We start from the raw sequence: 72,089 nt of genomic DNA on the forward strand, positions 1-72,089 counted from the left end.
ATAACATAAAGTATTTATAAATATTATAATTAAGAGTTTATGGATATCATTTTATAATGTTTATAAGAAGACTTTGACATGTGGTATTTATTAGTGATCAAATGTTGTCATCTTTTCATAATTGTCATGACAATTTTGATAGTTAATGAAAATCATCATAACTTTTGATTCATAATAGATATTGCAAAACTGTTTTGAGAGGATTCAAAGAATTAGATTAGTCAAAACATTTCCAAAATTCAAAAAACTTCAATAGTTATAATAAACGTTATGACCCCTGAAGTATGACTAATCTTCTATGATTTGCATATTGTGACTACTACTACTCATTTCAACAATGTTGCACTCGGAAACCCATAACTTTTGATCCATAAAAAATATTATAAAATTCTTTGGATTCTATTTAGAGAATTAGGTTTTTCAATACATATCTAAAATTCAACACAATCCAATGGCCAGATTGAGAAATATAGCCCCCAAAATATGACTGATATTTTGTAATTTGTATTCTGTGACTGTTAGTACTAATTCGATAGTGCTATGAACAGTCATGTGTATTTCACATATTAGGAATTTTTTGAAAATTTCTCTTGTTTTACTTTAGAGATTTATCTTTACTCACACATATCCAAAGCTGAGTATGCTCCAATGGTGGGTTTGAAAGTTATGACCCCCATATTGAGACCCAATTTTTAGTTTTTAGAAAATCTGTTATAGTTGTTAAAACTAAATCTTTGAGTTGTTGAACCTCTTGAACCACTAAATTACACCCATAATCATGTCTCTAAGCTGAACTTTGAATTTGAAGTTGAACTTCAAACGAGGATATGTAAATCTTCATATCAAAGTCTAACTTGGATTTGCATTTGAACTTCGATTTTTTGAGCCATACCGAATCAATGAATCCATTTGAAAAGCATATTGAACTTTCATATCCTTCATACCCTTTGAACCATTTGAACCTTTGTACCCTTTGAACCATTTGAACCTTTATACCCTTTGAACCATTTGAACCTTATTCAATTAGTTTCTAAAATTATAACGGAAAGCCTTGAACATGTTTGATTGAGCATTTCGATCCATTATCATGAAACTTCATCTGGATCCTACTTTACACTATAGCCCTTCACACAACATTTTCAACATAAATCATAGGAGAAAATCAAGACTCTAAGGGAGGGTCATATTAGGAAGGCTAGATTTCTAAGCTTAAAAATTGAGCAACTAACACATCAATGACAAAAAAAATCATGAATGGAACATATCAATACTCTCTAGTGCTCAGGATACTCCCCTAATGTAGTATCATCAGCATTCATGCTAACAAAGCTTTACTTGAATAATACACGATAGAACTTTCTATTTTAAAATAAAACCTCTAACAGTGGGCAAGAAACTATAATATACTCTACATTTGTTAGGTATGTAAAAGAAAAATCTAAAGTTGTCAAGAAGAAAATTTTTTGAAAGGTGGACAATCTGTAATGTGCATAAAATCAAAACTAATGACTTCAATTGAGGACATGCACTAGCTATAGACACCATACAACCATCATTAAATGCTTTTCCATATCATCAAACACTATAAATAGTTATATTGTCATCCAAAAAGAACTAAAGTGGTGCATAAGTGCTTTCATGATATACCACACTCATGGGATGCCATGAGCCTAGAAGGTGTAATCAGTTGTTAGTACAAGGTCTAAGGAATTATGGAACAAGTGATATATAATAATGGCTCAAATTGTAAAACTATTGGCTAGGGTTGCATATATAAGCCATCAAGGTCAAATTGGTCAAAAGGGTAAGGGTAGAACTTGGTGTTCTTAGGTGTTGGGAAAATTTTCAAGTCATATTTCACTTATTGTATGACGTCTAAAATGGTTTGGGTGTAATTCATTCCAAAATGCAAAAAAAATCAATGTTTCTTGACAACATTGTCAACATCTATATGCAAACTCCTTAAAGGTCTCATTAAATACAATTCTCATTGGCTATATGGTTCAAATTTCAATTGATTTAGAGGGTATTGATATATTTATGATCCAATCAGTCAAATTCAAGGGCATATATGCATATAGGGTTTGTACAAGGGGGTCAAAGGAACACCAAGGTCACAAGGTGATACAAAAAGCAACATCAAAATTGTTAAGGACTTTAAGGTCATAAAAAAAAGTAACCATGGCCATTAGAGCCATTTGAATGAAGTTTGAGTAAAAAATGTGGCAAAATTTTAAAGATTACCAATATGAGCAAATAGACCTAACAAGGGCTAATAGATGAGTTCAAGTATAACTTTACAGTTTAGTTGATGTTTCGGTCTAAAGGGGATAATAATAGGATATTTGATGTAATTGAATAAGAAATACATGTTAAAGTTACAAAAATGGTGTAAGTTGTCTAATTCACAACATATTGGATTAAGAAATAGAATAAGTCTTTTATATTTATGAGGTAGTTACAAAGGTGGAGGTTGGTTTTAGTAGATTGTATTGATCTATAAAAAATTTCAAATCCTAATGACAAGTGTAATGGTTGAATGAATTTTGCGCATCAATTAAGGGCAAGTTTCTACATATTTATATGTTTTGACTAATATAATAGTGGTTTAAAATGGTTCTTTCATGGTTGATCTGTTAATAGCGAAATCATATTTGTTTGTAGATGAAAGAATGGTGAATGCCCCTAGATTATATTTTTTTGTAGAGAAACAACTGTCAAGGGTTATGGAGTCCTTGTTTGTGGAATTTGGACACATTTGAAGGATGAAATTGTGATAAGAAGATAGGGATGATAATCAGCAAATTGTTATGTAATTGGTACTTAGGTGTGATCAAAGATTAATGGGAAATCAATATGTGGAGTAGGGTTGTTGGATAGAGTTGTTTGTAATAGGCTCTGACCATTAATAGCTCTTAATAGAGTCATCAAGTTATTGGGTGATTATTTAAGGGACTTGGTGTTGGTTCATAAGTTTAGTGGTTTACGAGGATATATTTGATGTGAGAAGTTGTATCTCACTAGAATAATTAAAGAATTTTTCCTTGTACATGAGATAAATGTGTTAAACCACTATTCTTTGCATCATTGTGGTATTAGAGAAAGGGATTATATCATTGGAAGTTGGTGAAGGTAGAGGAAGTCTAAGAAAGAAAAAGATGGGTTTGACAAAATCATAGAGAAATATGCTTGATGCATACAAATCATTGAAGGGATCATTGAGTAATGAAAAGAAGAAAAGAGAGCAAGATGAGAAGAGGAAAAGCTTGTGTGAGGAAAGGAGGTAGAGTTATACTACCAAGAAAGAGATAGATAATGAGGCTTGATGCCATAGAGAGGAAGATTGGGTTGAAGCAACAAGAGGATGAAGAACTTGAAAATGAGCTATTTCAAGATGTTTAAGTAGTGATGGATGGTCAAGAAGATCAAGAACCTATTGCTAAATAGGTTCATGGTGTTGAAGTAGATGTGGAAGACAAAGGTGCTAGTGAGGAAAGCAATGAATAAAGTCCTATGGGGCTTGACTATGATGAGTTAGTGGTGTTTTGGATAATGAAAAGTCCTTTGAGTGAGGAGAAGGGTACAATGGAATAGAGTACCACCATGATAGAGAGTATGGAGGCTAATGATGCAACCTACTAAATAGTCTAGGACATAATTTAAGTCCATTTGGAAATTGTGTTGAAAACAAATTGATACAAGTATGAAGACATGTTTCAATCATTGTTTTGTCACTAATATCAAACTTGCTACTTGTTGGTAAGAAAACTTCTTGGATGATTTGAGTACTATCATTTGTTTGATTGATGAGGAGGTATTGATCAAATGAGATAACAAGGGCACCTAGAGGAAAGGTTGAGTTATAATAATAAAAAGGAGTACATAGATTAGTTAAGATAGTGATATTATAATGCATTGATTATCTACTTAAGGATGCAAAGGTTGGATACACTAACTAAGTCTAAGAAGAACAAGTAAGAAGCTTTTTTTCTACCAAGCTTGACCGAGTGGATAGTAGATGCTGAGAAAAGTTAGTGCAAGCAGAGCAAAAAATTAGTTGGAGTTGAGAAAAGTGAAAGTTCAATGTATGTCGAGTGAAATAGTGTAAACTAAGTATTTAGTTTAGTTGATGTTGAGCACCAGTAAACTTTAGTGATCTTGTTCTCTAGCACAATATCAATTACCACAATACCAACACCAACATCTTGAATTGTGTTCTTTACCTTAGGATCATCTTCCTCAATGGGAGAATTATGTCCTGCTTTAGTATTCACACCTCCATGTTCCACCAGTTCAAAATCCACATTTACCAAAGGACAAAAATCCTCTCCCATTTAAATGTGATCATGTTGTCTATAATGTCTCTGAGTTGTTGTGATTAGAATTCTTTAATTCTTTAAGCCCTTGCATCTTTTGCAAGGACAATAACATTTTCCATCACATTTTCTTTTTAACTAAGACCACAATCTAGTGATTATCACCTTATTTTGTTCTAGGTTCATATTGTTAGGTATGGACTTTCTTCATAGGAAAATATTCAGGCTATAAAATTATATCAAATATAAAAATACAAGCATTAGTAGTATCTTTTATATAATAAAAAATAATTAAATAATTAAATATTATTATCTCTTTAGTAATGGTGGCATCTAAACAAATCTAATGAATTATATATATATATATATGTGTGTGTGTGTGTGTGTGTGTGTGTGTGTGTGTGTGTGTGTGTGTGTGTGTGTGTGTGTGTGTGTGTGTGTGTGTGTGTATGTATGTATGTATGTATACATATGTATGTATACGTATGTATGTATATAGATATACATATATGTATGTATATGTATATACATATACATACATACATATATATATGTATATATGTATGCATGTATATGTATATATATATATATATGTACATACATACATACATATATATATATATATATATATATATATATATATATATATATATATATATATATATATATATATATATATGTACATACATATATATATATACATATATATACGTACATACATATACATATGTATATATATACATATTTCTATATGTATATATATACATATACATATATATATACATATATACATATACATATATATGTATACACACACACACACACACAGATATATATATATATATGTGTGTGTGTGTGTGTGTGTGTGTGTGTGTGTGCACACACACACACACACACACACACACACACATAAAATAAAAGCTTTCAAATTAAAAAATATCACTATAGAGACATAGATATTCTAATTTACATAAAGACATAGGTAGTGTCTTCATGGAAAATCATTGGTACATGTACATGTCATATGTTTCCTTTGTAGTAAATAACATTGGATGTGGGTCTTTATTATGTTTTGGACCAGGTGTTATTCACATTATTACATATTGAGATCAATGTGTACCAAGCTCAAAACAATCTATTTATGGATCTTCAAATTATTTGTAATGCATATCTGCCTAATTAATATGTGAAGTTTATCGGATAGTCAATAGGGAATAGAGAATATAGACTCAAAGTAGCATTGATTTTTACCAAACTCAATAACTAGAAAAAAAAAGTTCTTCTATTCATCATGTTTGGAATGTGCAAATAATTGTTGGTACCTCAAAAGCTATGATCCCTATTGTTTTTAGCTATGATTGGAGAATATATGGAAATTAATCCATACCAAACCTACAACTAGTTTTATTTGATCCATAAGAAATGAAGATACCATAGTAGCATGTAAAATTTTTGTATACACAAATGAGAATGAAATAGACATCTACAAAGGTATCAATCACTAAAAATTCAACAGAATCCATAGATAGAGAAGAGTTCTTAATCACAAGTACATTGTGCTAAGGATACAATTAAATCCTTCAACATTCACAATTATGTTACTTTTGTAGGCTGAATATTTAGATCGATTGTACAGTATCACTAAGAATGTCTTTAGATAATGGAATTATGCATCTAAACTTTCTTATTATATGTATGTTTATCTTAAAAAAATTCTTATTATATGCTTTTATTTTCCAATTGAGAGAACATAAATGGAGTTTATTGCACTATGTTTTAACTTTAAATAACTCATTTATATACCAATAATGTGAACTACAAATGGAGGAGAATGATTGTAGCATTGAACAGTTATGATGTCTCAGTGGAGTATACAAACATTTTTTGCATAGCTAGACTCTTGAAGTCTAATTCAAACATTTTAACAAGGATGTAAGGCCTTGAAAGTGAAGGAAAAAGCCAAATCATAATATTTCTATTTTAAAAACGTGCATTATAATATTTTATTGTAAAAACAAAGCCAAAAAATGTGCTCAACATTTGATCTTAACAAAGGTGAGCCTATAATCTTAATCAATTGAAATGCCACCTCTGAAATCAAATGTTACCACCATAAGATTGGTCCAAAATATGTTTATTTCATCTAAATTGAAACAACAAAAGCAAAATTGCAATTTTTACTATCAATTCTTTTACCCTAGAAAGTGGAACTGATTTACATGAAAGAATGACTGAGTAAATAGAGGATGAAGGTTGTCAAGAACAGAAATGTGTTTCACAATTGGGTAATTACTTGTGGATGCAAATAGAAATTTTCCTATGTTGAATATCTTGGTAGGGTGCAAACATAACTAGTAGGTGTTCTTATTGCACACGTTTTTATGAAAGTGGTGACGATAAATAGTTTTCATGTTTGAAAGATATGAAGGAATTTATAGTGTTGTTCACTAATGGTGCTCAATTAAACTTATGTTGTGTCAACTTTATCAATATGTGTTCTCATTTCAATTAGGTACAAATAAAAAGTTTCCTATGTTGAATGCTTTAGGAGGGTGTAAACTTGACTAGTGGGTTTTTTATTATACATGGTATTGTGGAAATGGTGTCAACAAAAAATTATTGTTATGTTGAAAGATTTGAACTTGTAGTGTGTTTGCTATTGGTGCATGATTAACCTTATGAGATGCAAACTTGATTAATATGTGTTATTTTGTAGAAGTGCAAATAGAATGTTTCCTTGGTTTAATGTCTTGGGAGGGTACAAACTTGACTAGTAGGTGTTCTTATCATACATGCTATTTTGCCAGTGGTGTCAACAAAATGTTGTGAGGGGTCTAAACTTTACTTGGTTAAAAAGCACATGGTATTTGTGATGAAATCATTTATTTCTCCTTGAAAAGAGGACCCATCAACATCCTTGTGAGTATTTTCATTTGAACAAAATTGAGTATTTGTGGATTAGAAAGGTCAATGGCTTATTAAGGTTGACAAAGATAATTTTCTCTAAGGAATGTAGTATGTATTTCATCCTTCAAAAGAGGTGTACGTCATTACTTATTTGAGCTTTACAACTATATATTAAATTGTCTTTCATGTTGTGGTAGGATACAATTTTGCATTCTTTAGTTGTGAAAGTTAGGTATGCCGGAGTTACTAAAGAATGAGATATTACTCATTATAGTTTGGTGTAGAGTCATTTTTAGATGCATAAGCTAGCAATATAATTTTATGTTGGTGAGGAGAAGTATGTTGGGGTGACTTTAGAAATCTCCAATTTTTTTTTATATGTTGCAAAGCTGGAGGTGTTTGGTTGAAAATTTAAAATATTGAGTTGCAAGATATACTTGTGTTCATGTTTCATCTTGACTATTGGAGAACTATGGTCTATATGAATATTTGGGAATGCCATACTAGTTTTTACATTATGTAACTATTTTCCTTCCCAATTACATGGTACATAATCTCATATGAGTGCTTGTATAGGTCTTTGTAAGAATTTGGATATAACATTGACAACCTAAGATTACAGGCTAATGAAAAAAATAAAAGAAAGAGATAATATGAACAAGAATAAGTTGTGTTCTTATCAATAATGCAATAATGAATCAATTTAATACAATACCATAACTAATGGATTCATTTACAACGTAGATCTTGCTTATATAGTCAAGATAATAAGAGACCATAATAAAGAGAAGTTATGACTCAGACAAGGTGGAACCACACCCACCAAAGGTGGATCACCCTTATCAAGATTGAGATACCAGTTAGAGGAGCTTTATCTAGAAAAATTTAGTGTTTTTGATTCAATGTTTTTGGAATACAAACTCAAGGGTTTAACTCAAAGCTCCATTTTATGAGGATTATGAGGCAATTCAATGGAGTTCAACTTGAACACACATAACAGGTTTTAAGTGGTTGAAAAATAAATTGGATAAAAAATACACCTTAACCTACCATAAGAAAATATAATTATTTTTTATGAAAAGAATGCCTTTCTACATTCTAAAAGAAATCATAAATATTGCTCGAAAGAGAAACCCTATTTCCTAACATCATATTTTCAGCAATGCATGTATTTGTCTTTTCACTCCACTAGATTCATATCTTTTATCATTTATCTTAATCTATATATATTATCAATGTGCATTTCTTGAAATTAATACATGATAGAATGATTAGAAGGATTCATCATCAAATGAAATCCCTAGAGCTTTAATATATGTAAGTCATACACTTATACTAATCTAGCCTCCTGCTAGTCCCATAGGCCCTAAATGTGGTTGTACATAAGCTATTTGTACTACATTGTGTATACAAAATCCTTCCTTTTCCTTTCCTTCATTTTCCATTAAAAAATATTGTGGCAAAGACATGGCTGATAAGAAGGGGAATATCAGTATAGTGTTATAACATAGTCAATCAAAATTTAATGACTTTTAATTTCCCTGGCATTTTCCTAACTTAGCAAAACCATGAACTTACCTTCAACAGTGCTAAGAAGATCGTCCTTAGGCCTATGAACAACACTGATAGTGGTTGTAGGATGAACTCTTTTAGAAATGAAAGGATTTCTCAACTGTTCATGGACTTGTTCAAGTGTTGAATTTGTAGAAGTCTTTCCTATCACTGAGTCTATTCTATAAAACTGAAATATATCTACAGTCTTGATACCTTCCCCTTCAACCCTCTTGCCTACACTTTGCAATGTGAAAATAAAATGAAGTCTCACTTCTTCTTCTTTTTCTTTGTGTACCAACAATGTCAAATTCGATAAAAGAGCTTAGGTTTCATTGAAATTTGGACAAAAAAATTAAGTTTCATCAAAATTTCAACAAGAAACTTAAGTATCGTCAAAATTTTGACATTGTCAGGATCCTATTAAAAAAAAAAGAATTTAACAAGTCGAATTGGCCTATCGTCTAACATTTAGGTAAAAAATGGAACCCAAATGTACTAGTGTGTGTCTATATGAATATAGCATTATAAACATTAATCTGTGTTTTTCTTTAATGTTATAAAATTGTATCAAATATTATATGAATGCTTTTGAACCAATTATAAAATGTAAGAAAATTATTGATGAGGTTTTTGTGAAAATATTATTTATTTTTATTTGTTAAAAAAACTAAAAATATGGAATAGGAAAATATTAAGCATATATTAAATTATTTTTAAAAATAATATTTTTTTTTATTATCATAAATTTTAAAAAGTGTTTGTTTTTTTAAATAATAGTAAATTTGACCAATGGTCAATAGCAGAGTAAAATTGTAACTCTCACATAGATTTCATTTTTAGAAGAAATATATTGGTTTCATTAAAAAATTAGACTGAGACAAATGAAAGTATCAACTTTGTAATGTTTATTAAGTGTTTTTGGCCACAACTTTCTTTTTACACCTTACTGGTGGTTACAAGCTCACTATGAAATGGTGGTGCAAATACAACTCATATAGTTTAATACACACATGATACTCGCTAATCAATATGAAGTATAGAATTCTATAATGTTCACACCTTGCTTTGAATTGTCCCCTTTGAAATAGCTAAAGTATAATCTGTTCATTACTAATCATTACACAAATAAACAACGTTAACCTATAAAATAAGGATTTGATAATATATAAATAGTTTCTATATAGAAGCATAGTTTACAATTATCATAGTTATAGTTATCATCCATCACCATTTTCTTCATTTGAGATTATTAAATATTATATGTGAACTACTATTATAATGAATTTTTTTTTTTGCCTCATCATTGCTCACAAAAAACCATAGAATTGTTAGTACATTATATTCAAGCTAAAACCATGCATATATTATTGTTAAGTTAAGACCAATTTCATATATTGGACTCCTCAATATATAAAATCTTCACATAAAAGTAATTTTAAAAGAACTTTCATTTTTCTACAGTACTAAATTTAGAAGTCATATATTAAAATCTTCAAGTCACCTAATTTATTCTTTAATTTAAATCATTTTATAACTATACAAAAACTTTTTCTTGAAAGATAATCTAAACTAACTTTATTCATATAATATGACTCACTACCAAAACCAACGTGATAATAACAATTAAAATATAATCTTAACCAACTTTATTCATATAATATGACTCACTATAAAAATCAACATATTAATTACAGTTAAAATATAAACTAAAGTAACTTTATTCATATAATATGACTCACTATATATGTAGATGTTTAAGTAACATCTAAAATATCTTGCCTACTAAGTAATTTTATTGGAGGTCCCTGTTAGGTTGTTCTATTTTGATATCATTCGCTGCTACGAGTGTTGCTTTGGTCTACTTGCTCGTCTATAGGCACGAAATATTGGATCTGTGAAATTTGTGGCTGCATCTTTCCTTCTAACATGAGCATCACTTGCCCCATGCTTGGCCTCGCTCCCTCATCCTTTTCAATGTATAACAATGCTACAATACTTGCTCTTCTCACCTCTTCAATGTCTCTCTCTTCTGCAATACCCTCTTCAACAACATTGATTGTGTTGCCACTGTATATTTGAGTAACAGCCCATGTGGGAAAGCAGTATTTACTAGACCCTTGAACACTTAAATCTAGATCTCTTCGGCCAGAAATGATTTCTAAGAGTGTCATACCAAAACTGTACACATCAACCTCGGGAGTAATGGGAATACCAGAGATCCACTCGGGAGCCAAGTAGCCTCTCGTTCCTCTCGTGGTGGTCAGGACGCGGCTGAAATCTCTACCCACAAGCTTTGCTTATAACCCAAAATCAGCCAACTTTGGTGAAAAGTCATTGTCCAGAAGTATGTTCTCAGGTTTTACATCACAGTGAATGATGTAATTTCTGCATTCTTCATGCAGATAAAGTAACCCTCTTGCCGTTTTTAACGCAATCTCAAATCTGGTCTTCCAATCGAGCACCTTTTGTTTAGCTTCAGCATTACTTGAAAAGAGTAAGGAATTAAGAGAGCCGTTAGGCATGAAATCATAAACCAGAAACCTTCTCGACCCCTGTGCACAAAATCCTCTAAGCCTGACCAAATTGACATGTTGTATATTGCCAAGAGAGCTGATTTCTGCTCGGAATTGTTTCTCATCTTGTTCCAAAACCTTCATTTTTTTTACGGCCACAAGCGTACCGTCTAGCAGCTGTCCCTTGTACACCGTGCAGAATCCTCCGGTCCCCAGCGTGGACCTGAAGTTCCTAGTTGCAATCTTCAACTCCATGTAGCTATACATCCTTAGAAAAGAATTGGAGGAATCTGCATGTCTCGCCATCAATCCTATATACTGCCTCTGCCGATGCCTCCGCCATATCAAGATTGAGAAGATGGCCAATGCAACGACCAGAGCAGCAACAACAATTGTGATTATGAGTTTAAAGGACGTCGATTCCGCAGTTTTCGGAAATACAGAGGCAGCTACTCGAATAAAAACAGTTGAAATACTTTTGGGCTCAGTTTTTTGCATTTTAAACAAAACCCCAGACCAGATTTGGCAGGGCCCTGATGGTGGAGTGAAAGCAAACGCAGTGCAGGAGCAGTTCACGAGGAGGGAGGCTTTCTCGCAGTCTTTCTTGGTAGTTGCAGGGTATGACGAAGCGGACTCGGCATCAGGCAAAGTGACGCTGGGTTCCATGAATCCGTCCGTGCTCTCATTTTTAGTCTTGCAATTCAACGAGCTCCGCCGAACACAACCGCCCGTCCACGACTCTCGCGACTCCCAAGAGCGCCTGTCTTTTGGAGTGAAGCCGTCCACGCAACTGCAGAACTGGAGATTGTTCGAGTTGCAGCTTCCGTACGCGCCGCAGAGACCATAAACTGTACATTGATCCTTCGGTTCAAACCAGAACGTGTTCCATGCAGTCCCGTCACCGAACAGTGAAAATTGCTGCAGTCCTCCGCACTTGACTAGGACGAAACGTGAGAGGCCAATCTTGATATTCGCCACCGTATATGTGGCATACAAACCAGACTTTCTATCTTCGACGGTGAGATTAATGAAAAAGCGCCCCTTGCTCACCATTTCTGGAACTTGACTGAAAACTTTGCCGTCCCAAGTTCCGCTTGCCCAGTACTGCTTTGAATTGCTCCAAGTCAGCACGAATTGATTGGAATCCACGTGATACGAGAAGAGCCCAGGTGCAGGATCGAAGCAGTCTTTCCAAGACACGAGTTTTTGCTGCCCGCCAAACCTCATCCCTGGCAACCACGTGTCCGTGGGATTGTCGAAACTCTGCCAAACGATCTCAGATTTGTTGGCATCACCGAACATGAGAAAGTTGCCAGAATCTAAAATCACCGCCCGCGAGGACTTTTTGGTCACATTGACAGACCAAAGAGATGCACCGGTTGCATCAAACAGTCCAAGATCACCTCCTTCTGAAAGCTTCAAAAACCTAGGCCTGTTTCTCGCAGGAGTCTCCCTATTAGCCACCCAAACAATCGTCTTCTCTATTAAATTGGCATACCAGATGCCGATGTACCAGTTATTGGTGTTGGTGATGTTGGCTTCCACCTGTTCGTTTAATCTTCGCTGCCCTTACCTATTCCAACTATTTCATTTATTGCTTCTTCTCTTCGAGAGTTTTAGATCTCTCATTTTAAACTATGCTTCTAGATTGTCAGGTTTAGGTTTAGGGTTTTTTCAAAGAGTCGGCTGTAATATTTTTCCAGAAGTTTGTACATGTTTCGTCTTCTCGGCTAATGTAGATTTCTCTAGAATACTGTATTCTTTCTTATAAAAGGTTGTATGAACTCATTTGATATTATGGTGGAATAAATATAATATAGTTTATTGTGCAGCAGCACATTGTATTGTTCTATGTCTGTGTTTGTGTTATTTTATGTCCTCTGCCTATCCATCAGATTGGTATCAGAGCTGTAGAAAATCTGGGCATTGTTTTTATGGGTAGATGTCATTGTGGGTGAAGGGCAAATGAGAGCAAAAAGATCTAAGGAGGAGATCATAGTTTCTATGTGAGGAAGGAAGAGAAAGGGTTTGTAGTGGTTACAAGTCAAAAAGTTTTACTGTTAAATCATGGCAGGAACTAGTGGAAGTATTTCACAGCCACAAATTCTTACTTTTAATGGCAAAAATTATGATTATTGGAGCATCAAAATGAAAACACTTTTTCGTTCTCAGGATGTTTGGGATTTAGTTGAAAGTGGGTTCCCTGAACCAGCAGACCAGTAGGCATATCAAACTCTTTCACAAGCTGAAAAAGATTTGTTAAAGGAAAATAGGAAAAAGGATGCTAAGGCACTGTTCTTTATTCAGCAGGCAGTGGAAGAAGCAATATTTCCAAAAGTAGCTGCTGCTGCAAGCTCAAAGCAAGCATGGGACAACTTGCAATCAACATACCAGGGCACAGGAAAGGTAAAAACTTCAAAGTTACAAAATCTTAGAAGAGATTTTGAAAATTTGCAAATGAAAGATTTAGATTCAGTAGACTCATTTTTCACTCAAACAATGGGGATAGTAAATCAGATTAGATCATATGGAGAAACCCTTGGGGATCAACAAGTTCTAGAGAAAATACTTAGAAGTTTACCAAATAAATTTGATTCAAGAGTTCCGACCATTGAAGAATCTAAGGATCTCTGCTTACTATCAATAGATAAGTTAATGGGTTCTCTCTTATCACATGAAGAAAGGTTGAATCGTTCGGGAACTTCATCATTGGAGAATGCTTTCAAGACTCAACTTTTATTTGGAAGAACAAGAGGAAGATCAGATTACAGCAGAGCCAGAAGACGTTTTACACCAAGAGGAGGAAGAGAAAATCAACAGTTTGAGAGTAGAAGGCCAACATCAAGCTCACAAACCAATTTCACATCAACAAGAGGAAGGGGGAGCAACCATCATCAAGGAGAAAGGTATGACAAATCTAACATCCAATGTCATTATTGTAATAAATTTGCACATTTTGCATCTGAGTGTAGAAAAAGACAATATGACATGAATAGGCAAAAGGCACATTTTACAAATGAAAGTCAGCCCAACTCTAGTGAGCAAAACACCATCTTGATAACATGCAATGTTGCACAAGAGAGTTCTAAAGAAGTATGGTTCTTAGATAGTGGTTGTAGTAACCATATGAGTGGGTTTAAGGAGATATTCTCAACAATAGATGAATCAGTAAAATCAGAGGTTAAGTTGGGGAGTGATCATCAAATCTCAGTCATGGGAAAGGGCTCAATTAGCATAAGAACTAAGAAAGGTGAAGAAAAGGAAATACCTGATGTATATTATGTTCCTGGATTGCAACACAATCTCATAAGCATTGGATAGCTAGTACAAAAGGGATATAGAATACATTTTGAAAATGGTGAATGTGTGATTCTAGATAAAAGACCAAGCAATAGGCTGATTGCAAAAGTTGAAATGACTCAAAATAGAATGTTCCCACTTAAAATCAAAAGTGAATTATTTTTAGAGCCAAATGAATTGCAAAAAGTAGCTGAATTTGCATTCAGAGCTTTACACAAAAATGAATCTTGGCTATGGCATTTAAGGTTTGGTCATTTAAACTTTAAAGGGTTACAGTGCTTATATAAGAAACAAATGGTATATGGGTTGCCATCAATAGAGCCACTTAAGACAACATGTGAGAGTTGTATTTTGGCAAAGCAACATAGAGAAAAAATTTCAATTGGAAAGTCTTATAGAGCAAAACATCCACTCAAGATAGTCGATTCAGATCTTTGTGGGCCAATGCAAACACCATCCTTAAGTGGAGAACTTTTTTTCTTGACATTTATTGATGATTTCAGTAGAAAAGTTTGGGTTTATTTTGTGAAGTATAAATCAGATGTATTTGTTGTCTTTAAAGAATTCAAGGCAAAAGTTGAGAAAGAAAGTGGATACTCTATTAAAACATTAAGAACCGATCAAGGTGGAGAATACATATCAAATGATTTTCTAAATTTTTGCAAAGAAAATGGCATCTGGAAACAATTTACAGCAAGGTACACTCCACAACAAAATGGAGTAGCAGAAATAAAATATAGAACAATTATGGCGATGACAAGGAGTATGTTAAAGGAAAAACACTTGCCAAATGAGTAATGGGCTGAAGCAGTTGTGTGTTCAACATACATACTAAATAGATGTCCAACAAAAGCAGTAATAAATAAAACACCTGAAGAAGCTTGGAGCAGAAGGAAGCACAATATAGCACATTTGAGAGTGTTTGGTTGTGTGGCATACTCATTGGTACCTCAAGAAGTGAGACAAAAATTGGATGATAGAGGAGAGAAGTGCATATTTGTGGGATATAGTGAACAATCCAAGGCATATAGGCTACACAATCCAATCACAAAGAAGTTAATAATAAGTCGTGATGTTGAGTTTGTAGAAGAAGAAGCATGGGATGGTAGCTTGGATAAGTCAACTACAGTTGCAGCTAGTGTTCCACAAGAAAATGAAGAAAATGAAACTCAAGATGTGCATTCTACAACACAAACAAATGTTCCTAAAACACCTACAATGGCACCTACCACTCAAAACACTACTACTCCAACAAGCACTAATAGCAGTGAATCATCTAATCCAACACTTGCTTCATTAAAATCAAGATCTATAAATACTTCAAGGAAGACATGAAGTCTTAGAGACATATATGACGAATTACAAGAGGTTGAAAATGACGATTTATGCATTAATTTTGCACTCTTAGCACATGTTGATCCAATTTATTTTGAAGAAGCTATTGAAGATGACAAATGGATTTCAGCCATGGATGAAGAAATTCGGTCAATAGAAAAGAATGATACTTGGGACTTATTAAATCTTCCTAAAGGCAAGGATGTGATTGGAGTTAAGTGGGTATACAAAAAAAAAATATAATACTGATGGAAAAGTGGAGAAACACAAGGCAAGACTAGTAGCCAAAGGCTTCTCATAGCAACTAGGTATAGACTACAATGAGACATTTGCACCTATGGCAAGATTAGACACTATTAGAATGATTTTATCTATTGCAGCTCAAAATAAATGGAAGGTTTATCAAATGGACGTGAAATCAACATTCTTGAATGACATTGTAGAAGAAGAAGTGTATATAAAACAACCACTGGGATATGAAATTTTGGGAGAAGAATATAAGGTATACAAGCTGAAGAAGGCACTATATGGCTTGAAGCAAGCTCCTAGAGCTTGGTACAGCAGACTAGACTCTTATTTTGTGAATAATGGTTTTAGTAAGTGTGGCTATGAACTAACTTTGTATGTCAGAGTGAACAATGAAGGAGAAATATTAATAGTTTGCTTATATGTAGATGATTTGATATTCACTGGTAATATGTCAATTAACAATTTCAAGGCAGCCATGAAAAATGAATTTGATATGACTGATTTGGGACTCATGAGATATTTTCTTGGGATACAAGTAAATCAAAATGATCAAGGCATTTTCATTTGTCAAGGTAATTATGCTATTGATTTGTTGAAAAGATTTAAAATGACAAATGTGAATTCAGCCCCTACACCAGTTGCATTGGGTATAAAACTTAGCAAGAATGATGAAAGTCCTAATGTAGACACAACTTTATTCAAAAGATTAGTTGGCAGCCTTTTATATTTGATAGCTACAAGACCAGATATAATGCATGGAGTTAGTCTCATTTCTAATTTCATGGACAAACCAAAAGAAACCAAAAGAAACTCATTGGAAAGCTAGAAAGAGGATTCTAAGGTATATAGCTGGAACAAAGAACTTTGGGATCTTATATGCATATTCAGATCATTACAAGCTTATTGGCTATACAGATAGTGACTAGGCAGGTAGCTTTGATGATAAAAGAAGCACTTCAGGACATATCTTTCACCTAGGGTCACGAGCTATTTCTTGGGCATCAAAGAAGCAACCAATTGTGACATTATCATCAGCTGAAGCAGAATATGTTGCAGCAACATCAGCAGCCTGTCAAGCAATATGGATGAGAAGAGTACTTTCAGACTTGAAGCATCCACAAGAAGAACCTACAAGAATATATTGTGATAATAATTCTGCAATTGCTTTATCAAAAAATCATGTCTTTCATCAACGTAGTAAACATATAGATAGAAGATATCATTATATTCATGAATTAGTGAACAATGGTGACATATGTCTTAAGTTTTGCAGGTCCAAAGAACAACTGGCAAACATTTTCACAAAGCCTCTTGCAAAGAATGTCTTTGAACATCCTCGAGAAAGTATTGGTATTACAGACATACATGGCAGTGAAGATTAAGGGGGAGTGTTGGTGATGTTGGCTTTCACCTGTCCGTTTAATCTTCGCTGCCCTTACCTATTCCAACTACTTCATTTATTGCTTCTTCTCCTCGAGAGTTCTAGATCTCTCATTTTAAACTATGCTTCTAGATTGTTAGGTTTAGGTTTAGGGTTTTTTCAAGGAGTCAACTATAATATTTTTTCAGAAGTTTGTAGATGTTTCGTCTTCTTGGCTAATGTAGATTTCTCTAGAATACTGTATTCTTTCTTATAAAAGGTTGTATGAACTCATTTGATATTATGGTGGAATAAATGTAATATAGTTTATTGTGCGGCAGTACATTGTATTGTTCTGTGTCTGTGTTTGTGTTATTTTATGTCCTCTGCCTATACATCAATTGGTACCATTTGGACTGAAGAAACCAAATTCAAATGTGCCATTCTCTGAAATGAATGTCTCATTTCCAGCAAGAGAGGCGCCCAAGGACAGAGCATCTCCACCTTCGACTGAGGAACCATAAGCTTTCGGCTGGATACACACTGTAAATACAACAAAAAAGAGGATAAAGCAGAATTTTTTCCCAATTTCCTCCATGACTGAAGTGGTCGTTACGGTCTAGCGCCGCTCAAGTAGAACGAAAATGCTTAGCTGGAGAGCCCCAGAAAGAGAAACCTCACTCCAAAGTCGAGATTAAATTTTGGAAGTCCCGCTTTCCCAGACGCGAGAGGTGAAAATTTATTTTAAAGAGGTTGGAGTGCTTGCATAATAATTTGGACATGGAAGTGGCTCTACTTAAGAGAGTGCTTTAAATTAATTTAGTGGCTAGAAAGCTGTACTTATAATTTTCAAATTAAAGATTATGGAGGAGCGTAATAATGAATGGCGACGTTAACGTTGCACCTAAAAATAAATAAACAAATTATTGAAGAGGACTTTCAATGAAAGGTGACATTAACTTTGGACTTCAATTTTTTGAATATGACTGTCATTCACAAAATCAAGCCTAAGGATGAAAAATATAGCGTTGATCCAAACGCGTTGTGTTCAGTGTGAGAGAGTTGGGAAAAACATCTCGTCATACATGTTGAAAAATTGGTCAGTGCAAACATATCACAATCACTTTTTTCCCAAATCAATTTGAAGGAAGACTAGACGTGGAAGTTAAATTTTCAAAGTCCCAATTTCCTAGATGAGAGAGGTGAAAACCCATTTTAAAGAGGTTTTGGTGCTTTCATAGTTTTTGATCCTCAAGTAATTTGAACATTGCTGTCATTCAAAAAATCAAATTGTGGGTGAAAAATATGGAGCCCGCTATGCAGCAGACCATTTCAATCAATTTTTACCATTTTATAATATTTAATAATTAAATAAAAAATGAAACAGTACATGTATTATTTTTAATTTATTTAATAATTACTATTAAATAGTCAAATAGTGGGCTGCATAGTTTCTTCCGAAAAATATAGTGTTGTTCTAAATGCAGCGAAATTTATTTGGTAGTGTTGCATGTTTTATTTGAAAGAAGAAAGGATGACCACTTCGATAGGCTGATTGATAAGGCAAAGTCATTAAGGGGAATTAAATATGTGAATACAGGTTTCAAGACTTTTGGTATCCGAATATGACTTATACCTACTAGTATATTTCAAAAATATATCAGGTTATTCATTTAAAAACAATTTTAAACCAAGCAAACAATTCAATTGAAATTAAAAATATATTAAAGAAAGAAATCAATATTCATAATCAATCAAAAGTGAAATCTAAATTTAAGTCATTAGCATAAGTGAAAATTATATACATTAAAAATCATTTACAAACATAGTAATATATTATAATTTTAGTATTAGTCAAACTAAGATCAAATGAAAGTTATTTATGAAGAATCAAGTTTATTTTCTCATAAAAATAATGACAACTTCATGTAACATAATCTATTTAAAATTTACTTTTATTGAGATATAAGGAAAGTTTTTTTTTTTCACCTTTTAAAACTTAATGCTCATCAATAACTAAAAAATAGATTCTCTACTTATAATTTATTCATACATTATATAATTTTACTACAAGAAAATGTATAATAAACATGTATAATATAATTGATTAGATTATCAATATTAAAATATAATATTCATTACATTATATTTTTCAATAATGATCATGATCAATACAATCTATTGTAAAAGAAAAAATGTAAGTAGAATCAGTCATAAGTATTTCATTTTATTTACCTTATATATTAAAGTATTTTTTGTAATTTAAAAGACTAACTAACAAATTTTTTAAAATGATCATTATATGAAAGTCAATATATACCAAAAGACTTTTAAGAACTTATCATGAAAACATACATATTAAAAAGAAAAATATAAATTAAAAAATTAAAAGGAAAAAAAAGGTGGAGATTTTGAAAAGGAATTTAAATAATTGTTTTAATAGATATAATTAAAATTTTAAAACTTTTATCTATATATAAAATTTTAGGAAGAAATTATACTATTTAAAAATGAAATATATTGTAAATAAAATAATAATAAAAAAGAAAATTATATAATAAAATAAATACTATTATTTCAATTTTTTTAGATTTATAATTTTTTAATTTAAATATAAACATAATTTGATAAAATACTTTTTACCTATGTTTGAGATTAATTAAATATATTTAATTTGATTTTGATTATTTTGAGAAGGATTTGGTAAAAGATTTGATTTATATGAAAATCTAAATTGTATGTTAGAAATAAAAAAAATGAACATATTTATAAAAAATGCTATTGGGAAGATATTTTATCCAACAATATATCATTAAATATAAAAACTATTTTCACCACCCAGAAAAATAGATTGTTAGAAAGACATAAATAATAAATTGTATAGATATCGCCAGTTCATGCATGTAATGTCTCCTTTTTGGGTTCATCATGATAGATGCATTTTAATGAATTGTAATATGAGTAATAGACATTTTAAGTTGTCAATTGATGTTATTATTACAAGTTAGGATTGAAGAATAAAGTTCTTACCAAGTTGCCTAGACACCATCTATGGACTCCCTCAAAATTTATAGGTCCATGTTTCACAAATATTTACAAGATGTTGAACCCCGCCCTCTATTGGGATAAAACCCATTAGATTGGATTTATGCAAGCTCCTCCTTGGTAACACTATAATTCTTCAAATAATGATAATTATTGGACAAAATATTGGATTTAAGAAGGAGACTTCAGATGTAATCAAGTTTCTTAGACACTGATTCTCAAAAGGTGTTCCCTTAAAGTTTACAGATCCAAGTCCATTTCATGAAGATTAATGGAATGTTGACCCACACCCTCTATTGGGATACATCCATTAGTAAATTTTTACTTGATCCTCTCCTTGATCACATCCTATACTCATTTCTTTAAATACTTGATGATAATAATAATAATAATAATAATAATAATCAATTATCCAAAATAATAAAATTTACATAATATTGTTTCTATCCACGATATAACATAATTATTGTTTTATAAGCCATGTGATCATACATTTATTCCCATCATTTATTAAATTAATTATTTATACCAATGGATATATCAAAGTATTTTGAATAATATTGGTTCACCATTTATTTAATAACAATAAAATTAAATAACACTAATTATACCTCATTTTAAAAGGTTGATTAGTCTCTCTTGTACATGTGGCATTTGTGAATGCTACCCTTTTTGGTGTGCTCATGCATCACAAGTGCTCACCCTTCCTTTATTTTATATTCTACTCTACCTTCATAGATTTTTAGTTCCTGCTATAGGCATGTAACTATTGCATCCATTAGATGCAATTAAACTTTTCAATTAACTGCTAAAATTTGAGTATTTTTCTAATAGATAGGGAACTAGTTCATCCATTAGATGGTATTTGTGTTTTCAACTAACCAAATAGCATTTGAGAATTTTTATAACATAAATACATTTGGTATAGTTTAATAATTTCATTCTATTTAAGAAATTTAAAATAGACAAGTTATCTATGTTCCTGCTATGGATAAAGGTAAGGAGAAAAACCAAAATTCTAAACATAACTTCCAAGAAGAATTGGAAAACTATGACCAAATAATACATACAAAATTATTAAATTTTCATTAATGAGCCAACTCCTCCTTTTTCCATTTATTCTCCTTAGTACTTCTAAACAATGACATTAAGCCAAAATTGCAAACTTGGATGAGAAGGCTATTTCTAGAGACCAACAACATAGTCAATAGAACAATGTAAGATATGTAATGGTTGTTTACTGATTTGAATCTATTTTTGTCTTCTCATCATTAAAATTTAAGAATATATAATTTTATGAAATTTTTGTATTTTTCTAAGTGACAAAGGGTATAATGCTCTAAAATATGTCTTTTGTAGAGCTTTTTCTTGAAGTTTGTCTACATAGGTATTTCTTTGTTTATAGTTTTCTCGTAAAGGGTTTTCTCTATTTGAGCAAGACTCCCTTTTGATTTCATCTATGTGTATTTATTTTCAACCCATGGCTTTTGTTTTTTAATCTATGCATATAGATTTTGAAAAGTTCTTAATTCCTACTAGGAATTATAGCAAAGGCACTAAGCTTAAATCGTGATTAATCATTTTTACATTCAACTAATTAAAGGGCCCCAATTCCTTGTATGATTTCATTTCAAAACCATATTTTGTACAACTTGCATATTTTTAATTAGTGGAAATGTTTTTGAAATAAAAGCAGCTGAAACAAGGGGGTTGGTCCATTACAAACAAGCTGGACAACTACCAACAACTAACCATCAAAACATAACTAACCCCTAATACTTTTTAAAACAAAAACAAAATTTTATACTATAATTATAAAAGTAACTTTAGGCTTTAAACAAAATACCTATTAACAAGCTAAAGTCACTTAACAAAAACAAAGGTGTGACAACCTTAAAACCAAAAAAGTTTGTAAACTAGCAGATTAACAACATGCAAAAAATAAACAAAGGGGGGAGCCCTTATGATTTCTTGACCTCCTTCTTCCCTAGAAGGATATTCACCTAGTGTTCCACCAAGAAGTCAAAAAGCAGGTGGGAGTCCTCCTTGGGTAGGTCCCCTTCGACATCCTTCAACAGGCATAGAGTGGTAGTCGCGGCATGAGTGACTTTAATCGTAAACTTGGTTAACAGTCTCATTCTTTCCTCCAATGCCTAGATTCTCTCCTATAGCTCATTACTAGCCTTATCTAAATCACCCAAATGTCCATCCCTACCAACCTGAGTATCCTGCACAACAAGGGGTTTAGTGGCCTTTATGGAACTTTCCTTAATAGGGGAGGAGATCATAATGGGGGAAGGTATCCTATCCACCATTTTGGTGAATTGATCTTTTGTTAGGTCCACACACTGGGCACAACTGTCACTAAGACATGTGACACCTCCTCGACCTGCCATTACCCGAGTTTGACTGGAGGAATCAGAAATCTCCTCTTCAACCTCCTCCGTACTTGCCACTCCAAAGTTAATAGTTTTCTCCTTCATTCTTCTTTTGTGGCAGCCTGAATCCTTAGAATCTGACTCCTCCTCCTATGAGGCTCTTTCCCTTAACTTCCTCTTAGCTTGAGACTTAGCCAACCTCCCTGACCTCCTCCTTCCCCCTCTCCCCTCATCCTCTGACTCTATCTACATTTTCTCCTTACCTTTACCTTTCTTCCCCCTGGGGTAGGGATTCACTGGGGACCCGTTGGGAGAGGATTGAGTGGTAGGGGCTCTAGGACCTATAATCCTAAGGGGGACCATTTGGTGCCTGGGGTTCGGGTGAATAGGAATATCAACTTCCACAATCCTAGGGTGGACCAAGGAAAGGTGAAATCAGTACAACCTAAACAATAAACCTTGGTGTAAAATAGTAAAATTAACCCCCCTTCTCATTTTATCTTTCACATCAACAACAATATCCTCACGATCATGCAGCAACAAGAAGGGAAGTGAAAGAAAATCACGGTGTTGGAAATGATTAAGAAGAGGAAAATGGTACTAGTAGCAAACTCCATAAATTTCTTCTAGAGTAAGATATTTCATCAAAATTAGACAAACCTCATTCTACGGGTCAGGCAGTTTCTCCCTCATGAAACCTCCTCTATGTCAAATTGGTTCCTCACCCTCCAAAAAGATACATTGTAGACTTGTTTCATCAATCACCCATGCCACCTTCTACCATCATCGCCAAGCTCATCACCATAGCAATCACCTCCTCCAAAATGTCAAACAAGATACCATTAATTGTCACTTTGTAATTCTCCCACAAGCTAACAAATTGCATAGAACAATTCTCATCGTGACCATTGAGAGCCTCCATCAACAAGACAAAATCGCCCTCCTTTAGTAAGTACCAAACCAAGGGCTTCTTCACACTATCATTAATCATAGCCAGTTCAATGCCCATCAGGTCACCTCCTATCTCTATAATTTTTTTCTCTCCTCAATCTCTATTCATAGCCCAGTCCCTAAAAACCACTTCACTCTTAGAAAGATAAACCCATAAACGGAGATGATAATTACAATTCATAGTAATAATGAATCCTATCAAATTGATGTGAAAGATCGCGTGTCAGCCACCATGATCTTTCCCCTAATCATTTCCATCATTCCCAACCCACCACAAATCTTTAAAAAATAATTCTTTTTTATGCACTATGTACATGATCCATAAAGGGAAATGAATAAAAAATCCTTCATTTCAAACTTCCAATTTTTGGGTCGTGCATTATAATTATTTCCCGTACCCAAGCCTTTTCTCCTTACCACATAAGAATCAAGTACATTTCATCCCTACCAGCTCAACAACACTATACAAAGTAACCGGCTAGGATTCATCATTTTTTATTTCTTTATTCACTAACTCCCTGATCAAATTTGGCAGAGCATTCAAATTCCTCCAACCTCTTAGCCCTTCCAGGTTTAAGCCAATCACTGCCATACCATCAACTGCGCTATTTCCCTCCTGAAAAATGTGATTGTGTTAATATTATGTATTGTATTTGTGTTTGAATGGTGTTACAAATGGTTAATAGGTACATCACACAAATCAATGCAAGAGAACACACTTATATTAAATTTTTCAGAAGCTCATCTACATGTTAAATAGGTAAGGAAGATAAAAACAACTTTACAAGTTTGAGCTATTAATTACCATTTTCATTGTGTTGGCTACAAAAGGGCTTTCTACATATCGGGTATGTTCAAGAGTTGTCACCTAGCTTCTAGAGAAACATCTCAATGTTCAATGGTTGCAAAGGACAACTGTGCATATGATAAAAAAGTCTTTCACAACTTACATTTATTTAGAGAACAAGAAATAGGAATGAATTCTGACATGTGTAGCTCCCATCCCTATTGGGAATGCATGTAGTAGAGTTCTATATCATAATGAAGTTCAAGTCTTCTATGAGTTGTCATTTGAAGACAAAATTATTGAAAAAGAAGATTGTTGAAGTATATAATCCTATCATGGGAACAATCATTATTTTGACACTTATGTCAAACCTACTACTTGTTGGTAAGACAATTGCTAACTTTGGTCATAATGCTATCATTGGATTGATTGATATAGAGGATTTGAAAAGAAGGATAACAAGAGTACCTAGAGAAAGGTTGATTTATATCATGTATAAGAGGATCACTAAGACCAAGTAAGACTTTGATGATATAATGTATTATTTATCTACATAAGGCTACAATGAAATGATATTGAATCAAAGACAAGAAGAAGAATTTACAAAAGAATGTGTTTGCCAAGCCTAACCAAGAAAATAGTGTAAGACAAGCATTTAGTTTAGGCCAAACCGAAAGATGGTTATGACCTAGTAAATTTAGTATGTTCCAAGCAAAGAAAAATATAGTATTTTTCCTAAGATGGAAAATTTTTATTAAGCAAAAAATTATCAAAATTCTCTATTTAAGGAGATACAAGGCCATAAGAAAAGTGTGAGCAAGAAAGAGAAGGAGTCTACAAGAGTTTCTTTATATGGTGGCCAGAGGAATGAATCTACAGTTGGCATACTAAGCAAGAAGGCTTGAAGGTTGAACAAATGATCAGAGATGAAGGGGAATGAATGCCAAGAAGAATGAAGAGTTGAATGAGAGATATGAAATTTGCAAGTGAGTTGTTTTGTTATCAGATCAAGTCCTACTTTTACTTTCTAGCAATTGTATCAGTTTGGATAAATCCTTCGGATTAAGGTTGACCTAACAGTCATGAGTAAACCCTTTAACAAGGTGGCATTATAATGGAATATTCTAAATTCCTCTAACAAGGTTGACTTTTAATAGGGTGATTGAAATCCTTTAATCAAGGTCACATTTAACAGTGTGTATTATAAACTTTAATAGGGTTGGCTCCTCATAGATCTCACTTCAGAAGAGTGAAAATTGGTAGCATGTTACTAACCTAGTTTTTGTTAGAAATGATTGATCATAAGAGTTGTTGGAATGATAAAGAATGTTCTCAATCATTGTTTTGTCATTGATGTCAAACTTGCTACTTGCAGGAATGACAATTTCTTTAGTGATCCAAATACTATCAATTAGTTGGTTGACAAGGTGGTGGCAATCAATAAGATGTAACTAGAACACCTAGAGAAAGGTTGAAGTTATGATTTTGTAATGAAGTACTAGGATTAGCTAAGCCATTGATGAAAAAGTGTATTTGATAACATACTATAAGATACCGAAAAAAGGGCACACTGAAACATATTAAAGAGGTTAGGTGTTAGCTAAGTCTTTTACAAAGCTCAACTAAGAGAAGGTGCCGAGTATATCATATAAGCCGAGTGATCTTCAGGTGCCGAGTATATCATATAAGACGAGTGATCTTCAGGTGTCGAGTAACACAATTTTCTGTAGGTGCCGAGTAACACAATTTTCTATAGGTGCCGAGTAACACAGTTTTCTGTAAGTGCCGAGTAACACAGTTTTGTGTAGATGCCGAGTAACACTGAGATGCCAAGCATCAGTAAAACAAATAATGCCAAGTTGCTGCATTATTTCGAAGATTGAAGATTCACCAGAACTAAGCCGACAAGGTTATTACTTAGAAGTTTGTAAATTAAATAGAAGATAAGAATGATGAGCTGGTGGCACAAAACACCATGTAAAACATTTTTGAGGATACAGCTGGCGAAGTTTCTAGAAGAGAACAAGATATGGGGTAGATACATTGTATTTTACCTAATTCATATTGAAACCCTAAAAGTGAAGAGGGAGAATTTAGCGGAAAAGGCATATCAGATCTCTATATAAGGAGTCATTAGTTAATGAAAAATAATAATGAGAGAGGGGTGGTCAAGCATGAAAGTGTAAAGTACTGAAGAAGGTGGAAAAGAGGAAAGAGAGCATAGTTACTCTGTTTCAGTAAGAAGACCCCTGATATGGATGCATTAGTACAGTGAGTTAGAAGACTCAAGGAGACGAAGCTTGAATAGATGACAACCAGTCAGAGCTGAAGAGATAAAAGCCAAGCATAAGGACTAAACTGAAAGTGTGATCTGAAATCTGCAAAGTATGTTGTAAGTTATATCAGATCAAAAGTTCATTGTTCTTACTTTCTAGCAATTGTAACAATTAGTTTAAATCCTATGGACTTAGGTTGGTTTGATAGCCATGAGATAAATCCTTTAATAGGGTGACATTCCTAGTGAATGTTCTAAAGTCCTTTAACTAGGCCCATTCCTAACAGTTTGGTGAAATCCTCTAACAAGGTCACATTTAACAGTGTGTTGTAAGCCTTTAATAGGGCATCACTTCAGAAAAGTGAGAATCAAGTAGCATGTTACTGGTGGTTTTCCCAAATTGGGTTTCCACGTAAATCATTGTGTCATGTGTTGATCTTGCATGTTTTATCTTTTCATGTTGATTTACTGTAACTTGCTAATATGATTGATTTAAGCTTGGATGGTTAAAAGGTTTATGAGTTCACTACATTTGGTGAAAAAGTTTTATTAGGGCATTTGGGACCTTGAATAACTGATTCACCCCGCCTCTCAGTTATTCTAAAAGATTCTAACAGTTTTTCCCAAATTGGTTTTACATGTTAAATCCTTGTGTCAAAATTGTGTGATTCAATTTCTGATATTTCATGTTTACATTTCTAGAAAGTTTAATTGACCTAGGATAGTAATATACAAAGCTTTGAGATATTGGATGATGTAATCAATGCATCCACATATACTTGCTAAGTACTAAAAAAAATTATATATACATTTGTAACTTGGATAAAATGATTCACCCCCTACATCCCCCTCCATCCCCCCATCTCAGTTATGTTGGAAATATAGATGGAGTAACTGAAAGGGGAGGGGTGAATCAGTTACCACAAAAACAAATCCACAGATCCCTTAGATATCTTAAATAACTAGTTACTATTGTCACTCGGTAGCCGCACAAAAAAATGTTGTAACTCAGTAGATGAACTATGTACTAACTTATTATTGATTTCTAAGAATTCACATTCATAAACATGCATGCATAAAAGAAATAACATCAACACATGAGACACCAAATTTAATGTGGAAACCCAATATGGGAAAAACCACCAAGTAACTAGCTACCAATTTTCACTCGTTTGAAGTGATCCCTGTTAGGAGCCAACCCTGTTAAAGGTTACAAAACACATTGTTAGGTGTGACCTTGTTAAAGGATTTAAACACCCTACTAGGAGTGGCCTTGCTAGAAGACTTTAGAACAATTTAGTAGAACTGTCCACCTTGTTAGAGGATTTATAAAAATGGCTGCTAAACCAACTCTGTTAAGAGATTTAGAATTCACTGCTACAATTGTGAGAAAGTAACAATGAGTGACCTGAATGAGATGCAACTAAACTTTGTTGATATAGATCTTTGTTCTGCTTCACTAGATCCTTACTAATCAAATACACCTTTGCTACTCCTCAAGGATATTTGATCCTACTTCAAAATTCACTCACACTTCCTCTTAACACAATCACCTCACTTGCATACTCGCTCATTCATACATCCATTCATTCATACTTTAGAATTCACAACTTGACCTTTTATTTATATATTACAAATTGTCAAGTTGTCCCATTTACAAGTTACATTTACCAATAAACAATACATGAGTCAGCTACAGACATTACATGAAACAATTGAACTTTATTTTCCAAAACAATGAAATCTTTCATTGGTTGACCCTGCTTGGTAAGCACTGCTCTAGAAATGATTTTCGGTATTAACCAAGTGAGGCTTGATAAAAATTGAGAACTCTACAAAATCCTTTGGAGATCGAGTGAGCTCAGTAGACACTAACTTTCCTTTGCTGACCTTGTGAGCTTGGTAGAGACTAACTTTCCTTTGTTAACCTTGGGAGCTTGGTTAACACTAACTTCTATCATAGAATCCTTTGATGCTCGAGTGAGCTCAGTAGAAACTATTTTCACAGTGTAGAATTTATAAACACTTGGTAGACTTTGTAATTTACTTTGCTAGCCATCTGACCTCTATAGACTCTATCTGATAACTAATGTGACATTTGTGTAACATCAAAGACAACACAATTGAACAATTATATCCAACAATCTCCCTCTTTGGCATTGATGGAAACACAACATGTCATAGTAGAATGAAATTTGAAAATAAATCTTTTTAGAACATTTCTTCCTCTTAGATTATATTCCACAAACTTCTCAAATATAGTAATCTCCCTCTATGAAGGAATTGCATAAACAACAAACTCTCCACAAACAAATTCAAATTTTAGAAAGATATGACAATATACTCTCCCTCTTTGACAACACATGCCAAAGACAACACAAACCAAATGAATAGAAATGTACCTTAAGTACTAATTCATATGCAATGTTCTCATGATTATTCTACATCAACTGAAAGATCTTCAACTTGATACCTGTTGATGCGTCACTAAAACTTCATTTTAGTGAGCTTCAGATAGGGGAATGACCCCTAACTTACCTCTTAGATACAAGAATGCATCTTTAGGTAAAGGCTTGGTGAATATGTCAAAAATTTGTTCCTTTGTATGGACATATTCTAATCTAATCTCCTTATCCTACACCAATTCTCTGACAAAGTGATATTTTATTGCAATGTGCTTGGTTTTTGAATGCATCACTAGATTTTTAGATATGTTGATTGCACTTGTATTGTCACAAAACATAACAACTAGTCCTTTGATTTTCACCTTCATGCCTTCCAATAATTGCTTGAACCAAATAATATTAGAACAATTTACTGATGTTGCAATATACTTTGCTTCTGTTGTAGATTGGGATGTGTAATTATGCTTTTTATTTGTCCAAGAAACCAACCACTTTCTAAGAAAGAATGCGCCTCCACTTGTACTTTTTCTATCATCAATGTTTCCTGCCCAATCTGCATCAGTAAACACTTTCAAATCCAAATTACCTCCAAATTTGTAACATAATCCATAATTTTCAGTGCCTTTTAAGTATCTCATGATCCGTTTGATTGCCATCATGTGATTTTCTCTTGGTTTTTCTTAAAATCTTGCTACAATACCAACTGCAAGAGGAATATTTGGCCTTGTATGAACTACATATTGCAACTTTCCAATCATTGATCTATATAATGTCTGATCTATGTAACGCCCCGCCAAGAGATCCAAAAGAATTAACCTAAAGTTTTATTAAATTTCTAAAATAAATTAAAAAGTAAAAATATATTAATTATTAAAAAGTTGTAAGATTGCATGATGCGAGCATGAGTTGAAAATATAAAAGAAATTAATTAAAAAGATAAAATAAGAGAAAATAATGTTATTTTAATTTCATAAAGTGTGCACGGGATTAAAAGTAATAAAGATTAAAATAGAAGTCAAGTGGAATATTAAATAAATTTATTTAATAATTCATTTAATGTGCATTAAAAAGATAAAGCAAAGATTAATACAAGTTAATTTTAGAGTTAACTCAGTGGAGCAAGGAGCCCTCTCGGGTGAACGCACAATTAGTGCCCCGATTTGAGGAGAAAACTCCTTATCACAACGTTGGGGGTTCATTTTTGGGGGACACAAATTTGGACCGTGAATTTTGGTGATAGGGAATTTGGGAAAGAATTTTGGAGACAGGATTTTTGGGGAAGAACTTTTGTAAGAAAATTTTAGAAGGAGAATTTTAGGAAAGATTTTTAGAGGAAAGATATTGAAGAAGAGCGAATTCTCTCACAAATCTTTTGGGTGTTGCAATTTTAGCATAAGAACCAGGTAGGTTCTCGGGTTTTGTTCACCCAGTTAGAATTATGTAATTTAGATAATTTTGTCTTCTTCGTGACTGTAGATTGATTTCCTATATTTCATTTCAAACGAATCTTTTAGTCTTGTAGTTTTGGAAATTCTTTTATTCATGTCTTTTTCATCTGTAACCGAGAAGGTTGAAAGTATTATTATAGTACGCCTTAAATAGTTTTAAAAGTTGAATATTAAACAAGGAGGGTTGAAATAAAAATGAGCTTTTAAATTTGAATAAAAAAATTAAAAATTAAAAAATACCAAGGTGGGGCGGGGAGGGAATAACCTCCTACCACCACCCCCTCTTTGTACGTAATTATAGGTAGCCACTGCTGCCACAGGCACTACGACAGCAGTGCTGTCGTAGGCCTGTGTCAGCAGGCGACTGACCATTTATGGCTATGACTGCTTAATGCAATGCCAAAACATTAATTCAGTGCCCTTTTTTTAAAATAATATATATTTGTTTTTATTAAAACATTTTTAATTGATAATTGATGTTAATATGATATATATTAATTAATAATTAAAGGAAACAATAATTATTAATTAAGTTTAATTTTAATTTTTGTTAAAAAGAATCAATTTAAATATAGTTAATTTAAAAATATATTTATAGTTAAATTTGATACTTTTCTTAATTTTGTGTATAATTGAACTTAAATTATAAACTTATTATTATTAGCTTGGTAATCTTAATTAAGTGTGTTAATATATACAATTAAATTGTATGAGTATTAGTTTACTTAAGTAATTGGAATCTAATTAAGTTTATTAAAAGGAATTTTAATTATAGTTTTAATTATTAATTATTAAATTAATTGATAATTAACAAATACTATATATTAAATAATTTTATTAATAGATATTTATTATTTATTAATTATTAATTATTAAATAATTAATAATTAATAATTTAGTAAGGAAGCTAGATAATGGGACTAGTTGGAATTAATGATAAATACCATTTAATAATGATAATTATATTTATTCGATTATTAATGAAATTGAGAATATTTTTATTAATAATTAATTATTATTATTATGATGATTTAATAAATGATTATTAATACTTTTAAGTCATGATGCGACTTCTTTTATTATAAGAACGAGACAGGGTTTAATTAAACAGGTTAACTGAGGAACTCATAGTAACACTAGAAAACTTAAACTTTATTGTTCTTCTCAACTTTATATTTTCAAATCAAACCTACTGAGGGACTTTGATGTTTTCTATGTGTTGTTTATGTTTTGGGGTTTTTCCTAGAGTGTTGACCAGTTTAGGTTGTTACCAGAGGCTTGAGGGTTATGCGATTGTGATATTATGATGATTTGTTTTCGATCTTTCTAAACCCAACCATGGTGATGTGTTGATATGCTCTATGATGTGTATAAATAATTGATTGTTATTGCTTTCCAGTTTTCTTGTGTGAAGCCGAGGTGTATGTTTAGGTGATACCTAACTTAACCATTTTTGAGTCTCGATCAGTTATATTTGATAACCATTTTTGAGTCTCGATCAGTTATATTTGATAACCATTTTTGAGTCATCTATCAGTTATACTTGGATTGCTTTTCGGTCGCTTGAGAGGACTGAAGTGTTTGTTATGTTCTTGATGATGTCATGTGTTGACTTGACCATTTTGGAGTCTTTGATCAGTATTTTGATTTATTATTGGGACACTTTCTGGTTGCTCATTGGAGAACCATTGGATTTTTGTGATTTATCATTGATGCCTTCAGTTGCTGATAGAGAACTGTTGTGATCATATGATTATTATTTGATGCTTATCTGTTGCTCATGAAGAACTGATGTAGTTTTTGTGGCTTATCTTTTATGATGTTGTTCATTTTCTTGTATAGGACTGAGTTGATTTTATTATGATTCTTTAATTTGTGATTTCATGAGCCTAGGGTAGGTTATCTATGTGTAGTGTCGGGAAGTGGCTTGCAATGGGGATTGGGACCCTAAGAGGCTGCCTAGAGTAACCCATTGTAAGTTGTTTTAACAAGTGAAAACATCTCACCTAAATACTGACTTAAATGAACCTAATAAGATAACTGTATGTTCTCTCCCATACTTTGAGTGCTAGTATAGACTAGGATGGGGTAGAGAGAATGCTTGGTTACGACCTTGAATTCTGTAGTATGCCTTGTCAGTACGAGAGTATACTAGTGGCCTCAGGGATCACAAGGGACCCGAGATTCCTAAGGGATTGCTTGGGTAACTTCTATGTGACTTTTTTGATGACACTTTCCCGCTTGCATAGCAGGTTTCTTACATGTCTTTGTGGTGCCTCTGGGTCTAGATGTCTATCTATGTTGGAACCCTTGAGTTAGTGTACTTTTAGTATTTTCCAGACTTAGAGAGTACTTGTGTTTTGTGTTTTGATACCTTGTTTGGGACTTGAGAATATCTCCTCAGCGCGGTGGGAGTGGACCATTTAGGTTCCACGCAGTTGGGAGGTAGTGCTTTTACTCTTACCAATTGAGATTCGTCTGGTGCTACCATGGCTGGAGGTTCTTGGGATGCTTGTTCATAATGTTTAGGTGATGTGTTCTACTTTGGAGGATCATCTTATGCTTTATTCCTGCATGTTATAATTCTTTATGCGTATGTGGTATGCATATAATGTAGTATGTTTTAGGAGTGATGTCCCTATTACTATACTACCGATGATCTCTTCGGTGACTTGGGATGTTACGCGTGGGGGATGGCTAGGGCCAATGATGGTTGGGAGGAACCACACACTTAGATTAGTTGTGTTTTATGATGGATGGATAGTTGTATTTCATGTTGGATGTTTATATCTTTTATGATGGATGGATGTATCAAGTATGGTATATGGTTTCATTTATTTTACAATACTTTGTATCATGGATTTGAGGATGATGTATCTTTATTCTTACAAATGTATATTCTTTTAAGCCTTTCATACCATGTGACATGTACAGTGGACAATTGAGCATTCCGAATTAATTTGCTAAGAGGCATTCGGAACAAATGTATATTATGGACATTGGACTTTCTGATTATTCTTTCATATGTATGTGGTAGTTGTTAATCTTAGAATTAATTAAATTTAAATGTGACTCAACGTCTTGGGATCCTTAAGGAATGTAACTTGTGATGTATGTTTGTTGATGATTACATGTTATTGCTTCCGCTACTATGTGTTTGATGTGTATGTTATACATTATTACTTTAAAAAAAAAATGTTTAGCAAACGTAGTAAAACTTTAGGTTAATTCTTTTGGATCCCTTGGTGGGGCGTTGCAATCTACCCCTTTTGATTAATCATCCTTAGTAAGATTTAGACCAATGCACATAGGAGTTCCAACTGGTTTGCAATCCTCCATACCAAACTTTTTTAGTATCTCCTTGATGTATTTAGACTGGGTGATGTAGATGCCATTCTTGCTTTGCTGAATTTGAAGACCAACAAAGAATTTGATCTAACAAAACATAGACATCTCAAATTCCTTGTTCATTTGCTCCGAAAACTCTTTGCAAAGATCATCATTTCCTATGAACAAAGTGTCATCCACAAATATCTCTGCCAAAACAATCTTGTTATCTGGTCCTTCCTTGATATACAAGCTACTATTATCATTAGTTCTCTGAAAACCAATCTGAATAAGATAGTTATGCAATCTTTCATACCATGCTCTAGGGGCTTGTTTCAGACCATACAATGCTTTGTGTAATTTGCAGACCATGTCCTTCTTGTCTGGATCAAAAAAACCTTTAGGCTGCTCAATGTAGACTTCTTCTTCTAGTATACCATTGAGAAATTTAGATTTGACATCCATCTGATAAACCTTAAATCTTTTCTAGGTAGCATATGCAAGTAAGGTCCTAACACCTTCCAATCTTGCAACAAGAGCAAAAGTCTCTCCATAGTCTATTCCTTCTTCTTGAGAGTATCTTTTGCATACCAGTCTAGCTTTGTTCCTTGACACCTTACCATCTTCATTCAACTTATTTCTAAAAACCTACTTAGTTCCAATCACATTTTTGTCTTTAGGCCTAGGTACAAGAGTCCATGTTTTGTTCTTCTCTATCTGCTCTATCTCTTCATTCATAGCCTCAATCCAGCTTTCATTTTCTAATGCATCTTTGACACTTCTAGGTTCAAAATCAGCAAGTAAACAAGTACCTTTTAACTTATTTCTTGTCATAGTTCCTTCTGATTTGTCTCCAATGATCTAATCTGGTGCATGATGTCTCTTGACATACTTGGGCTAATACAGGTTCCTTGCCTTTTGAATGAATTGCATTGTGATCCTCTTGCACTTCAACTTCAGGTTCTGGTTATTATGTCTACTACTCGAGTCCTTCAGACTCAGTAGGCATTGGCTTGGTATTATCTAAATGTGACTCAGGTTCTTGTAGCTTGGTTTGAACTTCCTACAACTTGGTTATTGAAGACTAAGGAGTAGAAGATTCCTGATTGATAGATGTATCTGGCACTGTATCAGGTTCAATGAAAATAAATCTCCTATAATCTTCTAGTTCCTTTTTGCTTTCTTCTCCAATCCTTTTACGCCAAAAGCTCTGATACCAATTGTTGGAAATATAGATGGAGTAATTGAGAGGGGAGGGATGAATTAATTACCACAAAAACAAATCCACAGATCCCTTAGATGTCTTAAATAACTAGTTACTACTGTCACTCGGTAGCCACACAAAAAAATGTTGTAACTCGGTAGATAAACTGTGTATTAACTTATTATTGATTTTTAAGCATTCACAATCATTAACATGCATGTATAAAAGAAATACATCAACACAAGAAACACCAAATTTAACATGGAAACCCAATATGGGAAAAACCACCAAGTAACTAGCTACCAATTTTCACTCTTCTGAAGTGAGCCTTGTTAGGAGCCAACCCTATTAAAGGTTACAAAATACACTATTAGGTGTGACCTTGTTAGAGGATTAAAAAACCCTACTAGGAGAGGCCTTTCTAGAGGACTTTAGAACAATTTAGTAGAACTGTCCACCTTGTTAGAGGATTTACAAAAATGGCTGCTAAACCAACTCTATTAAGAGATTTAGAATTCACTGCTACAATTGTGAGAAAGTAACAATGAGTGACCTAAATGAGATGCAACTAAAATTTTCTGATACAGATCTCTATTCTACTTCACTAGATCCTTACTGATTAAATAAACCTTTGCAGCTCCTCAAGGATATCTAATCCTTCTTCAAAATTCGCTCACACTTCCTCTTCACACAATCAACTCACTTGCATACTCACTCATTCATACATCCATTCATTCATACTTTAGAATTCACAACTTGACCTTTTATTTATACATTAAAAATTGTCAAGTTGGCTCTTTTACAAGTTACATTTACCAATAAACAATACATCAGTTTGCTACATATATTACATAAAACAATTAAACTTTATTTTCCAAAACAATGAAATCCTTCATTGGCCAACCCTACTCGGTAAACACTGCTTCAGATATGATTTCCAGTGCTAACCAAGTGAAGCTTGGTAAACACTGAGAACTTTGCAAAATATTTGGAGATCGAGTGAACTCAGTAAACACTAACTTTCCTTCACTGACCTTGTGAGCTTGGTAGAGACTAACTTTCCTTTGTTAACCTTGAGAGCTTGGTTAACACTAACTTCTATCATAAAATCCTTTGATGCCTGAGTGAGCTCAATAGAAACTATCTTCACAGCGTAGAATTTAGGAACCCTCAATAGACTCTGTAATTCACTTTGCTAGCCATCTGAACTCAATAGACACTATCTGATAACTAATATGACATTTGTGTAACATCAAAGACAACACACAATTGAACAATTGTATCCAACAAGTTATTCTATATTATTCCAACAAATGGTATCAAAGCTCTTGGTGCTTGTGAGGAAACATTTTGAAGCTACTTGAAGGTAATGATGATGTATAGAAAGAAGTTGTCCAAGTTAAACAAGGAAAACTTTCATGCATGGAAAAGTTTGATGAAGTTGCATCTAGGTGGACTTGGAGATTTTGCACAGTCAACTATGACCATTGAATATGTGGAAGTGGTTAGAGCCCTTACTACACAACAACCAAAAGAAAAGGAAGAACACAATCAAGCAATGTTGGAGATTTATTTTTCCCTAATCTATTCAGAGTTTGATGATATCAAAGAATTTGTTAATTCTAAAGAAATGTGGGATGCATTATAGAAAATATATGGAGGAGACAACAATGTGCTGAGAGTCAATGTAGAAAGTCTAAGAGGTAAATTTGATGATATGAAAATGAAAGAAGGTTCAAAACTATAGTTCAATATTGTTGAAGAAGTATTTAGAACAAAGTGTTGCATTCTAAAGGAAAACAAAAATGGAAAGCTTGATGCAAAAAGTGAAGAAGGTATATTCCTAGGATATTTCACAAGAAGTAAAGATTATAAGTGTTTAACTACTAACACTAACAAAGTTGTGAAAAGTGCAAACATAAAAATTGATGAATATACAAAGATACATGGAAATGAAAAAAAGAAGGAACCTAAAAATTACAAAACCTTTATGTACTAACATGAAGGCATGTATGCTAACACTGATAATTTTGAGAACCAAGTTTCTAATCAATAAGAATCAATGACTGTCAACTCACATAAAATGGATATCAAGTTATAGTTAGAAGATGAGGTATTTTTAGATGTCGAGATTGGTTTACAAAAAGGGAATGCCAAGTTATCTAATAGAGAAGTACATAGTGAACATGAGATTGAACTTCATGAACAACCTATTTTTGAAGAAATAAGAGTAGAGACAAGATTATCAAAATATTTTAGAAGAAATCATCTTGCTGAAAAAATCATTGGAGAAAAAGAGAAACAACCAATGACAAGGTATAGATTAAGAAATGAAACATATTTCTTAACCATACATGAACCTCAAAAAATGAAGGATGCACTAGAGAATGAAGGTTGGATTCAAGCCATGAATGAAGAAATTGATCAAATTGAGAAGAACAAAACCTAGACACTAGTACCGAGACCAGAGGACAAGAATGTTATTGAAAGAAAGTGGGTATGCAAAAACAAATTAGATGAGAATGGTAAATTAAAAAGGAATAAGGAAAGATTAGTTTGGTAAGGTTATTCACAAGAAGAGGGAATTGATTATGGAAAGACATTTTCTCCAGTTGCAATATTGGAAGGAGTAATAACTCTGCTTGCTTATTCTACTTATAAATGATTCAAAGTTTATCAAATGAAAATTTATAAATGGTATACTGGAAGAGGAGGTTTACATTGAACAATGTGAAGGATTTTTTTATCCAAACAATAGAAACATGGTGTGTATATTGCACAAAACTTTATATGGTTCAAAGCAAGCTCCTAGAGCATGGTATAAAGGCTGCACAAATATCTTGTGAAGATTAGTTTTGAGAAGACTTATATGACAACAAGCGTCTATACTTGAAGATAGAAGGAGGTAAAGGAAATTTACTACCTAAAATATTTTTTGATGATATCATATTTGGAGGAAAAAATGCATTATGTAAGACATTTGAAAATGAAATGGCAAAAGAATTTGAGATGTCTATGTTTGGAAAAATACAATTCTTTGTTGGATTATGAGTATATTGGATGAAATATGGTATTTACATTACGCAATCCAAGTATCTAAAGGAAATATTGAAGACTTTTGGTATGGAAGATTCAAGACCAATTAGTACTCCCATGGTGACAAGACATAAACTATCCAAAACTGATGATTTTGCTAAGGTAAATCAAACATTGTACATGTGTATGTTTCAAAAGTTGCAATATGTAGTTCATAGTAGACCTGATATTACACTGGTTGTCAGGATTGTTGCAAGAGGTTTTGAAAATCCTAAAGAGAATCACTTAATGGTTGTTAAAAGGATTATGAGATACTTAAAATTTATAGAAGACTATGGTCTATACTACAAGAAGAATGACATGTTTGACTTGAGAGCCTATATAGATGTTGATTGGGTTAGAAACATTGATGTTAAGAAAAGCACAAGTGGTGGAGCATTTTTCTCAAGACAAAGATTAGTTTCCTTGACTAGAAAGAAACAAAATTGTATTTGACAATCTATTGCTAAAGCTGAATATGTGGTTGTTGTAGTGAATTGTACAAATGTGGTATGGATCAAATAGTTACTCAAAGGAATGAAGGAAGAAATCATTGAACCTGTGACCTAATCTACTATGACAATAAAAGTGCAATAAACATATATAATAATCATGTGATGCACACAAAGACAAAGCACATTGCAATCAAATATCATTATTTGAGAGAATTGGATTAGGACAAAGAAGTGAGAATGGAATATTTGAATACAAAGGAACAAATAGTTGATATATATTCACAAAGGCTTTACCTAAAGTTGCACGTGAATATCTCAGAGGTAAGCTAGGGGTGATACCCCTATCTCAAGCTACTTAAAGAAGTAATAGTAATGTCCTGTATCAATCGAGTCAAATGACACACTTTACAACTTGATGCAGTGAATCTTACTTTAGGAACTTCCTAAATTAGGGAAGGAACTAAAATAGAAGATTTACAATCACAAGAAAGGTGACAAAGGGAGAACTTTATCAAGAAAACCTAAATTATAGATATTTGCATGAATAGATGACAAGTCTATGGCATTGTTATCAAAGAGGGAGTGTTTTATTAGAAAAAGAGGAATAGTTTACAATGAATATCTTGAAGAGAGATTTTATCTAAAGAAGAAGAGGGATTGCAAAAAAAATAGTAAGCTATATAGAGGAAGGATAGATACTAATAGAAGGAGCTATTTTAGTAAAAGGTATGAAGTTTCTTTTTGTTATTATTGTTGGTATTTGTTTGCCATCAATGCTGAAGAGGGAGATTGTTGAAAAAGAAGATTGTTGAAGTATAGAATCCTATAATGGGAACAATCATTATTTTGTCACTAATGTTAAACCTGCTACTTGTTGGTAAGATAATTTCTAACCTTGGCTAGAATGCTATCATTTCATTGATTGATGAAGAGGATTTGAAAAGAAAGGATAACAAGAGTACCTAGAGAAAGGTTGAATTATATGGTGTATAAAAGGACCACTAAGACTATGTAAGAATTTGATTATATAGTGTATTGTTTGTCTACTTAAGGCTACAATGAAAGGATACTAAATCAAAGATAAGAAGAAGACTTTACCAAAAGAATGTGTTTGCCAAGTCTAACTAAGAAAATAGTGTAAGTCAAGCATTTAGTTTGGGCCAATCAAAAAGATGGTTATGACCAAGCAAACTTAGTATGTGCTGAGAAAAGAAAATTTTAGTTTGTGCCGAGTGTCAAAAATGGAAGTATTGACCGAGAGAGATTTAGTTTATAAAAAGCAACCTAGTGTTGACCAAGCATCAGAAGTTAGTTATTGTTGAGTAACAACATAATTAGTTTGAATGAAGATTTGAAGAATCTAAGCCAACGTAAGTTGATTTCTTGAACTATGTGGATCGTGTTGATGATAAGCATGATGAGCTAGTGACATAAAATTCAAGACAAACCATTTGAAGACAAAATTGATGAGGATTATAAGAGAATTTTCTAGAGTGAACATAATGGAAAGAAGGGAGGATTCAATGAATCTAACCTATCCTTGAGATGGACGATTGTCATTAAGGAAAAAAAGATCAAAATTTTCTATTTAAGGATATACAAGGTCAGAAGTAAAGTGTGAGCAAGAAAGAGGAGTCTGAAGGTGTTGCTTCAAATGGTGGCCAAAGGAATGAACCTGTAGTTGGCATACTAAGCAAGAAGGCTTAAAAAGGTGAAGGCTTGAAGGGTGAACAAGCAATTAGAGAAAAAGGGGAATGAATACCAAGTAGAATGGGAGCTAAATGAGAGATCTAAATGTTGCAAGTGAGTTGTATTATTATGAGATCAAGTCCTACTATTAATTTCTACCAATTGTATCAGTCTAGATAAATCATTTGGATTAAAGTTGACCTAACAGTCATGAGTAAATCCGTTAATAAGGTGACATTCTAATGGAATGTTCTAAAGTCCTCTAATAAGGCTCACTTTTAATAGGATGATTGAAATCCTTTCATCAAGGTCACATTTAATGGTGTGTATTGTAACCTTTAAAATGGTTGGCTCCTTATAAAGCCCACTTCAAAAGAGTGAAAATTCATAGCATGTTACTGGTGGTTTTTTCTAAATTGGCTTTCCATGTTAAATCCTTGTGTCAAAATTGTTTGATTAAATTTGTGATATTTCATACATACATTTCTACAATGTTCATTTGACCTAGGATAGTAACATAATAAGGTTTTAGATATTGGATGATCTAATGAATACATGCACATATACTTGCTAAGTACTAAAATATTTTATCTATAAATTTGGACCTTGGATAACTAATTCACCCCCCCACCCCCTCTTAGTTATTCTAAATTATTCCAAAAGAAATGTGTAGAAAAGCTCCCAAAAAGTGGGTAATATCTTAGAAGTAGTAGATTTTGAATCCAACTAAGCCACACCACTGAAATTATTAATGAAGGTTTTCTACTGCAATTTAGAACCCAAGTACATGAATACTTTGTGTTGGAAATTTGTTCAGCACTCCCCTTGAGATTTGTGACAAGGGCTTAACTACCTCATGTGTACTATAATTTGAGTGGTTGTATTGGGCATTGGTAGATCAATCATTTGGTGCAATGGTAACCCCACTCTAACAAGTGGTATCAAAGCTTGGTCACAGGTTTAAATCCTTAGACCCTCGGGTAACGCTGAGGGGGAGATTGTTGGAAATTTGTTCAGCACTCCCTTTGGGATTCGTGACATGGGCTTAACCACCTCCTATGTACTATAAGTTGGGTGGTTGTATCTGGCATTCATAGATTTCTCTTTTGGTGCAACAACAACCCCACTCTAACACTTTGCAATTTATTTATTTGGCTCTTATATAATGTTTTTGAGCACATTACTTTATCCATTTAGTATTAGACTTATGTTGGTTTATATTTATATGTATGCTATTCATTCTCAGACAAAATGTTGGTTATTCTATGTTCTAAAGCCACAATGACTCTGCCTATAAATTTTTATGAGCATTAATCTTGTAGAGTGGAAAAATCGAAAACCCTATTATGTTTTAAGATACTTATCAAAGAATTTTTCACTAGTAAACATATCAACCTCTTTCATAGGATACACTATGTGAAAGATAAATGTCTGAAGTCTTGCTGACTTAATACCTACATCATTTGTGAGAGGAAGCTCATGATTACTCACATTTGTACTATTTCAATTCTCCACAATTATCTATATTCTAGTGAAAGAGAAATGCCTAGATGGCTTAGACTAACTCCTTTTTGGTGAATGTTGGCTAATAAGTCTTGGACATTTTATTTTTTTCCCCTTTGTTTTCATTGTCTTGTAATTTATTATTCCAAATTTTTTTAATTTTAAGTGGAAGATCTAACGTAAATTTATATTTATGTTTATGTATTTAGCATGAAGGATGCCATTACTTAAATAGAAAATGTTGTTCTCTTTTTATAGATATTGTAGTATTAATGACTCAGATGTTTATCTACTCCTAATTCTTGAGAGTTGCAAAGAAATAAAAAACCTTAAAGTGAGGGCTAACAGAGAAATTAAGATGTCTTCCACTCTTTTGTATTTGGGGAATGGTTGAAAATGTTATAGTGCTTGGTGGATATAATTACTATTTATCACTACTTTGGATAGATTCTATATGGTGTTTTCATTTAAGATTTTATTTTATTTTATTTTAGATATATGTTGTGTTGGAAGATTCCATGGGAAATGCCTATTCAAATTAAAGATGAGTTGGTCTTATATAAGCACTATGGAAGGTTTTGATTTTATGTTGTAGGTGATGTGATATGGTATCAATGTCACATTGAGTCCCATATGTTTTCTTATTGTGGTATATTATAAGTTTTTTTTCTACTTGCAGAGCAAGCACAAAATATATTTATTAGTATCACATATGGACAGGGATTTAAGGTGATGGTATGAATAGCCTTCCATGTTGGAAATTACAATAGGAAAGTAAACTCTAAGAGGGGGGTGGGTCTATACTTCAAAAATTTAAACATAAAACATTCACCACAGATCGATCTCACAATTTAGCATGTAAATTAAAATAGATAACTACACATGTTCAGACATAGCATGAAACAAATAACACATAACACAATAAATTTGTTGCCTAGAAACCCTCCAATGTGAAGGTAAAACTGGGGCAGGGATGACACTCACAAATCTTCACTACTGCAATTGTAAAGTATAGAAAATTAAGGTTACAAGAAGTTTGACCATAAACTATGATCTACCCTGTAAAAGGTATACCCTTTTAAAGGCTTAAAGAGACTATTAGGTCTCACCCTATTAAAGGATTTAAACACCCTACTAAAAGTGTGCCTTTTTAGAGGAATTAATCTTGCAATAAAATAAACACTCGGCTAAGAGATTTACACAAGCCTATTAGGACTACTCTGTTAGAAAATTTTCTCTGCATCACATGTTAGAATGATTCAACACCATGATCCTTTAGTTAGTACTCAGTTGCTAGATGTCAAAGGGTAAAAGTAAAAAGCTGTATCACCTTTCAAGTTGACTTATTAGAATGACTAAATTTGAGTATTTCTATCTAAAAATAAAAATAATTCAAACATATGATCTAGATAAATTCATTCTAGCTAAGTTATATATGGTCTCACACTTTTCCAATTCAAAATGTCTATTAAATACATGTTTTATGCTAGCTTGTATCCAATTACTAAAGAAAATAAATTATTTTAGAAAAGTGGTATTTCAATAACTGTTACAATTTTTTATGATATATTCTTAAAAACATATAAACATCATTTTATAGATCTCAGAGTCAAGAATATTTCCATATAGAATTTATAGTGTTTTAATTAGATACAGCATGTGTCGAGCAAGAATTCCAATAGGTGTCGAGTGAACCATATGAGCTGAGTGATATGTAGGTGTTCAGTCACACTTGATGCCGAGCAAGCTAGAATGTAGTAAGTGTCGAGCACCAGTAATCCAATATGTGTTGAGTAACACAGAATCAACATATGGGTTTGTGCCTTCACAAACTCAGATGTAACCTATTTTTTGGGCCGACATAGAAGAATCTCAAAGGATAATAAGGATAAGAATGAACCTTTTATATTTCCTATCAATAAACATTTAGCTAATAAGAAAAGTGTAAGGAATGAGCAAGAAATAAAGATTCAATATGGATCATAGATCCATACCTAATCATAAGTCTTTGAAATCTTTAAAAGGAGGATGAAAGCCCATTGTATGCGTGGATGAGAGCAGTGTAAGGGTAAACTATAGAAAAATTCAATGGGAAGTGTGAAAAGACTTAGAGGAATAGAACAACATTGCAGTATTCAATTGCTCAGAACAGAACGAGGACATCGAATAGATATCAGATCTCAAAGGATCAATATTAGAGAGAGAAGATCAAGTGCCTAAATTCAGAAATCAAGGATTGTAAGCTATCAGCTTTATTAGTCTAATAATCTTTAGCAATTTTATTAGAAGGAAAATCCTATGTTGATAGGTTAGATTAATAGCTAGGTTGTAGATTCTTTAAAAAGGTGATAAAATCCTTTAACAGGGTGACACTTCATGTAAAGTGTTTGTAAATCATTTAAACAGGTCACTATTGATATAGTGTAAAGCCTTTAATAGGGTAGGCATTTAATAGGGTAGATCATCAGAAGTGGTCAAATATTATTACTGCAGTGATTTTGTGGGTATCATCCCCACCCCAGTTTTACCTTCTCATTTTGGAGGGTTTCTGGGTTACCAAACTTGGTGTTATGTGTTGTGATGCATGTGTTTACTTTATGGTTGTTTGATATGTTTACATGCATGAAGTTTATTTTCAGTGAATTTTTTTTAAGGTTAAAAGTGTGATACTTCTTATTCACCCCCCCTCTTAGAAGTATTCTTCCCATTTGATTATTCCAACAATTGGTATCAGAAAGGTTTTCACAAGAGGAAGCCTAATAGCTTAGAGAAAAGATCTAAAGATGGAAGTCTTCAAATTTAGGAAGATCATAAAGAATCAAGTGATTGATGTGCACCTCACCCTACACAACTTGGAGGAAGCCAGAGAAGAATTGAGAAAATCCTTTAAAAGAAGGAGAGATATAGCCATAGTTGAAAATGAAACACACTACAAGGAGATTGATACCACAAAAGTATTTTCCAATGGATATTCCAAAGAGTTTGATGTAGAAATAGTAGAATTGATGGAGAAGAATAGAGCACAAGTACAAGAAATCAGAATTCTCAAGCTTGAACAAGAATCACAAGCCATAATGCTTTGTGAAGTAACTGAACAAAAGAAAAGAGCCATTAAAGACAAGGTTATGCTAGAAGATGACAAGAGAAATCTTACCAATAGATTGGAGGAGAAGAAAATTGAGTTTGAAAGAATCTCAAACATGTAGCTGGACACCTTAAGTCAAATTATGAATGCACATCATGAGCTAAATATGAAGGACATTGAGATCTCTACACTAAAGATACAGAATGAACAATTGTAAAATGACCTGAAAAGAGAGAAGGAAGTTGCAGAAAGCTTCAAAAAACCCAATGAGGCTATCAAGTACTTTGAGCAGCTACTAAAATCACCAAGGGCCGGTAATGATACTTCAGGACTTGGTTACACCAGCACTAAATAAGGAGAGTCTTCCAAGAGTGCAGAAGAAAGGAGAAACAAAGGTAAGACCACTAAACCTACTTGTCATTTATCTGGTCAAAAGGGACACACTTCTAATTTATGTAAGAGCAAGAATGTTCATCAGCATGATAAGCCCAAGAATTCAAGCTATTGTCACAAGTGCAAAAAGCAAGGACATCAAGCACATGAATGCAAGACTAACATTATTAAGAAACCAAAATTTGAAGGTCACTACTACAATTGCAAAAAGTATGGACATAGAGCATTTGAGTGCAGATCAAAGCCTATGTGGACATTAAATTAGACAACAAGAGAAGGTAACCATAGTCGTCACTGCAATTGGGACTATAACACCAAGTATAACTGTCATTATTGTCAAGAGTATGGACACATTCCTGAAAATTGTATAAGGACACATTTCACAGGGAACTACAGTAGGTGGCTAAGTCAAACCACATGTTTTAGTTACTTGAAGACTGATCATATTAGTAGGGATTTCCCAACAAAGTCAAAGGCACCCAAGTCAGAAGTCAACAAAGGAAAAGAAAAGGTAAATGTTGAACACAACAGAGGACAAATGAACAAGACTTGGAAGAAGAAAGATGAATGTACCTCATCAAATGAAGGGATCACTTCACCTAATAGGTCAAGTGGTCACACCTCATCCGACTAAGCATGGATAGATGTATGGGACTGATATACAAAGCTACACCATACATCAATCCCAAGACAAACAAGCACTACAAAGAAGAAAACAACATGAGAAAAGATGCCAAGTTAAAACATAAAATTTTTGCAAGTATTGTCGAGCTATCCTCAGATGCCAAGTTCTAATGCATGCCAAGTAGTCAGTTGTGACCGAGTTGATAGTTGATGCTAAGTTAGGGAATTTCAATAAAAGTCGAGTGAAGAATAAATTTAGTTGGAGCTGAGTAAAGGAAAACCAAATGGAAGCCAAGTTATGTTGAAATCTTCAAGAGCTGAATGTACAGCTGTATGCACTAAGCATTTAATGCTACATTTTGAAAGGTATAAGATCAAAATATTTGATTATTTCTCATCATTTGAATACAGATAAAAAATGAGAAGAGTGTAGAAGTGATTGAATAGTGGCATTGAAGCCTTTTGCACAGATTTCGACAAGATTCAGCATCATTTTCATCAATTTGAGGTATTCTTCAAGTGCCAAGTTACGCAGTCATAAAATTTGATATCTTTTAAAACCCTAGATTTACAAAATGGTATCCAGTTCTAAAAACCCTAAGGAAAAGGAAGGTTTTGAGGTTCAGTTGGTTAGTAATGAGGTTAAACAACTAGATTTTAGGCCAATTCATAAGGTAGCCTATAGGAATGACCCTACCGACACACTCTCCATTATTCCACCCAAAGTCATGATGGTGTAGGATGTGAGGAAGTGTAACAACTATAAGATAGGAGCAATAGGAGACCTTGAGATTTTTCAAGCATATGATAAACTGTGTTAAAATTGAAGAAGTTGTCAATAAGTCCAGAAGATTGTGGAAGTCAATATATAACTTGACAAATAACAAGGATGGAGAAGAAGAGGAGAATGCAAAAGTAAATAAGGATGAGGCTAGTCAAAAGGAGAAGGAAGAGAAACAAAAGGGGGGACACGAGATAGAGAAAGGAGAAGAATAGAAGAACGAAGTAGAAAAAGGAGAAAAAGAGAAGAAAGAAGAAGAGAAGAAAGAGGAAGAGGAGAAAGAAAAAGGTGAAGAGGAGGAGATAGAGAAACAAGATGAAATGGCAACAATTGATGAGCAACAAACAGATCAAAGTGTGCAAGACACACAATTCGAACCCCCTAGCCCTCCTCATGTCATTACCACGTCTATAGATACCGTAACTGTGAAAGATGTTCCTGACAAATCATGTTAGAACATCAATCCACTAACTATAGAGGATCTGAAGAAGATCCTTCACCAATCAACTCTACAAGCACAATTATTCACAAATCCAATATTGGTGAGTGTGGATGAGTTGAAAAAGGTAATAGCATAACCAATTAGAGACAAGGTGAATCCACAAGAACCACCTTCCACCATCTCTACAGCTACTAGTGGTCAACTCCTAATTCTTCCACCACCATTTCCAATAGTTGACATATCTAGAATAGGTGATACCATGCAGTAGAAGCCAAGTGCAAAAGAAAATAAAGAAACACCAATAGGGAAAACAAAACAGATTGCTACATCTAATCCTATAGTACAAACACAAGGTACACCCCAACTAACTGTAATTGATCGGGGGAGATTAGATGAAGATAAGGACACATCAAAAGAAGAGGAGCAAGCCACCATATAGACATTGTTTAATCTACCAATTATTGGCACTTCTACACAAGTCCTTTAGAAGCCGAACACTTATGCAATGCCATTACAAATATCTATACCAGGCTCGAGCTCAACAAAGGTGAAAAGGGTACTTCATTATGGAGACCCTGAGTTAGATGAGGAGATAGGCATACCCAATTATGACTCAAAGACAATAAGCATTGAGAAAATCACTAAGATGTAGGAAGCCTGAAACAGGAGAAAAAGGAAAGAGGTACTTAGGAAGGAGTATAAATAAAAGCAAGCATTACATGAGATCAAGGACATCTTTTTGGATGCCTTTAGCTTGTAGTCACCTGATAAGACCAAGCCAATAATGGAACAATTGTCAAAAATTGTAGAACAGATGACAAATGAAGACTAGGAAACCAATGTAAAACTTATTGAATGGTCTAAGAAGAAATTTCAAGGGAAAGCCAATGAGAAAATAGCCACTGAAATAGCACTGTCATAGGTAGAATTGGCTAAAAAGATTGAAAAGGTCAAAACTATACTTGAGAATGTATTCTCATTGTACAAAAAGTTGTGTGATTTTTCCTATTTCACACAAGAGACAAGCCAAAGAATACTGAGCTTGGAGAAAAATCTAAAGATTTCTAGCATGTAGCTACCAAAAGACCCAGCTCAAAGTGAGAAGCATTTTGTCCAAATGCTTCACATCCCAAAAGAATTAGCTACACTAACAATTGAAGAGGCCAATATCAAGGCCAAATTGATGCAGATACAATCTTCCATTACCCCACACTTGGAAGTACTCCATAAAGAACAAGCCTATGCTGAGAATGTACTAAAGAAAGATCCTAATAATTCTACTTTAGATGGACTTGTACATCTTGCTACAAAGACTTCCATCCAACACAAGTCATTGGAAATTGCTTTGGAAAATTGGGATGCAACTCTTAAGATGATTATGGAGGTAAATAGTACATTTTTGGTGAAATATGGTCTTAACCCTTAGTACCCTTTGACATCAGTGTCAAAAAGGGGGAGATCAATAACTAAGGGGGAGAATACTAAGTAGTTACATTTTTTCATTCTTTTGGAGAATAAAGGGGGAGACATATAAAAGGGGAGATATGAATAAAAATTTGCAAGTGCAAAACAAGTGAAAATAGAATAGACAAAATAGGTCAACAAGTAGGCACAGGAAACAGAAATAGGGAAAAGGCAAAGAGTATTAGATACATCAACATGAGACAAATTCAGCACAAGAATTTTGGTTACAAGAATAGAAATGGCACATCAGCTCAGGGGGAGTTATAAGAATTTTTAAGTATATTGTTCTTTACAAAATTTTGAAAAAGTTTTTGAAATTTTGTATATATGCCAAATTGATTGGATAATGTACTCATAAGACCAAGTATAATTCTTAGTTAAGTGTTTTTTGACACTCATGTCAAAGGAGGAGATTGTTGGTCTCAGAATGGTTTTGACAATTGAGTGTCAACACACTTAACCAATTTTCACTTAGAAGTTGAGTACACTATATATGCTAAGCTACAGTATGTGTTAAGCCAAAATTCCAATAGGTGCTGAGTGAATATCAAGTGCCAAGCAATATTTAGGTGCTGAGTGAACCATATGAGCTGAGTGATATGTAAGTGTCAAGTCATATTTGATGTCGAGCAAGCCAGAATGTAGTAAGTGCCAAGCACCAGTAATCTAGTATGTGCTGAGTAACACAGAATTGGCATATGAGTTTGTGCCTTCACAAACTTAGATGTAAACCATTTTTTGGGCCGACATAGAAGAAATTCGAAGGATAATAAGGATAAGAATGAATCTTTTATATTTCCTATGAAATCAACATGTAGCCAATAAGAAAAATGGAAAAGGCATGCAACCAATAAGAAAAGTGCAAGGAATAAGCGAGAAATAAAGATTCAATATGGATCATAGATCCATACCTAATCCTAAGTCTTCAAAATATTTAAGAGGAGGATGAAACCCCATTGTATGCATGAATGAGAGTAGTGTAAGGGTAAACTATAGCAAAATTCAATGGGAAGTGTGAAAAAACTTAGAGGAACAGAGCAACATTGTAGTATTCAGTTGGTTAGAATAGAACAAGGACATCGAATAGATATTAGATCTTAGAGGATCAAGATTAGAGAGTAGATCAAGTGCCCAAATTTAGCAATTAAGGATTGTAAGCTATCAAGTTTATTAGTCTAATACTCTCTAGTAATTGTATTAGAAGGAAAATCCTATGTTGATAGGTTAGCTTAACAACTAGGTTGTAGATCCTTTGAAAGGTGACAAAATTCTTTAATAGGGTGACACTTCATGTAAAGTGATTGTAAATCCTTTAAACAGGTCACTATTGATATAGTGTAAAGCCTTTAACAGGGCAGGCCTTTAACAGGATAGATCATTAAAAGTGGTCAAACATTACTGCTATAGTTATTTTGTGGGTATCATCCCCACCCTAGTTTTACCTTCTCATTCTGGAGGGTTTCTGGGTTACCAAACTTGGTGTTATGTGTTGTGATGCATGTGTTTACTTTATGGTTGTTTGATATGTTTATATGCATGAAGTTTATTTTTAGTTAAAAGTTTTTAAGGTTAAAAGTATGATACTTATGATTCACCCACCCCCCCCCCAGAAGTATTCTTCCCATTTGATTATTCCAACAATATATTGTAATTAACAAATTCTACAAGTATGTATTTTAACACTCAAAAAGATATCGGTTTTGAAAAAAAAAAATATTAAATCATATTTTAAAAAAAATAAAAAATTATATGACGTTCTAGAGGAGAGAGTCCTCTTCTAGAATGTATAATTTTTCTCCTTGTTACAATATATTTGTTTTGAAAAATGTGGTGGGAGATGAAACTTATCGATTTTAGGTGAGTTGAAATTTGAATCATTATAAAAGAGAAAATATAGCTCTAAAGTTTATTTTTATTCTTGATTGTTCTAGCTATATATGTTATCTATCACATAGTCTGAAATCAAAGAGAAATTTGTTAAATTCAATATAATTTTGTGGTGGGAACTAGACCCCCAATTTTCAGCATTTTTCAACAATTAAAAAGTTGTCTATAAAAATTAGGAATATTTAAAAAGTCTTATTCTAAATAATTATTAAAAATTATAATCCTAAAATTTATCCATTTCTATGAATTTTATTATTTTACTTTATTTTAAAATTCAAAATAATAATACCAGTTTTATGTCATTAAAGGTGAACAGTTATACTTTTGTTAGCCTTTTCCTTTACAAAAGGGTGACACAAGTTTGTGCTTTTACCCTAGATCGTCTCTTTCCTGATGTGAACTTGATCCTTTTGATTAGATGTGTGTCCTTTTTCCTCTCTGCTTTCCCATGTTCTCTAACTGATTTTGTAATTCATACCATTATCACAACCTTTATAGCCGCCATGAATGCTCTCTCTACACTTAGCATTTGTCTCTCTTGTGTCTCCTTCTCTTCCTTCACACATACAAACTATTTAGGGTTTTTCTCCTTAACTAAACACAAGTGGGCTAGGGTTAGGTAGGAATCAATGGCTAAGGTTGATCCATTTTGCCACTTTTAAAATCCTTCAATTTGATTGGTTTCATGTATTACATAGGGATTTGTAATATACATTTGTATACATAATCTAAAATCATAAAAGAATCATGAAGTGGACCCAAAAATGGTTTACATAGAAGTTTGTACCATTACAAATAACTATGTCAAAAACTAGTCACTCGACAATTAAAGTCTCTCATGCTCGACATCCACTATATCTTCAATGTTGTAACTTGTCTTCTAAATGAATTAGGATACTCTATTTAGTCCCCTCATGAGTGACTCGGCACTAACTATCTGCTCAACACATAGTGGTGCTCAGTATTGACTAAGTATATTACTTGGCATGTATTGTCTAGCAACTCATGCTTGACATGCTTTGATCACTTGGCTCACACTAATTTCTTAGCTCGCTCTGATAACTTGGCATGCACTATAATACTGATAGATAATGACTAAGTGTTTTTTATTGCCTTGTTAAAACCAATATGAGATTAACAATCTCCCCCTTTGACATGAGTGGTAAAAACACATTGTCATGCACATACAGTCCTTATTATGAGCATAACTCAAACAATATATATCTGTGACTTAGTTTGTATACAAAATTTCAAAACTTCAAAATTTTGCAAAATGGATGATGAACTTTCATACCTCTCAAAACTTCATTACTCCCCCTGAGTAAATGTTTCCTTACTGATGTACCCTAGTCTACATAATTACTCCCAAAATTTCATAATCTCATTCAGTTCATTGTACTTTACGATCCTCATTTTTTGACACTTATGTCATGGGTGGTACACTAATACTGTATTTATCCAAAAATGATTTATGGATCTCCATTATGATTTTCAATGTTCCATCCCAATTGTTGTATGCTACATCTAGAGATTGATACTGAATATCTAGCTTGGCGCCAAGGTTAACTAAGCCATTGTGAGTAGAAAGATGAGAATCTTTCATCATCAATGTATCAATATAGGCTAGTTCCTTATGCAATACTTCCATGTGTGGGGTCAACATGGATTTTATGTTGATCAAGGTAGCTTGAATGTTAACATATTTTTCTTTGAGCTTGACAAGCCTACCTTGACTAGATAGGATTCTCTAAAAATGTAACTGGCTTTGACTAGGAGATAGTTTTAAGGTATTACATGTAGTCTTTAGATCTCCCTCTAGTTGGTCAACTTCCTTCAGAATGTCCTATGTGAAAAGGTTCACATCAAATAACTTGGTGTAAAGAGATAAAATGTTCTCTAACACCTTCTTCACACTCTCCATCTCGGTTGCTAGATCAATCTGTCATAGTGTAATGGCACTAGATATCTTTTCAAGTACCTTCATGTGAAATTTTCTTTCAAACCATCCTAAGAGTTTATTATTGGGTTCCAAGTCTTCATCACTAATCTTATCAACAATATATACCAGTTGTTAAATAATTGATTTGTCTTCATTAGTAGCTCGAAAACTGAAAGCATTAAGAAAGACATCGTTGATGTCATGAAGCACTTGCTTCTTCTTATGCTCCCTTCTTAGCAACTCTTGTTGTTGCTTACTCTATAGAGCTTCCTATAGAATGCTCATCTTCTCAATGGTGATTGTTTTAAGATCAATTTTTTTTAGTTCAATCACCTCATCTAGGCTTACATCTCCTTAAGATACTTCCTCTGAACTCCTTGATGTTTATGCACATGGTCTAGATATCTACAGGGGTGTGGCATCAATGCTTGGCCTCTGAAGAACTTGACTACTAGTAGGAGTAATAGAAACTAGTAAGGTAACTAGAGTCTGTATGGCAATTTAATCCTATGGGGTAGTAGTCACCTTCAATTATTCATACTTATCATCTTGTCTAACTTCTTGCTATGCTTCATCTTGAGTTTGTAGAGTAGGTGTAGGACTTGATTCCTAACCTAGTTTACGCTAGTAAAATTTTGGTAAATAAATGACCACCTGACTAAAATGTCTATTCACAAGAGTAAAAGAATTAGTCATGTGACTAAAAGTGATCAAACTCTAGTAATATTTTGCAATTTATAAGTATAAGTCACTAAATAAATGACTAATTTAGTCACTAGGAAAAATCACAAGGTTAAACAAAGATAAGTGATTAAATAAATGCCTAAACAATTAGATACTAATAAGTAGTCACCCAAACACATTACCAGATGAGTAATCAATGATTTTTTAATCATATTGATTCATCCTTTAATTTTTTTATAACTTTTATTAGACAAACCCTCACACCATTCACTTTAAACTATTGCTAGGGCTTGAAAAAAAAAATGTCTAATATCAAACAAGAAGAAAAAATTTCATTATCTATAATGTCATATTCTTTGAAGGAATTCAGCACCAAAGTCAAGCTTCACCAATAATTTAAGTGATAATCCTCATGGAGTCTATGGGAATGACTTCAAGAAGGGTTTTGTGGATGAACTTCAATATGATTTTACTATCCTTGAGTTCCTACGTTGGTTGTAGATGCTATGGTGCAACCCTTTGTTAACCATGTTCACTATTGATGCTAATTTTCTACCTAGAAATGGACATGTATCCATGCCCTTCTCACCGCTTCATCTTCTTGTCCAAGCTTCTTCTTGATAATGTAGAAAGGATATGAAAATAAAATATTTTATTTTATTTTTATAATTCATGAATCCCCTTTCACTTAAATACATCAATAGGTACTTTTAAATTTTTACATTATGATATACACATACCTTTCTCAATATTTAGATAAATATTTATTAATGTCATAAATAATTATATTAATGTCTTATGATATTTTACTACACCCTATCTATATTAATATCTTAATCTATTAATAATATATCAATATCTTATTCTTATTATTTTAATATATAGTAATAGCTTATTTAAAAAAAAATATTGATCAACTAACTTTTTAATTTTATTTTAGTAATTTTATTTTTTATGTCTATTTAATTATAACTAATTTATTATTATTATTATTATTAAATATATTATCATAATTAAGTATAAAATATTTACTTGTATATAATATACTATTAGTAAATAACTAATATAATATATTGTTATCAATATCAATATAATATTACATTGTTAACTATAAAACTTGTTTCTTATAATATAATATATTATTAAAAATAACTAACAATATATTAAAATAATAAACAATTACTACTAATATAGAACTATGGTTATATAAAATCCACATTATACTATTATCCTATAGCAATCACATATAAATCTCATATTATAGTAATCGCAGCAACGGCTGAAGAAGAGGCATCATTTGCTGAGAATATAAATATTTGTTTCGAAATGAGTGCATTATGTGTTTGCCTTATGGATTTTATCGCTAACTAAATGGTTGACCGAATGCCCGCGGTATAATGTGGCTTAGTGTGTAAAGCATTTGATTTAATGCCTGTCAAGAAGTTCTGATTTTTCCTCTTGTGGCCATCAACTGTTTGTTCGAATGTTTGTCATGAATTGATCTGGGGATCATTGCCTCAGCAGCGATCTCATCGAAGAATCCACAAGCAATAAGTGATCTCATCTCTGTCGTGAATTGATCTAGGAATGAAGCAATAAGTGATCTCATGTCTATCATGAATTGATCTAGGAATCATGTCAATTAGGCTTCCTTCAATCTAAAAAATAGAGATCATCCTCCTCCTTTCTATTAATGGAAAAGGTTCTCCGGTGTCTTGACATTTAAATACAGATCACTTTCCATCAGATAATGGTTACAAGGATCCACGAGGGTCTTACCTTTTCTATAGTGATTGTCTATTGGAAAATGTAATAGTTACAACGTCAGGCTGTTGTTAATCAGTTGCAACTGAACTGCTGGTCTGTCACAATGCTAGCCGCTTGTCAGCGTTGACCACTTCCTCTCCAGCCGCTTTAGCCCGTGTAGAAGGGAAACTTCTCCAGCAGTGCACCATTTTAATTTCTCTATAAATAGAGGCAACTCTACAGAAAATGCATCTCAATCACAGAGATTTATGAGTTAATAAAATAGTTTTATATTCTGATTTCTCTCTCTGTATTTGTTTTTATATTGAATTTTTTATCATGGTATCAGAGCGTCTTTTGATTCATGAGCTGTGATATGGTTTCTTGCTCTGATGTATGACTATATCAGAGCATCTATGGTTCCCAGCTTATGGTAGAAATTGTTTGTGTGAAGTTTTAGTTTTTTGCTGTATGTTATTTCTGATTGAGCAACATCAAATAAATCTGTGAATGTTTTGGAGAAAGCTAGAAGAATCTGATAAAGTGTTTAGCAGAATCATATGAGCAAATGTCTTTTAATGCCAAGCTGAAGAAAAAATAGAAAAGTGTTGAATATCATAGTAAGCAAGATACTATTGTTTGTGTAGTTGTTAAAAAAAATTATTGAGTAGTTTGGTTTTTATATTGGCTGTTAGATCTGTGGTTTTTATTGGAGTTGAGTGTCTAGGTATAGAAAATAGTTGGGAGATGGTATATCAAAGCTTGTTTTTCCTATCACACAATGAAGATGATGTGGGATGTAAGTGTATAGATTCACAATAAGTGGATATGTCTATTTAAATGTGAAGGATATGTTGTCAAGTTTTGGTCATGTAATGGAAGATTGTTGAATCAAATATCCCTCAAGTGAGTATTGTACCTAATCTATTGTAAGAGGTGCATTATCAGTTGCGCCAAACACCTCAAAAGTTTTACATATTGATGAACCATTTATTTGAAAAGTATTTCTAGAGAACTAGCCATCACAATAGCTAGGTACCCATGTGACTCGATAGATGGATTATTTTTTATATGGACTCAATATTAGTGTGCATGAGAAAAGTTAGAGTTGGTTTCCCCATCATTGGAACAATGTTTTGCAAAGTTTAAAGGGTTTGTGGTAATCCCAAAACACTTGTTTCAATAAAGTCTTGAAGGGTTTGTGGTAAGCCAAAACCATTTGTTTAGATAAATAATTTAAATTCTTTGAAGGGTTTGTGGTAAACCAAAAACACTTGTTTGGATGGAAAATCTAAAAGTTTTTTACATATTTGTAAGAAAAGTGCAGAGTTGGTTACCCCATCATTGAACTAGAATGTTTCTGTGAAGTTTGAACTTGTTTAGGTGAATCTGTTGAAAGCTTTGTGGTAAGCCAAAACCACTTATTTAGTTGAAAAAAAAAAAACTAAAAGTCTTAAAGGGTTTGTGATCAGCCAAAACCACTCGTCTGGGATAAAAACCTTAAAGTTTTTCAAGGGTTTGTGGTAAGCCAAAACCACTTGTTTGGGTGATAATGTTGAGGGGAATTAGAATTATTATGTTATAAATGGGTACCTAACAAGGCTCAATGTTGGGACCTATTATATTTGAATTTCTTATTGTAATTTCTCCCACATAAAGAGTCTTTAGTGATAAAAATTATAGGAGAGTGTTGGAAAAAGTAATAGTTACATCACATTGTTATTAATCAGTTACAATATAACTACTAGTCTATCACAATGCTAGCCGCTTGTAAGCATTGACCACTTCTTCTCCAGCTGCTTTAGCCCATGTAGAAGGGAAACTTCTCTAGCATTTCACCATTTTAATTTCTCTATAAATAGAGGCAAATCTGCAAAACATGCATCTCAATAATAGAGATTTAAGAGTTAATAAAATGGTTTCATATTCTAATTTCTCTCTCTATGTATTTGTTTCTATATTTAATTTTTCATCATTGTTGATGGGTGGGCAAAGGCACAAAAAAATAAAATACGAATGCAATGTGTTGTGGTACAATAAAAATTAATTGCATTTGATTACTTTTTGATGTCTAAATGGATACATAGCACTCCCTTTTATAGGTAATTTTAAAATGCTTTAGAAATATCTGACATTTGCCGACAAGACAATTATCTACAGAGTTCTAGAATCTACTACAACCGACACAACCTAAACCTAAAGCTAAAGCTAAAATGCTAGAAACATCCAATGACAGTTATGATTAAATAAGTTTTAGGAGTAGAAATTAATATTTCTAACATTCCCTCCTAATTTCTACTATCTACATCATGAATATTTATAATTCCCAATGCTTCCCTTCTACAATGTTGTAGATTAATTTCTCTATTATTAACTAGCTCTCTAATGAAGTGATACCTTGTGTCAATGTTCTTTGTCCTCTTGTGAAACACATGGTTCTTTGAAAGTCCAATAGCAGACTTGTTATCACAATAGATTGTAGTAGGTCTAACTTGAGCTTGCATTAAGTCTTTCAAAATCTTTTGCATCCATACTGCTTGACATGTTACTGTTGTTCCTACTACATACTTTGCTTTAGCTGATGAGAGAGTTACTACAAGTTTCTACTTTGATACCCAGGCTACAACACCTGTCCCAAGATGAAATGCATATTTAGATGTGCTCCTTCTATAAAATCACTATCTATATATCCAACTAATTGAAGATTATTTGAAGTCGAATACAAAATGTCATGATTCATAGTTCCTACAACATACCTCAAAATCCTTTTTCATGTCTACCAATATGAGTTCTTAGGCGATTCCATGAATCTAGACATTAAGCTCACTCCATACATAATATATGGTCTAGTAGTAGTGAGATACATAAAACTACCAACCAATCTTTTGAATATAGCTGAGTCAAAACCTTTCTCAGTATCTTCTCTATTTAGTTTGGTGCCTACTACCATAGGTGTACAAACTGGACTACAATTCATCAATCTAAATCTTTTCAAAATATCTTTTGCATGTTTACTTTGGCAAATAAAAATTCCTTTGTCATTTTGAGTAAACTTCAATGCCAAAAAAATATTTCATCAATCCTAGAACTATCATTTCAAATTCCCTTTTCATTGCTGAGTTAAACATATCAATAGATAAATTACCTGTGAAGATGAAATCATCAACATATAAACAAAAAATCAAAATTCAACCTTGTTTACTGATTTTGGTATATAATGTAGGTTCATTGGTGCTTCTCTTGAATCCATTCTCCATCATCTATGAATCTATTATGCTTCTCTTTAATCCATTCTCCATCATGTATGAATATATTTTGTTGTACCAGTCTCTTGGAGCTTGCTTCAATCCATATAGTGCCTTCTTCAACTTATAAAATTTGTCTTCATGTCCTCTTATTTCACATCCTAGTGGTTGTTGCACATAGACTTCTTCTTCCAAATATCAATTCAAAAATGATGATTTGACATCCATTTAGTGAATCATCCATTTGTTTTGAGCTACAATAGATAATACTATTCTGACAGTATCAAGTCTTGTTATAGGTGCAAATGTCTCATTATAGTCAATCCCATATTCTTGTGAAAATCCCTTAGCAACTAACCTTGCCTTATATTTTTCTACATCTCCATTAGCTTTAAACTTAGTCTTATAAACCCATTTTACACCAATGCAATCTTTGTTCTTAGGCAAATCAACTAATTCCCATGTATCATTTCTCTCAATTAATTCTATTTCATCATTCATTGCATTAATCCAATGTTCTTCCTTAATAGCATCTTCATAATATATAGAATCTTGAGAAAATAAAGCAAAATTTGATTGCAAATCTATTTTACTTGCTTGATCATAAATCTCATTCAAGCAACTTCTAGTTTTCTTGCTTGTAATCCTTGATCCTAACTATGCAAGTGTAGGGTTTGAATTATTAGTTACTTGTGAATTCAAAGATTCTCCATGCTGAACTTCATTTTCTAAGTGATCTCCTTGTGGACTTTGTGGTGGAGTTCCTTCTTAGTCACTTGGTTGATCCTCTTGATCTTCATGATCCTTTCTATCCTTCTCATCATATGGTATTGTTGTTGCACCTATAACATTTGTATCTACATTTTCATCCCAAGATTCATCCTCTTTAAATAGGCCATCCCTACTCACAATAACTTTTCTAGTGATAGGATTGAACAACCTATATGCTTTAGATTTCTCATCAGAGCCAACAAAAATGCATTTCTCACTCTTATCATCTAACTTACTTCTAGTTTCTTTAGGAACATGTGCATATGCAATACAACCAAATACTTTGAGATGAGAAACAGTATGAATCTTACTACTCACACAAGAAACTGCATCAGCCGAATACTCATTGGGAAGATTCTTACCTTTCAACATGCTCCTTGCCATCTCCATTATTGTCCTGTTCTTTCTCTCTACAACACCATTTTTCTGTGGTGTATAATTGGTAGTAAATTGCTTTTTGACTCCATGATCCTTGCAATAATCTAAAAAATCATTTGAATTATACTCTTCTCCTCTATCAGATCTCAATACTTTGATAGGTAAACCACTTTGTTTCTCAACACAAACCCTGAATTCCTTAAATTTGCAAAAGCTTTCAGATCTTTATTTAAGAAAGTACACCCATGTCTTTCTACTAAAGTCATCAATAGATTTTAAGAAATAAATGCTCCCCCCTAATGATGGCATTTTCATTGGACCACATATATCTGAATGCACAATTTCTAAAGGTACCCTTGCTCTATATGACATCCCCTTTGGAAAATCTCTCTATGATGTTTGGCCAAAATACAACTTTCACATGGACTTAATGATGCTTCAATTGAGGGTAAGCCTCTTACCATTTTCTTTCTTTGCAATTAAGATAATCCTTTGAGATTTAGATGACCATACCTCAAGTGTCATATCCATGTTTGATCTTGACTTGCTACCTTGAAACTTGCTGCAACTTCATCAGTCATATTGTTCTTCATTCAAAGTGGAAACGTTTTGTTATTTGTCATTTCTACCTTTGCAATCACCATGTTACTAGGGGGCATATAAAATATAGTGCACAATTTTTTCTCAAAAATAACTCTATAACCTTTTTGACTAAGCTGCCCCACATAAGATTATGTTTCAAACCAGGCACAAAGTATAAATGAGAAATATATTTCTTACCATGCTTTTTTATAACATTGATTGTGCTTTTTCCACTCACTTGAACCACTATCTCATTATTTCCCAACTTCACTTCTAATTTAATTTATCTATCCAACCTTTCAAAAAACTCTTTATTACCTATCATATGATTGCTGCAACCACTATCTAAAAACCAAAATCATTTGTTCTCTCTTGAGCTACATTGCAAGTAATAAACAATGTCTCAGAATCACTCTCAGAAAAATTTACATTTTGCTTACTTATATCAGCTTATTTTTTCCAACACTCATTTGCAAAATGTCCAAACTTCTTGTAGTAATAACATTGAATATTTGATTTATCATACTTTTGTGATGTCTGGTTGTTATAGCTCCCCCTTGAATAGGAGCATTGATTTCTTCTTACTCCTAAATCTAGACTCCTTTCTTCTTTTTGAAAATTATTTTTGCCTCTTCGTCTTCCTCTAAATCCAACATTTCCTTTTCCTCTGCCTCTGCCAAATGTCATTTGTGTTTTAAATGCATTCTTTAGTGAAGAGTTATTATGGTTGTTCAACTTGTCTTCATGATTATATAAAGATCCAAATAGCTATCTATAGATAATGTTGTTAAATTCGTAGATTCTTCAAGTACAACCACAAGATTATCAAATTTAACAGGCAGACTTCTTAAAATCTTCTCTATAACCTTTTGATTAGCGAGTTCATCACCATTCATTCTTATTTGATTAACAACATTCATGACATGATTTGGAAATTGCTCTATAGAATCAGAATTCTTCATTTGTAAATTGGCAAACTCTCTTCTAAGTGCTTGCAATTTCACAATCTTTACCTTACTTGTACCTTGATATGCAGTCTCAAGAATATCCCAAGCTTGCTTGGCTATAATAGCTAGCTTAATTTTTTCAAGAACTAAGTCATCTAATGCTTGTCCAATAAGTTGCAAAACATTTTTATTCTTTTACCTATTTTCATCTAGCTTTTTCTTTTGATTAGTATTTAAAGCAATCTCATCTATAGGCTCAATATAACCATTTAAAATTACATATGATAACTCATAAGAATCAAATATCTGCTTCATTTGAAAGTCTAATCATCATAATTCTTTCCAGAAAACATTGGAATTGAAGGTTGAAAACTTCTGGAAGCCATCCTTAACATAAATTTAAAAAGACATAAACAAATCCACCAAACCTTAAATAAGGTAACAAGATACTTGTGGATCTCAACAACACCCTCTCAATAAAGGCATTTACAGGACTTTCTATTCCCTTTTTTGCTACAAACGATCCTTCAAACTCTACTTCTTAACTGGGCAAAGACACACAAAAATAAAATATGAATGCAATGTGCTGCGACACAATAAAAATTAATTTCATTTGATTACTTTTTGATGTCTAAATGGACACATAGCACTCCCTTTTATAGGCAAGTTTACCATACTCTAGAAATATCTAACATTTGCCAACAAGACAATTATCTACAGAGTTCTGGAAACTACTACAGCCGACACAACCTAAACCTAAACCTAAACCTAAAATGCTAGAAACATCTAATGACAGATATAATTAAATAAGTTTTAGGAGTAGAAATTAATATTTCTAACAATTGTCAACCCAGTCATAAGAAGGTTGGACGATATATAGTAACTATACATGAAAGAATGTTGAATGCAGAAATCGAATATCTCCAATCTCAATCTCTAATAAGTAAGATTTTAGACCTAGTACTCGATCAAGATTTCCTTTCAAAATGGATGGCTCAAAAATGGGATGAGATGGTTGATTCTTCTTGTATTATCAAATAATGTAGCAAATCTTTAACAATGCAATGATATATTATTTTTTTTGGCACTCCACATTGACAAAGACATGATATAAAATTCTTGCATCGCACAACTAAAAAGTTAATTTTTAAATATCCATAATAAATATTATTGAAATGCATATAAATTTCAACCAAAAATTAGAGCGTGGTTTTACCTTTTCATGTCGACTTCACAAAATAATGTACATCAAGAATCATCTTGTTCTTTTGGTGATGACCAAGTCAAATCTGCCAGTATAGTTCCTTGCTAAGTACTGGAACCCTTCAGAATGCTTCAACTACCGACACATCAATTACTATCTCATGCGAGTCCATATATTTCACAACATGTAATGTAACACCTTATACAAGAATTCTCTGACAGATATGTGAATAGTACTATATTATGTATCTATATACATATAGTGTACTATGTGTATATGTTGAGGATCTACTCTGTATTATGCATATATACATATAGTCTACAATATATATTTTGAAAATCAATAGGTTTTACCCTACCACCATGGTATATAAACAAGAGCTCCAGTGCAACATAGTTCTTGTCAAGTGCTGGAAAGACAATTTTGCAAGATAGGAGAAGAAAACAGAGCAAAACATCTTATCAAACCATTAAATAAATAAGAAAGATTAAAGATATTCTTTTGTTTTAGAACATCTTAGATTTCAAAGGAAACCCTATTCAATTCGTGTTGCGTATTTTAATGAATTATAATTTTCCGAAGCATAGAGTAATCTTGTAAAGAGGCAGTCATCAAATATTTATATATATTAAAATGCATCTCCAAACATTTCTAGCATATGGGTACACTTAGCTTCAAAGTGCAACTTTATAATATTATGAGTGACTTGAGTATGATTGAATTGTAATGAGACATAATAACTAATTGCTATGCATTAAAAAGAAGCTTTCTTAGAATTGGTATAGAGGCGATGCAGATGTTTCTAAAATCCATGTATAATATCTGTGTTTTCTTATGCACAAGTAGCCCAATTTATCCATTTTTCAATGTGGAGGCAAGTACATTCCAAATTAATTCAAGCAATCTACAAAATGAATCCATTTGAGTTAATGATGAATGAACATTAATCTTTATCACTTTAATGGTTTATGATACTTGAAGATACAAAAACCAAAACAAAATAGACACAGGTTCAAAATCTAGAGATGGATTACAATGGAGGATGCAAAATAGTTTTCCTATACAGACAATCATTAAGATTCAATGAAACAATTACTTTCATATTTTTTATTTTTCAAAATATAGATTAAATTAATCTGAAAAAAACCTCCATTTCTCTTCCCTTGAAATTACAGAACATATTATTTTAACATCCTCCTTAAAATATAACTAACTCTCAAGAAGATTTATTTTCTACCTATAGAGAATAAACATACTTGAGAATAGGAATCTAGAGTAAGAGTCAGTTTGGAATTGAGCATACATCATTTTAGAATAATATTCAGTTTCACAGAGCCCCAAAAGGTCACTTTTACCAACAAAAGTGACATTTTGAACTTTTGGGCTGAGTCATGAGTCATTAGACACGATTGACTTAATATAAATGATATCAATGTAAATTAAATTTCATAATAAAACAGAGATATGGAGAAACGAAAGAAAAAAGAAACTTAGCACAGGCAGCTGCATGTAATTAGATTAGATTTTAGAGTAAATCTTACAATGCTTGATAAATAAATACCTAAATAATGGTACCCCACTGATAATGCTCCTTACCTTGAAATTTTGCAAGTCCATTCATACCTATTTTCTGAAGTGGTTTTTTATCAAGATGAATCTGAAATCTGGATTTTAGCGGATCTCAATCTGCTTTCCATTGATTCAAGATCTTAAGGGAATTTCACGGTTTGGAGATTCTATATATAAATATGAGTATGGACATATTATAATACACTGAAGTCTTAAAACCTAGAAATATTTTTTTTAATAATCTAAAAGATAATGTAGAAATTTACTTATGAATCCAATATGTTTTTATCAATATGACGTATAAATTTTTTGATGAAATTTCTTTAAAATTCTGTATATACAACCTAGGTTTAGAAGAACACTTCCCAATAAAAAATAATAATAGACCACTGCAAATTTTTCACAGAAATTATATATATATATATATAAAATAATTTTAAAAATTTCAAAAAATCCCAATAACCATACACTTCCTTCTGAAAATCACTCCTTCAATAATACTCTTATATCCTTCAGGCAGCCTTTGACTAAAAGTAAACAACACCAACAATAAAATGCAGTTGCCCTTTAGCCAATGAAAAGAAGTGAGCTAAACTTAAAATATTTAAAAAAAATCTCAATCTCTATTTATATTTATTATGCCATGCTAGTTTATTCATCTCTATGGTCCTGTTTCCTGGTTATCGAGAACACAATTTTTTTTCCTTGGACAATGATTTTGCCAAACTTTGATAGTGAAATTCTTCTTTTAATGGTGATTTTCTTTTCGAAAGTGATTTGTTGTTGTGATTGGAAAGGATCTTCTGGAGAGTAACTATCCTTTTTCTATGATCCTTTCTCAATTAAAAATCAAAGCTAAGTGTTCTATGGTTTGTATCTTCCTTGAGAAATATTTTAACTATTGTTGATATATATGATGAATTCCTTGGAAGGAAAACTACTCGGACTTATATTGGTCTTATACCTTAGTAGCTAGGCTCTATAGATAGTGATTAAGTTCCTGGACTTACTTGAGATCAGCAGGCGTTACATGATCTGATCATTATTTTGAGGGCTGAAACTGATGACAAAGGCTGCATTTGATGAATCTCTAAAACTTGTCTTCCAAAAGTGCTCCAAATTAGAGGAAAGAAGGTTAAAATGTCAGTACACATACACCTCTCACTAACAGTTGACCAAAATAGAGCCTCCCCTCTTTTTTAGTTTGCAATTTTGTCTTTCGTGGCTTCCGTACTTGAAATAAATTGCAATGAAATACTTGGATCTTGGGCTATGAATGCAGGGGATAATATGAGAAGAAGTTTGGATGCAGCAAGAAATTCCACAATCGAAAAATTTCAAAACTTTCTTTGTTAAAAGAGAGGAACTCTATGATTATAATTTTTGCAAATGGATTGAGAACAGTAACACTGAAATCGTAAATGAGGTGCAAGCACAAAATTAATCTTTTCAAAAACTAAATCACATATTCAAAAGTAGAAAACACAATATTATGTTGTGAACAACAGAAAAAGAGATGGAGTAAAGCTTGGCATACAAGATGGAAATGCAAACGCCAAAACAAGAGTTTTTCTCCTTTTCTAGTTCTTCTTCTCTTATAATTGAAACTATATTTTCATCACAGACAAGTAGAAAATAGCTACTATAGTCAAGCGAGAGTATACAGACAATTGAATCTTATGACAAGTGCAAATTTCAGGATAGTTCACATAGGGAGTAGGATACAAAAGGCGAAGCAATTAACCTCCAATTGTCATAATTAAGTTGGTTTGTGACACAAATAGAAAAGAATATGACCAAATAGAGCTTAGGAAAAAGTGAGTTTGTCTGATTCAGAAGTCTTAAAGGCTTCCTAAAAAGGTGAGATAGGTTTTCATGCCTTCTCTTCAATCGAATGCTGGACAAATTCTCACAATCTGCAGAGAAAAGTAAAAATCTAATTATAGTGTGACAAATAAATTGTAATTAATATATAATATAAAAATCTTGCAACTTAACATTTTCAACATACAAACTGATAGCAAATATTAAAAATTCTGAATTGTGATTGGCACATTACAATAAAACTAATCACTAATAAAGTGGGAGGCATTAGCAATAGTTCTCTGGCATGGTAGGAACTAACAAGGAATAGGCTATGGGGGTTTCATTTTGTAACTTGAAAATGAATCTCTACATTATCATTTTCTACTAGCCTTTGAGATTTCTATTTTCTCTAGCATATCTATAGTTTTATTTATTTAATTGATTGGCATGGCATGAGGGGATTTTGTGAATGGTGATTTTTGGTGGTGATGAAAGGATAAAAGTGTGGTATTTGGGTTGGTTAATGCTTGAACTAGAGATTCGAGATTCAATATATATATATATATATTTGTTGCATGATATAAGCCCAGGAGACATTGATTGTGGTAGCATTCAGAATGTTGTTGAAGTAGAAAGAGCATAACTCAATGATATCATTGAAGAGAAGGTGCAAACAAAGACATTGACATGAAAGTAGAGGCTAAAGAAATGGATAGAGAGAAAAATGGTGACATTCCAGAGGAATGAAATGAGATGATGGGCATGAATTATGCGGATGTTGATTTATTAGGCAAGGAAGAGGATTTGATTTCTCTAATCCAACAAGATGCATAATGTATTTACTATGAATGCACATCTTCTGATGATATACTAGGTGCTGCAATGATTTTTGACTATGTAAATCTCCCCACCTTGAGAGAGTTGCAATATAATCTACAGCCTCCTCCTGCTCCTGAAAAGACACTTGCACCTTCCATAGACCAGGATCTTTCCACCTCTACATCCTATCAAAAATTCATGGTTATTCCATTCTAGCAACCCACAAAAACTCAAAACAACAACACTAGTAAGGAGTACTCATACTCAGCAATGTGGAGAAAAAAAAAGCCCCGACACATTCTCATAGGAAACCGTGAATTTCACCATTTACTATTACCAATCTATAGGATCAACTCCTAGATCCACCCAATCAACTCTTCACATGAAAAAGAGTCTATTAATGATAAAAAAATTCCTTAAATTCCACTACTCTCCAAATATTAGCACTCTCTTAAGTCCAATCACAATCTTTAACCACATAACAAGTGCCCAGTGCCCTTGTAACAGTCCCATACAACTCTATCATGACAGTCATATCCACTTGTAATCATTGTGTCCCAGAAAAACCCTAAGTAAACCTTCCAAGAACCACAAGGATCTTCTCACATTCCAAGTTATTCATAATAGACTCATTATTCAATGCTATCAAACTTTAAAGCAAAGTTTTTTATTTTTTATTTTTCTGTCTTGCATGACAATTAACCCATAAAATACTGTAACTTACCTTGTCCACGCCTTATCTTTAGGCTCTAAAACCCTTCCAAGTCCTTCTATACGTTGGATACAGTTTTTCCTTCATTATTCACATGCTCTAAGATGAGTTCCATCAGCCAATCCCAAGGACAAAACCTTCATTGCAAACTCTTACTGTCAAAACAAGAACTTTTTGATCTTTTAATAGACCCGTACACAGTCCCTTATATCTTTTGAATAACATTTTATTCCTTCAATCGCACCGTCGATTGATGGCACTATTGGGTCCTAAAAAACATATCAAAAACTGAGCAAGATCCAACGGTTGAATGTGGAGATACGGACCCCGCAACAGACTATATTCTTCAGAAAAAAATTGTTTTTATATTCTCAAAAAGAATTTTCCCAATTAGTTAATGGTTCCCCAAAAATTACTTGGATAGTTAATATAATTTTTCCTACTCATTCTTGCCCAAAATGAGAGGCTTATTCAACTTGAATCATGAAAAATCTCACATTTTAATGCTCTCCGTCTAACCTACTTAAGTGTAAGTAGTTAATCTTTAAAACTCGGTTTCTCTCTGTTTTATCAACGTAATAGAATGATCCAAAGACTTATTTTCACATAATTTAAATCACTAACATTCTTAGACAATAAGGTTTCAATAAAAGTCAATTAACAATGCAAAATGGTTTAGAAATATAATGCAGGTCTGTCAGAAACATGGGAAAAATACAGAATATATTCTTTTCATGACTTATCATAGGGATCTCAACTTGAATGACCCATAATCCATCTATTTGGACTTGAATGATGATGAAGAATGAGACTGTGTGTCCCATAGATCCTATAATAAGACATAAGGAAACGAGATCGGGTGCATCTTCTACTGAGGGTTATAAATAGTCATTCTGTTAGAACTTTCCATTTATTCAATGTTCAATAAGAAGTCAATTGGAATGGACCACAATATGAAATGACATTCCATAAATTAAAAATTATTTTGATTCAATAGATAGAATGATTCATTATGACCTTCATGATCAAGATATAGAGTTAACAGTAGCTGATTTAGAAGATGAAGCCCTCTATCTACATGGGGAACTAACAGCACTACTCAGGGAAAGAGAAGCAACAAAATATTGTTTGGATGGAAGGCATTCTAGTTGAACAAAGAGTGTTAGGAGGGGAAACAATCCTTTGAGAAAGATATATGCAATTTTATTTTCTACACACACAACTTTTCATCAAATCATAAAGGATATAGGAATTTTGTCTGCACAAAGTGGATTATTTTATAAAGGCTCTAGAAACCATCAAGAACATGCAATAATCAGATGTAAAGCCAAATTTCGTACCATTGTCAACGTTCTCTGTACTAGTGAGAAAATAGATATTTTTGAATCAGTTGTGGATGTCCATCAACTAATAATGGAAGGGGGCCATTTATAAGATATTATAGTTGGGGATTCTCTTATCAATATGTATGCAAAGTTTGGAAAAATGCAGTAGCCACATGTACTGAACATAATTTGGTCAATGAGATTTGTTTATTTTGGTTGATAGTATAGCATTGGGATATTTGACGATAGTTTTTGAACATTTTCCAAATATACTTCTCTATGCATACTTGATTTCTATCTGAAAATTTGCACATCTATCTATTCTACAGTTTTTTTGTTTGATTTTTCACTTCTTCTTACTCCACTGTTCTATTCTTTCATAATAGGTGATACTTGATTAAACAATATTATTGAACAGAAAACATTCTACATGTCTCCGAGAGATCTAAAATATTATGTAAAACATTTTACATGTTTCAGCTCTCGCATCCCGGTGATGGCTGAGTGCTGAGTGTGATCCAAAAAAATTGATTAAAGTAACACAATTAATTTTTCAGAAGTAGCACCGTACAACACTCTGGACTATAGAAAATTAATATCTATATCTATTTTTTCTTCACATCTTTGCCAAGTCACATTTTCAGCTTTAAAAATCCTATGGTTTCTTTCTACCTGCAACTCCCACAAATTCCAACTGTAAAAATATTTCCAAAAGCTAATTTACATTGCATATATATCCTTCTAGGTGTACATATATGCATGTTACATTAATAATCAACTGCTCTACTTTGGAACAACCAACTCTTCAATGGCATCTCTCAAAATGTAAAAATAGAACATAAGAAAGTAAGGCCTTCCCTATGTGTGACTAATATTTATGAATGGGTGGTGCCTAATGTGTATCCACCATTAACAGTTGTGTTGCAGCTCTGTCAAATCCACGTGGTTGTCATCTCCTCCATCAATAAGCTAACCCTGGAATAACATTTTCCCAAGTTTGTAGTTCTCAATTTAGCCTTGCTAGGGAGGAGGCCCATAAAATGGGTTGGCTTTAAGTGAAATTGATAGAGATTTCTATGGTTGGGGATGCGACTGAACTTGTATGTGGTGGAGTACCATCAAGGTGCAAATACCACTTGGATGATTTTCTGCTGTCAACTGTAAGGTAAATATATTGTAGATTGCTTCAATAGCCATTTATAGCGGGCTGTTGTTATTTCAACTGTAGAAGTCAGACATTCAATGCTGATTGTCTAAATATTTGTTAGTTGAATTGTTGAGAACATGTGTCTCAACTTTGCAATCTTTTTTTGGAAAATTTCAGAAATTGGTTATGGAAGTTTTCCGCTTGTTTATATCTTGGAAAAGAGTGTAAAAAATACCAAAAGGTGCCCTATCCATAGTAGAATATAGGAGGGCCATTTGTAGAGCATAGTTAGCTTGTTCTATGGCTTTTATGGGGGTCTAAACTAAGAGGCAAAATTATGGACGGGATTACTATTTTAACCTGGTTGTTTTTCCATATTGGAAATGTAAATGTCAAAAATGGATAACATGTGGCATGGTAGTTATTGCCCATGGTTTTGTAAAACCACAAGTGGTTTTCAAGTTGTAAAATCACTATAAAAAGAGGGCTTGGGAGGTGTTTGTGTAATTGATTTCAATTTGCAAGACTGGTGCTAGAAAGAGTCTCTCTGAGTTCGAATTGTGGTGATGCGCTCCTGTAAGAACTTGCATTGCAAGTATATTGTAATCATCTTGGTTTGATAATACATTGTGTGGATTTTGGAAGGTGGAGTTTTTCTCTCGGAAGGGTTTCCCCACGATAATCACCATGTTATGTGTTCATTGTTAGTTTGATTATGTTATTATGCATTTCTTGAGATCTTTGTAATAGGTAGTTGAATTTGCATAATCGTCTTCTCAAAAATTAGCATAGGAAGCAATTCTAAACACCTTAGCTTCCTTACAAGTGGTATCAGAGTCTGGCCAGTTTTGGTTCTATTTGTTGGGCACAGGATTTTTTGAGCTAATCAAAGTTTGAGTGGGAGCTTGTACAAAATATTTCATTTCTGTGTTGCAGGATTGAAAAGATGGCAAGCATGTTGGGGAGAATTGATGTTGAAAATTTTTTCGGCACAAACTTTGAGATGTGGAAGCTAAAGATGGAAGATCTATTGATTGATCGGGATCTATGGGATGCGATTGATGAGAAAAAGTTGAGGCCCATAGATTCGACTTTAGTCACACAATATGATGTGACAGACAAAAAAGCTAAAGGTCTCATCAGATTGTGTCTTGCAAACTCAATTATGATTAATGTCTATGAAGAACCTACCACGAAGAAGCTTTGGAAAAAGCTAAGTGAGATCTATCAAGTGAAATCACTTTTATACAAGATTTTCTTGAGGAAGAAGTTGTATTCCTTGAGAATGGAAGAAGGTGGACAAATTTTTGAACATCTAGAAAGCTTTAATATGTTGGTGACTTAGTTGACCTCGGTAGGGGTGCCAATGGATGAAGAAGAATGGTGTCAAATCTTGCTATGTTCATTGTTAGACTCATGCGATAGTCTTGTGATGGCTATAGGAAGCACTTCAATTGTCTTGAAGATGGAGGATGTTGTTGGTTCTCTACTTTTTGTGGAGATGAAAAAGAAGGTCTCTTTGAATGCCAACAAAGCTTTGAGTGTTTAAGTAAGATCAAAAGAAAGAGGCAAGAACGAAAAGTAGCATGGCTATTCTAAGTCCAAAAATAAGGAGAGATCAAAATCTCTTGGTAAGTCTAAGGCAATCTATTGGAATTGTGGCAAACTTGGACACTTCTAAAAGGATTGCAAAGAGGAGAAGAAAAAAAAAGCAGAAGCACAATTTTGATTCTAAGTCTGAGAAGGAAGATGGAGATGCTTTCACTGCAGCCTTGGCCACTCCTACAAGTGAAAATGCATAGTTAATAGACTCAAGTGCATCTTTCCACATAACTCCTAATAGAAATTGGTTGATTAAGTATGCAAATTTTGATGGTGGTAAGGTGTATTTGGGTGATAACTTAGTACTTGATATTGTTGGTCATGGAAGTATTCGTGTGAAATTTTCTAATGGTAGAATTAGAAGATTTGATGGTGTCTTGCATATCCTTGGACTAGCAAGGAATTTGTTATCCATTAGTAAGCTAATAGATGTGGCTGTGCATGTACAATTTTTCTAAAGCAGGTGTAAAAATGGTGAGTGTTATGGTAATAGCAAGAGGAAGCAGATTAGGTACATTGTACTAGCTTGATGCATGCACAGTTGAGTGCAATAATACTTCTGATAAGATTGTGAAAAAGACTACTCATTTGGATAAGGAAAAGATTTCTCTTTCAATAGATGGTCATGGTATTTGGGTACCCAAGGGTGTTTTTTCTACCAAATCAAAGTTTCCTGCAAGGAAGACCATGTTATGGCACCAGAGACTTGGCCACATAGGTGAGAAGGGTCTATGGACCTTGAAAAATAAGAACTTTGTTGATGGGTTAAATGAATGCAATCTTGAATTTGATTTTTGTGAGCATTGTATCTATGGTAAACAAAATCGCATTCGGTTTTACTTGAATTCTCATAAGTCCCCA

The 72,089-nt window shown here is 32.9% G+C and overlaps 1 pseudogene; it reads right to left on the bottom strand.

The window, feature by feature from the left end:
* Positions 1-10,604: 10,604 nt before the first annotated feature.
* On the bottom strand, positions 10,605-23,966 carry LOC149554119 (G-type lectin S-receptor-like serine/threonine-protein kinase At2g19130 pseudogene; annotated as a pseudogene).
* Positions 23,967-72,089: the final 48,123 nt, after the last annotated feature.

This window comes from Cupressus sempervirens, chromosome 6 (genome assembly GCF_028749045.1).
Source record: "Cupressus sempervirens isolate cs-2001-9-10 chromosome 6, ASM2874904v1, whole genome shotgun sequence".
NCBI classification, from domain to species: domain Eukaryota; kingdom Viridiplantae; phylum Streptophyta; class Pinopsida; order Cupressales; family Cupressaceae; genus Cupressus; species Cupressus sempervirens.